Raw genomic sequence first — 60,948 nt, forward strand, 5'->3', positions numbered from 1 at the left:
GCAGGAGCATCAGCAGAATACAGGATCCCACCACCTGCATCATTATGCAAAATCAATGCAAAGATGCTTAGATAAATATATCAGATCAAGTTTATTGGTGTATAGGATGTTTTATAAATACTCATGTCCTGGACAAAACATTTAAATTGCAAACAAAACATTAATTTGGAATTGCACATATTTATACAACCTTCCAGTGATTGGAATTGAAATGGAATGGTTCCGCACAGTTCTGCCACAAGTTCTGCTGTCTCCAGCCATCACAGGCCACAGCAAAGCTTGACCGCTGAGGCTCGCGCAGCTCAGTCGCATGCAGTTTGCGCTTGGTGTTGTTGCCACAGCAACCACTGAAGAGAAATCTGTGCAGGTCCTGATGCTACGGAGCTCGCGCTACCGCATTGAGGGGGATGTAGCAGTCCGACACGGGCAGATGGGACCTCAAGATCGACAGTGACTCACCGACAGCGCGACACTAGATAACAAGGGAGGGAGAAATGTGATGGCGATAAGCCTCGGTTACCTTGGACCTTGACGGGAAGAGACTGGGAAGACATTGTCACACGGTGTGCCAGGTTGTCCTACACTTACGGATCAAGGGTGAGTGCACCTAACTGCGGCGAAATATGATTGCTGGATTAGTCTGAATCTAAATTAGGCTTGTTGCGACTGGGTTATATTCAATCGCAATGGGGCTGTGCATGACAAAATTGTCACACGGCTCACACCTATATGGTTTTTGCAAATACATTTTAATTGTTTATATTCGTACACTATTATTAGCCGATAGGCTGGTATACAGGATAATAGGTTACATAATGTATTACATCTTCGGATGTTGAATTCTAATGAGGTGGTTCCAAATACTACTCCAAAGCAACAGGGCTGCCATTTGTTCTTGTTGGGAATTATTATGTATATATTTATGCAGCACAACAGGCTAATAAAAACAACAACTGCTGTAAACATGTTTTTGCTGAAATAAATATCCAGCCTATCAATAGGTTCCAGGCTAGAATAATCTTGGTAAGTTTAATTGCCAAAACTAAATATGGAGTCCATTTTAAAAGGTGTTTTGAAATCGCCTGAAGTGAATATAGTGAAAAACTATTGCAACAGGAGTTCCAGAGGCTTGCTGCTGATCAAAAGGGCATGGGTGTTTGACAGAGACAATCCCACTTTATTAGAATAAACTATTGTTTTAAATCCTCATAAGCCTTCAATTGGACATATGTGTTTTCACTCACAAAGTAGTAATTTCGTTAGTGCCAAAATAGTTTTAACATGGTTAACATGGTTAAACATGGTTATATATTGGGGCCGCAGGTAGCTTAGTGGTTGTGCCAGTAACCGAAAGGTCGCTGGTTCTAATCCCCGAGCCAACTAGGTGAAAAATCTGTCGATGTGCCCTTGAGCAAGGCACTTAACCCTAATTGCTCATGTAAGTTGCTCTGGATAAGAGCGTCTGCTAAATGACTAAAATGTAAAAAAAAAAAAAATGTAAATGTATAAACAGCTCAATGTCTTCACTTAGGGAAATGTCAACAGGTATTTTCTTTTTTTTTATACTTAGGACAGGGTTGAAAAATGAATCCCCAAGACCTAGTCTAATCTAAAACAGTTTTAAGTGTCATTATTTGAAGTGGCCAGTGTTACCCTAAAATGAAAGAAAGTCGGAGGAGAATTCACTGAATTATTGATGATTGATTATTTATACTCTTTTTATACTATAACTATTTAAAAAGTGAATTTGATTAATGTTCCAAAATGTATACAGGTCCAACAGTACAGTTCTCACAATGCCTTGCAACAACATGCATCTAAAACAATGTTGTTTTACTGCATGTCTTATACTTTAAAAGCAACCTAGCAACCATGCATTTGCTGAAAATATAGATAGGGCAATGCTGCCACTCTTAACACTGTAAGAGAAGAAAAGAAACCTAGTTGTACAGCTTTTAAAAAATAATTGGTGACTTCAGTCAGTCTGACCGCGAATGTAATAAGTGGAAAGGAGTGGTTGACCGCCACTATTCCCAGTTGCAATTCCTATCAACCTGTCTGATCACATCAAATCAAAACAGAGTTGAATGCTGTGTCTAAAACCACAAAGATAGTGTCTGCCTCATAAAATATGGATAATTTTTTACGGTTCAGTGCCAAGTATGCTTATATTTCAGTATAGTTTCCAAAGTAGGAAGGAAGTGGTTGGGCTAAGCTATAGTATTACATTCAAAGTGAATTAGCTTCATCGTATTATACAGTACTGAAATGCTACTATTTTGAATATATCTCAGGTTCAAAGTGAATTATTCAGTGTACAGCAGTTTTTCTTTGGTTCTTTATATTAACTTGTAATGTATGTGGATTGTTCCCTGCAGCAAATATAACGTCAAAACGGATTGTTTCTTTGTGTTTGTTTACACTATCCTGCTTTGTTTTACAGCTGACTTAGGATTCAAGGCCTGTAATGTGATTGGTGCTTTCTTGTAATGGCGATAGCCCCGGTAATGGCTTTAATAAACTGGGTGGTTCGAGACCTGAATGCTGATTGGCTGACAGCCGTGGTATATCAGACCATATACCACGGGTATGACAAAACCTTTATTTTTACTGTTCTAATTACATTGGTAACCAGTTTATAATAGCAATAAGGCACCTCTGGAGTTTGTGGTATATGGCCAATATACCATGGCTAAGGGCTGTGTCCAGGAACTCCACGTTGCGTCGTGCATAAGAACAGCCCTTAGCCATGGTATATAGGCCATATACTACACCTCCTCGTGCGTTATTGCTTAATTATAAACCTAGGCCTACTTATATGATCATATAACGTCAACCATATAGCACATTATTACGCATTACTACTTGCTATTCACTTTTTTCTATTCGTGGCTTGATGTCATTCCAATTTATTTGTTATAAAAACGTTGCTTTGGGTATGGGAGGGGCGTTGAAGCCTAGGGAGGGACGGCAAGTAACCCAGAGGATAGCTAGGGAGGGCTTCTGGTATCTGATCCGAGGTACGAACCACTGCCGTTGTGCCCTTGAGCAAGGCACTTAAAGCCAAAATTGCTCTCCATTCAGGGGCGCTGTACCGCAACTGACCATGTGCCTGTGTGTATATCTGGAAGTGTTGGGAAATTTGCCTGACGACTCAAATTAAATTCTTCCACTGCTCTATGTTCGCTACATACAGTACTTCAGTCTGAGACTGCCATCGTTATAGTCGTTTGAGGTGACGTCAAAATGAGAGGTGTTGTACAAAACAAAGTGATCAGCGATTGGCTCGTCTCTAACCAATCAGAATGTCGAAGCCAATGACACATTTTCTAAACGCCGATTTACCCACGTGTGTTCTGGTTCTGGCCCAACCCATCTTTCTGGGACCAATCAGAACGGTTAGAATGCGTTTGCGTTCTAGAAATCGTCGGGGAGGTACTCAGGTCCAGACTCACTGCGGTGAAGAAACTAATGTCCGTGGGCGTGGCATAGCATTTGGCCGGAGCAAGGGGAAATAGGCAAAAGATGGATTGCCATTCTAAACTAATGGACAATAACGTTTCTATTCTATTATTTTATATTCTATTCAGTTACGTTTCTACATTGTGGATGAGCCAGGCATAGCCTACTGTAAGCATAAACAATATCTGAATGTTACCTGTTTTAAAAAGATTGTTTAAAAAAATCTGAATGAAAATATATTGTATAAAAAAGCAATAATTGACTATAGAAATGATAGCATTTGTTTGCGGATGTAGCGTATAAGGAGCCTTGGTATTGGCACGGTGTGTCAATGTGTCTGTGCCAGCCATAGAACAGGGGCCACAGATGTTTGCCTGTTGATCTGACATCATGCTGGCCTCTTAACAGATATCTTACCGCCGACCCAGCAGGCCACACCAGCTGCCACAGGCAAGGCTTGATGCCGTGTAGATTTCCTAGCAAACAACGCCCAAAGCTATAGAATCCCTTTTGGAAATAAAATATATTGAAAATGTATACAGTGGGGGAAAAAAAGTATTTAGTCAGCCACCAATTGTGCAAGTTCTCCCACTTAAAAAGATGAGAGAGGCCTGTAATTTTCATCATAGGTACACGTCAACTATGACAGACAAAATGAGAAAAAAAAATCCAGAAAATCACATTGTAGGATTTTTAATAAATGTATTTGCAAATTATGGTGGAAAATAAGTATTTGGTCAATAACAAAAGTTTCTCAATACTTTGTTATATACCCTTTGTTGGCAATGACACAGGTCAAACGTTTTCTGTAAGTCTTCACAAGGTTTTCACACACTGTTGCTGGTATTTTGGCCCATTCCTCCATGCAGATCTCCTCTAGAGCAGTGATGTTTTGGGGCTGTCGCTGGGCAACACGGACTTTCAACTCCCTCCAAAGATTTTCTATGGGGTTGAGATCTGGAGACTGGCTAGGCCACTCCAGGACCTTGAAATGCTTCTTACGAAGCCACTCCTTCGTTGCCCGGGCGGTGTGTTTGGGATCATTGTCATGCTGAAAGACCCAGCCACGTTTCATCTTCAATGCCCTTGCTGATGGAAGGAGGTTTTCACTCAAAATCTCACGATACATGGCCCCATTCATTCTTTCCTTTACACGGATCAGTCGTCCTGGTCCCTTTGCAGAAAAACAGCCCCAAAGCATGATGTTTCCAACCCCATGCTTCACAGTAGGTATGGTGTTCTTTGGATGCAACTCAGCATTCTTTGTCCTCCAAACACGACGAGTTGAGTTTTTACCAAAAAGTTATATTTTGGTTTCATCTGACCATATGACATTCTCCCAATCCTCTTCTGGATCATCCAAATGCACTCTAGCAAACTTCAGACGGGCCTGGACATGTACTGGCTTAAGCAGGGGGACACGCCTGGCACTGCAGGATTTGAGTCCCTGGCGGCGTAGTGTGTTACTGATGGTAGGCTTTGTTACTTTGGTCCCAGCTCTCTGCAGGTCATTCACTAGGTCCCCCCATGTGGTTCTGGGATTGTTGCTCACCGTTCTTGTGATCATTTTGACCCCAAGGGTGAGATCTTGCGTGGAGCCCCAGATCGAGGGAGATTATCAGTGGTCTTGTATGTCTTCCATTTCCTAATAATTGCTCCCACAGTTGATTTCCTCAAACCAAGCTGCTTACCTATTGCAGATTCAGTCTTCCCAGCCTGGTGCAGGTCTACAATTTTGTTTCTGGTGTCCTTTGACAGCTCTTTGGTCTTGGCCATAGTGGAGTTTGGAGTGTGACTGTTTGAGGTTGTGGACAGGTGTCTTTTATACTGATAACAAGTTCAAACAGGTGCCATTAATACAGGTAACGAGTGGAGGACAGAGGAGCCTCTTAAAGAAGAATTTACAGATCTGTGAGAGCCAGAAATCTTGCTTGTTTGTAGGTGACCAAATACTTATTTTCCATCATAATTTGCAAATAAATTCATTAAAAATCCTACAATGTGATTTTCTGGATTTTGTTTTCTCAATTTGTCTGTCATAGTTGACGTGTACCTATGATGAAAATTACAGGCCTCTCTCATCTTTTTAAGTGGGAGAACTTGCACAATTGGTGGCGGACTAAATACTTTGTTTCCCCACTGTATATTTTTGTAAATATATTTCAAAGCATTCAATATATTTTCAAAAATGTACAGTGCAGTATATTGATAATGTATTTGTGTGCAATATATCTCATGTCATAATACACTGCTCAAAAAAATAAAGGGAACACTTAAACATCACAATGTAACTCCAAGTCAATCACACTTCTGTGAAATCAAACTGTCCACTTAGGAAGCAACACTGATTGACAATACATTTCACATGCTGTTGTGGAAATGGAATAGACAACAGGTGGAAATTGTAGGCAATTAGCAAGAAACCCCCAATAAAGGACTGGTTTTGCAGGTGGTGACCACAGACCACTTCTCAGTTCCTATGCTTCCTGGCTGATGTTTTGGTCACTTTTGAATGCTGGCGGTGCTTTCACTCTAGTGGTAGCATGAGACAGAGTCTACAACCCACACAAGTGGCTCAGGTAGTGCAGCTCATCCAGGATGGCACATCAATGCGAGCTGTGGCAAGAAGGTTAGCTGTGTCTGTCAGCGTAGTGTCCAGAGCATGGAGGCGCTACCAGGAGACAGGCCAGTACATCAGGAGACGTGGAGGAGGCCGTAGGAGGGCAACAACCCAGCAGCAGGACTGCTACCTCCGCCTTTGTGCAAGGAGGAGCAGGAGGAGCACTGCCAGAGCCCTGCAAAATGACCTCCAGCAGGCCACAAATGTGCATGTGTCTGCTCAAACGGTCAGAAACAGACTCCGTGAGGGTGGTATGAGGGCCCGACATCCACAGGTGGGGGTTGTGCTTACAGCCCAACACCGTGCAGGACGTTTGGCATTTGCCAGAGAACACCAAGATTGGCAAATTCGCCACTGGCGCCCTGTGCTCTTCACAGATGAAAGCAGGTTCACACTGAGCACGTGACAGTCGTGACAGAGTCTGGAGACGCCGTGGAGAACGTTCTGCTGCCTGCAACATCCTCCAGCATGACCGGTTTGGCGGTGGGTCTGTCATGGTGTGGGGTGGCATTTCTTTGGGGGGCCGCACAGCCCTCCATGTGCTCGCCAGAGGTATCCTGACTGCCATTAGGTACCGAGATGAGATCCTCAGACCCCTTGTGAGACCATATGCTGGTGCGGTTGGCCCTGGGTTCCTCCTAATGCAAGACAATGCTAGACCTCATGTGGCTGGAGTGTGTCAGCAGTTCCTGCAAGAGGAAGGCATTGATGCTATGGACTGGCCCGCCCGTTCCCCAGACCTGAATCCAATTGAGCACATCTGGGACATCATGTCTCGCTCCATCCACCAACGCCACGTTGCACCACAGACTGTCCAGGAGTTGGCGGATGCTTTAGTCCAGGTCTGGGAGGAGATCCCTCAGGAAACCATCCGCCACCTCATCAGGAGCATGCCCAGGCGTTGTAGGGAGGTCATACAGGCACGTGTAGGCCACACACACTACTGAGCCTCATTTTGACTTGTTTTAAGGACATTACATCAAAGTTGGATCAGCCTGTAGTGTGGTTTTCCACTTTAATTTTGAGGGTGACTCCAAATCCAGACCTCCATGGGTTGATACATTTGATTTCCATTGATAATTTTTGTGTGATTTTGTTGTCAGCACATTCAACTATGTAAATAAAAAAGTATTTAATGAGATTATTTCATTCATTCAGATCTAGGATGTGTTATTTTAGTGTTCCCTTAATTTTTTTGAGCAGTGTATATTGGAAAAATATACAACTACTTGCCACATTCAGATACTGTAATTTACAATACAATGATAACATATGTAGGCATACAAGTGTGAAATGTTGAAGATAATTATTTGCAGATTCTTTGTCCACTATAAAGGCAGGAATAGACTAGTAATTCAAGCAATACTGCTTGACAAGTTGACATTCAATTAAAGGGCCAATTATCTTTTTAACCATGTTTTGAGGCTACAGTGTTTGTTTACATTTACAATGTTTACACACATTGGAGTAAAACAAGCTTATATTTGGGGTTCTGATGTGTTATGACAGTTGAACTAAGCTCATGAGGCATTTATAAGTTATATTCTTCAAGAATCAATGGGTATATATCTGTAAAAATGTATGTAGCAACTGCCGATTGCCCCTTTAAGGAAATAGTAGACCTGTGTTGCTTACAGGTTTATTAGCTTTGCGATATATACTGAACAAAAATATAACGCAACATGCAACAATTTCAAAGATTTTGCTGAGTTACAGTTCATATAAGGAAATCAGTCAATTGAAATCAATTCATTAGGATCTAATCTATGAGGCCAGTTGGACGTACTGCCAAATTCTCTAAAAGGATGTTAGAGGCAGCTTATGGTAGAGAAATTAACATGAAATTCTCTGGCAACAGCTCTGGTAGACATTTCTGCTGTCAGCATGCCAATTGCACGCTCCCTCAAAACTTTAGACATCTGTGGCATTGTGTTGTGTGACAAAACTGCACAAGGTGCACCTGTGTAATGATCATACTGTTTAATCAGCTTCTTCATATGCCACACCTGTCAGGTAGATGGATTATCTTGACAAATGATAAAATGCTCACTAACAGGGATGTGCACACATTTGTTTATAACATTTGAGAGAAATAAGCTTTTTGTGCGTATGGAACATTTCTGGGATCTTTTATTTTAGCTCATGAAAAATGGGACCAGGACGTTTACGGTTTTGTTATCGAGATCCATTAAATGAGACTGTTGGCTATTGTCTTCCTCTGGTAGAACCGACCCTGGATGTATTGTCAGCTAATTAGACAAGGAAACACACTATGTATTCCCACTGGGCACACACTGGTTGAATCAACGTTGTTCAGTGACATGACGTTGAGGTGACGTCCGTGCCCAGTGGTGTCTGCAAGCGTGTTAATGCCTATGCAAATGATCAAACTAACACCAAATGGAAATCGTTAAAAGTCACGAGAAGAGCTCCATTTTCTACTGGGCTCAGGTCAATGGAAATCCTGAGGATATGCACGCACATGCATACAACACCAGTAGTCTATTTTCTCTGTGTTCCTCAAACAGCAGTAGATGTCTGGTAACATGAGAGTCACGGTTCCCACAGTGTTGGGTAGTTAACTGTTGCTGTTTGTCGCTTGGTTTGCTCGGTTTCCCAAAGAGCTCTGGTGGGATACAATAGTAGCATAGGGAGACTCAATTTCAGTGGCCTAGAGAATTTGATTTGAGGTTTGTTTTGGTCAAGAAAATACATATAACCTAGTCCAGTGCATATACGTTACCCTAGTTCCCGCAAGCTATTTCCAAATATGACCTTCATAGGGACCAGGCTATATTTAGCTCATGCACACAAGCTTTTTCGAATGAGGGCAACTTCATTTTGTGCTCAATAACTAACCAAAGACACACACAGATGTTAGCCCTTCGCTACATCAAAGTGATAAAATACGGCTTCATCAAAGTGATAAAATACGGCTTCATCAAAGTGATAAAATATGTCTGGGCATCCCTTTAGGATGTGTAGCCGGTAATTACATTTGTTTTATTGCAGACCAAGAGGACAACAGTGCTGCTTCTAGCGCCTCCTTGTCCCTAGCATAAACATTGACCGACTGGCTTCTATTCAGAGAAACGTTTCCTATTGTTTATGCAACCTCTTCTTCGCATCCCCAGATCCCTTAGAGACAACCTGCCACCAAATGTAATTATCTGTAGGCTACATCTGTCTCTTCGCTCTCCTCCTTTTCCATCTCAGCATAAAGAGAGGGTCCCCCTCCAACCTCCCTATCGCCCTGTTGTCTTAGAAGAAAACAATATAAAACACACTGTGTATCCCCCCCAGCTCTACAGGCGGGATATTTATAGGCTACAGTTCAGATTCTAACAGCCTGCGCTCAGGAGGAGAGAGAAAAGGGGAAGGAGGAAAGAAAGACGTGTTACATAATGACAGAACAAGCGGTGAGGTAAATGGGACCGGTGCTGCTCCTTCTCTCTCTACTACTCTCTCCCACTGACATTCTGGTGTGTGTGACTCATCGGCTCAGTAAACAGACACACACACAGAGAGAGAGAGACAGAGACAGAGACAGAGACAGAGAGAGAGAGAGAGAGAGAGAGAGAGAGAGAGAGAGAGAGAGAGAGAGAGAGAGAGAGAGAGAGAGAGAGAGAGAGAGAGAGAGAGAGAGAGAGAGAGAGAGAGAGACAGAGACAGAGAGAGACAGAGACAGAGACAGAGAGAGAGAGACAGAGAGAGAGAGAGAGAGAATACATATGTGCTACAACTTGTTGGACAATTATTTCGATGGAAGGAAAACTTAATTGACGCTGACGCGCTTAGAATGGGCATTACTAATGTATTTCATGCATTTTAATGCCTGATAAAAAAATAAGCTATGTAAGGAGGGTCCCATAATATAAGTGGTTTCCAGTGCCACATATCATAGGGCTTCCATCAATCCCTTAATATACCCAACCATCGTCATGCACAACTTCTCAGTACTGTGGGTCGTAATAAAGAGATGTGTGTGTGTATGGAGGGTGGATTGATGTCCCTGACAGAAAGGAGGTGATGAACGGTGAAGACGTAAATTAACAGAGGGGAGGGAGGAGAGGTGGTGTATTGTCACATGACATTGTACTGTAGCCTGATCCAGCCAGAAGGGCAAGTTAAAGGAGGCTATAGACCCCTTTCTGTGTTTACAAACATTGCCACACGAGGGCGATGCGCGCAAGTTGGTGGCAGAACATGGGGGAGTTCTCATAGAAAGCCAGAAAAAAAAGCCTCTATTTACATGTTGCTTATGAGTGCATTTCACACTACTTTTGGATTATAATTGTATTTTAAGTCTCGTATGAACGTCTTGTTTCATATAATGTTTGTGTCATCATCGCAAATCAACTGCATTATACTTAAAAAACACCAGTAAAACACCAGTAAAATGGCTCTTTGGCTAGCTTTTTGCTGTATCAATGAGTGTTATCATTCTAGCTAACAACTGCTGCATCCAAAATAGTTATTTTGCAAAGATCACAACCAAATATAATCTTAGCGACTGTTCAAACAAGAATCAAAACATAATTGTAAGCGTATGAGAAACCCCAAAAGTTATTTTGTTTAGAAGTAATAAAAACTTACATCTAGGCTATGTTGAATGGGCGCAGATGGCGATGGCTTTCTTACTGCCGTCAAGAGTCGCACGCATCTGTGCGTGACGTCAGTGTGTCGTGTACTGGAAAAGGGTCTATTGCTAGGGACATTAAGGATCACCACAGTACCCATTATGGATGATGAATCATGATAAGCCCATTAACGGTTGCAACTAGAAGGACATCGGATGGCCTTACAGCATGAGATGAACACTGTCTTCTGATGAAGGATGTAGCTCTGGGATGTAGGCTGTATGATAGTGATGAAGGATGTAGCTCTGGGATGTAGGCTGTATGATAGTGATGAAGGATGTAGCTCTGGGATGAAGGATGTAGCTCTGGGATGGAGGCTGTATGATAGTGATGAAGGATGTAGCTCTGGGATGGGCGGTATGATAGTGATGAAGGATGTAGCTCTGGGATGGAGGCTGTATGATAGTGATGAAGGATGTAGCTCTGGGATGGAGGCTGTATGATAGTGATGAAGGATGTAGCTCTGGGATGGAGGCTGTATGATAGTGATGAAGGATGTAGCTCTGGGATGGGCGGTATGATAGTGATGAAGGATGTAGCTCTGGGATGGAGGCTGTATGATAGTGATGAAGGATGTAGCTCTGGGATGGAGGCTGTATGATAGTGATGAAGGATGTAGCTCTGGGATGTAGGCTGTATGATAGTGATGAAGGATGTAGCTCTGGGATGAAGGATGTAGCTCTGGGATGGAGGCTGAATGATAGTGATGAAGGATGTAGCTCTGGGATGGGCGGTATGATAGTGATGAAGGATGTAGCTCTGGGATGGAGGCTGTATGATAGTGATGAAGGATGTAGCTCTGGGATGGAGGCTGTATGATAGTGATGAAGGATGTAGCTCTGGGATGGAGGCTGTATGATAGTGATGAAGGCTGATATTGAAGAAGAAAAATGCTTAGACGCAAATTCATTGAATTAAGTATTGGTAAACTGGTGTTGACATTCACAACATTTTTACAACAACCTGACACCTTGTTCATTCATGCACTCTGCAATAAAAAATTAAAAATAGAATTCGGTCAAGGTTGGTCATCTGTCTTAACTAGTGTGGATTTATTTTAAAGAGTGGGGCAGTCCCCCACTGAAATAGCAGTAGGCTGGATTCAAACCCATGCAGCAGCTTTATACTGTATATGCACCGGAGGCAGCAGCTTTATACTGTATATTTACCGGAGGCAGCAGCTTTATACTGTATATTTACCGGAGGCAGCAGCTTTATACTGTATATGCACCGGAGGCAGCAGCTTTATACTGTATATGCACCAGAGGCAGCAACTTTATACTGTATATTTACCGGAGGCAGCAGCTTTATACTGTATATTTACCGGAGGCAGCAGCTTTATACTGTATATTTACCGGAGGCAGCAGCTTTATACTGTATATTTACCGGAGGTAGCAGCTTTATACTGTATACTTACCGGAGGCAGCAGCTTTATACTGTATATTTACCGGAGGCAGCAGCGTTATACTGTATACTTACCGGAGGCAGCAGCTTTATACTGTATATTTACCGGAGGCAGCAGCTTTATACTGTATACTTACCGGAGGCAGCAGCTTTATACTGTATACTTACCGGAGGCAGCAGCTTTATACTGTATATTTACCGGAGGCAGCAGCTTTATACTGTATATTTACCGGAGGCAGCAGCTTTATACTGTATATTTACCGGAGGCAGCAGCTTTATACTGTATATTTACCGGAGGCAGCAGCTTTATACTGTATATTTACCGGAGGCAGCAGCTTTATACTGTATATTTACCGGCGGCAGCAGCTTTATACTGTATATTTACCAGAGGCAGCAGCTTTATACTGTATATTTACCGGAGGCAGCAGCTTTATACTGTATATTTACCGGAGGCGGCAGCTTTATACTGTATATTTACCAGAGGCGGCAGCTTTATACTGTATATTTACCGGAGGCAGCAGCTTTATACTGTATATTTACTGGAGGCAGCAGCTTTATACTGTATATTTACCGGAGGCAGCAGCTTTATACTGTATATTTACCGGAGGCGGCAGCTTTATACTGTATATTTACCGGAGGCAGCAGCTTTATACTGTATATTTACCGGAGGCAGCAGCTTTATACTGTATATTTACCGGAGGCAGCAGCTTTATACTGTATATTTACCGGCGGCAGCAGCTTTATACTGTATATTTACCAGAGGCAGCAGCTTTATACTGTATATTTACCGGAGGCAGCAGCTTTATACTGTATATTTACCGGAGGCGGCAGCTTTATACTGTATATTTACCAGAGGCGGCAGCTTTATACTGTATATTTACCGGAGGCAGCAGCTTTATACTGTATATTTACTGGAGGCGGCAGCTTTATACTGTATATGCACCGGAGGCAGCAGCTTTATACTGTATATTTACCGGAGGCAGCAGCTTTATACTGTATATTTACCGGAGGCAGCAGCTTTATACTGTATATTTACCGGAGGCAGCAGCTTTATACTGTATATTTACCAGAGGCGGCAGCTTTATACTGTATATTTACCGGAGGCAGCAGCTTTATACTGTATATTTACCGGAGGCAGCAGCTTTATACTGTATATTTACCGGAGGCAGCAGCTTTATACTGTATATTTACCGGAGGCAGCAGCTTTATACTGTATATTTACCGGAGGCAGCAGCTTTATACTGTATATTTACTGGAGGCAGCAGCTTTATACTGTATATGCACCGGAGGCAGCAGCTTTATACTGTATACTTACCGGAGGCAGCAGCTTTATACTGTATATTTACTGGAGGCAGCAGCTTTATACTGTATATTTACCGGAGGCAGCAGCTTTATACTGTATATTTACCAGAGGCAGCAGCTTTATACTGTATATTTACCGGAGGCAGCAGCTTTATACTGTATATTTACCGGAGGCAGCAGCTTTATACTGTATATGCACCGGAGGCAGCAGCTTTATACTGTATATTTACCGGAGGCAGCAGCTTTATACTGTATATTTACCGGAGGCAGCAGCTTTATACTGTATATTTACCGGAGGCGGCAGCTTTATACTGTATATTTACCAGAGGCAGCAGCTTTATACTGTATATGCACCGGAGGCAGCAGCTTTATACTGTATATTTACCGGAGGCAGCAGCTTTATCCTGTATACTTACCGGAGGCAGCAGCTTTATACTGTATATTTACTGGAGGCAGCAGCTTTATACTGTATATTTACCGGAGGCGGCAGCTTTATACTGTATATTTACCGGAGGCAGCAGCTTTATACTGTATATTTACCAGAGGCAGCAGCTTTATACTGTATATTTACCGGAGGCGGCAGCTTTATACTGTATATTTACCGGAGGCGGCAGCTTTATACTGTATATTTACCGGAGGCAGCAGCTTTATACTGTATATTTACCGGAGGCAGCAGCTTTATACTGTATATTTACCGGAGGCAGCAGCTTTATACTGTATATTTACCGGAGGCGGCAGCTTTATACTGTATATTTACCGGAGGCAGCAGCTTTATACTGTATACTTACCGGAGGCAGCAGCTTTATACTGTATATTTACCGGAGGCAGCAGCTTTATACTGTATATTTACCGGAGGTAGCACCTTTATACTGTATATTTACCGGAGGCAGCAGCTTTATACTGTATATTTACCAGAGGCAGCAGCTTTATACTGTATATTTACCTGAGGCAGCAGCTTTATACTGTATATTTACCGGAGGCAGCAGCTTTATACTGTATATTTACCGGAGGCGGCAGCTTTATACTGTATATTTACCGGAGGCAGCAGCTTTATACTGTATACTTACCGGAGGCAGCAGCTTTATACTGTATATTTACCGGAGGCAGCAGCTTTATACTGTATATTTACCAGAGGCAGCAGCTTTATACTGTATATTTACCGGAGGCAGCAGCTTTATACTGTATATTTACCGGAGGCAGCAGCTTTATACTGTATATTTACCGGAGGCAGCAGCTTTATACTGTATATGCACCGGAGGCAGCAGCTTTATACTGTATATTTACCGGAGGCAGCAGCTTTATACTGTATATTTACCGGAGGCGGCAGCTTTATACTGTATATTTACCGGAGGCAGCAGCTTTATACTGTATATTTACCGAAGGCAGCAGCTTTATACTGTATACTTACCGGAGGCAGCAGCTTTATACTGTATATGCACCGGAGGCAGCAGCTTTATACTGTATATTTACCAGAGGCAGCAGCTTTATACTGTATATTTACCGGAGGCAGCAGCTTTATACTATATATTTACCGGAGGCAGCAGCTTTATACTGTATATTTACCGGCGGCAGCAGCTTTATACTGTATATTTACCGGAGGCAGCAGCTTTATACTGTATATTTACCGGAGGCAGCAGCTTTATACTGTATATTTACCGGAGGCAGCAGCTTTATACTGTATATTTACCGGAGGCAGCAGCTTTATACTGTATATTTACCGGAGGCAGCAGCTTTATACTGCATATTTACCGGAGGCAGCAGCTTTATACTGTATATTTGCCGGAGGCAGCAGCTTTATACTGTATATTTACCGGAGGCAGCAGCTTTATACTGTATATTTATCGGAGGCAGCAGCTTTATACTGTATATTTACCGGAGGCAGCAGCTTTATACTGTATATTTACCGGAGGCGGCAGCTTTATACTGTATATTTACCAGAGGCAGCAGCTTTATACTGTATATGCACCGGAGGCAGCAGCTTTATACTGTATATTTACCGGAGGCAGCAGCTTTATACTGTATATTTACCGGAGGCAGCAGCTTTATACTGTATATTTACCGGAGGCAGCAGCTTTATACTGTATATTTACCGGAGGCAGCAGCTTTATCCTGTATACTTACCGGAGGCAGCAGCTTTATACTGTATATTTACTGGAGGCAGCAGCTTTATACTGTATATTTACCGGAGGCGGCAGCTTTATACTGTATATTTACCGGAGGCAGCAGCTTTATACTGTATATTTACCAGAGGCAGCAGCTTTATACTGTATATTTACCGGAGGCGGCAGCTTTATACTGTATATTTACCGGAGGCGGCAGCTTTATACTGTATATTTACCGGAGGCAGCAGCTTTATACTATATATTTACCGGAGGCAGCAGCTTTATACTGTATATTTACCGGAGGCAGCAGCTTTATACTGTATATTTACCGGAGGCGGCAGCTTTATACTGTATATTTACCGGAGGCAGCAGCTTTATACTGTATACTTACCGGAGGCAGCAGCTTTATACTGTATATTTACCGGAGGCAGCAGCTTTATACTGTATATTTACCGCAGGTAGCACCTTTATACTGTATATTTACCGGAGGCAGCAGCTTTATACTGTATATTTACCAGAGGCAGCAGCTTTATACTGTATATTTACCTGAGGCAGCAGCTTTATACTGTATATTTACCGGAGGCAGCAGCTTTATACTGTATATTTACCGGAGGCGGCAGCTTTATACTGTATATTTACCGGAGGCAGCAGCTTTATACTGTATACTTACCGGAGGCAGCAGCTTTATACTGTATATTTACCGGAGGCAGCAGCTTTATACTGTATATTTACCAGAGGCAGCAGCTTTATACTGTATATTTACCGGAGGCAGCAGCTTTATACTGTATATTTACCGGAGGCAGCAGCTTTATACTGTATATTTACCGGAGGCAGCAGCTTTATACTGTATATGCACCGGAGGCAGCAGCTTTATACTGTATATTTACCGGAGGCAGCAGCTTTATACTGTATATTTACCGGAGGCGGCAGCTTTATACTGTATATTTACCGGAGGCAGCAGCTTTATACTGTATATTTACCGAAGGCAGCAGCTTTATACTGTATACTTACCGGAGGCAGCAGCTTTATACTGTATATGCACCGGAGGCAGCAGCTTTATACTGTATATTTACCAGAGGCAGCAGCTTTATACTGTATATTTACCGGAGGCAGCAGCTTTATACTATATATTTACCGGAGGCAGCAGCTTTATACTGTATATTTACCGGCGGCAGCAGCTTTATACTGTATATTTACCGGAGGCAGCAGCTTTATACTGTATATTTACCGGAGGCAGCAGCTTTATACTGTATATTTACCGGAGGCAGCAGCTTTATACTGTATATTTACCGGAGGCAGCAGCTTTATACTGTATATTTACCGGAGGCAGCAGCTTTATACTGCATATTTACCGGAGGCAGCAGCTTTATACTGTATATTTACCGGAGGCAGCAGCTTTATACTGTATATTTACCGGAGGCAGCAGCTTTATACTGTATATTTATCGGAGGCAGCAGCTTTATACTGTATATTTACCGGAGGCAGCAGCTTTATACTGTATATTTACCGGAGGCAGCAGCTTTATACTGTATATTTACCGGAGGCAGCAGCTTTATACTGTATATTTACCGGAGGCGGCAGCTTTATACTGTATATTTACTGGAGGCGGCAGCTTTATATTGTATATTTACCGGAGGCAGCAGCTTTATACTGTATATTTACCGGAGGCAGTAGCTTTATACTGTATATTTACCGGAGGCAGCAGCTTTATACTGTATATTTACCGGAGGCAGCAGCTTTATACTGTATATTTACCGGAGGCAGCAGCTTTATACTGTATATTTACCGGCGGCAGCAGCTTTATACTGTATATTTACCAGAGGCAGCAGCTTTATACTGTATATTTACCGGAGGCAGCAGCTTTATACTGTATATTTACCGGAGGCGGCAGCTTTATACTGTATATTTACCAGAGGCGGCAGCTTTATACTGTATATTTACCGGAGGCAGCAGCTTTATACTGTATATTTACTGGAGGCGGCAGCTTTATACTGTATATGCACCGGAGGCAGCAGCTTTATACTGTATATTTACCGGAGGCAGCAGCTTTATACTGTATATTTACCGGAGGCAGCAGCTTTATACTGTATATTTACCGGAGGCAGCAGCTTTATACTGTATATTTACCAGAGGCGGCAGCTTTATACTGTATATTTACCGGAGGCAGCAGCTTTATACTGTATATTTACCGGAGGCAGCAGCTTTATACTGTATATTTACCGGAGGCAGCAGCTTTATACTGTATATTTACCGGAGGCAGCAGCTTTATACTGTATATTTACCGGAGGCAGCAGCTTTATACTGTATATTTACTGGAGGCAGCAGCTTTATACTGTATATGCACCGGAGGCAGCAGCTTTATACTGTATACTTACCGGAGGCAGCAGCTTTATACTGTATATTTACTGGAGGCAGCAGCTTTATACTGTATATTTACCGGAGGCAGCAGCTTTATACTGTATATTTACCAGAGGCAGCAGCTTTATACTGTATATTTACCGGAGGCAGCAGCTTTATACTGTATATTTACCGGAGGCAGCAGCTTTATACTGTATATGCACCGGAGGCAGCAGCTTTATACTGTATATTTACCGGAGGCAGCAGCTTTATACTGTATATTTACCGGAGGCAGCAGCTTTATACTGTATATTTACCGGAGGCGGCAGCTTTATACTGTATATTTACCAGAGGCAGCAGCTTTATACTGTATATGCACCGGAGGCAGCAGCTTTATACTGTATATTTACCGGAGGCAGCAGCTTTATCCTGTATACTTACCGGAGGCAGCAGCTTTATACTGTATATTTACTGGAGGCAGCAGCTTTATACTGTATATTTACCGGAGGCGGCAGCTTTATACTGTATATTTACCGGAGGCAGCAGCTTTATACTGTATATTTACCAGAGGCAGCAGCTTTATACTGTATATTTACCGGAGGCGGCAGCTTTATACTGTATATTTACCGGAGGCGGCAGCTTTATACTGTATATTTACCGGAGGCAGCAGCTTTATACTGTATATTTACCGGAGGCAGCAGCTTTATACTGTATATTTACCGGAGGCAGCAGCTTTATACTGTATATTTACCGGAGGCGGCAGCTTTATACTGTATATTTACCGGAGGCAGCAGCTTTATACTGTATACTTACCGGAGGCAGCAGCTTTATACTGTATATTTACCGGAGGCAGCAGCTTTATACTGTATATTTACCGGAGGTAGCACCTTTATACTGTATATTTACCGGAGGCAGCAGCTTTATACTGTATATTTACCAGAGGCAGCAGCTTTATACTGTATATTTACCTGAGGCAGCAGCTTTATACTGTATATTTACCGGAGGCAGCAGCTTTATACTGTATATTTACCGGAGGCGGCAGCTTTATACTGTATATTTACCGGAGGCAGCAGCTTTATACTGTATACTTACCGGAGGCAGCAGCTTTATACTGTATATTTACCGGAGGCAGCAGCTTTATACTGTATATTTACCAGAGGCAGCAGCTTTATACTGTATATTTACCGGAGGCAGCAGCTTTATACTGTATATTTACCGGAGGCAGCAGCTTTATACTGTATATTTACCGGAGGCAGCAGCTTTATACTGTATATGCACCGGAGGCAGCAGCTTTATACTGTATATTTACCGGAGGCAGCAGCTTTATACTGTATATTTACCGGAGGCGGCAGCTTTATACTGTATATTTACCGGAGGCAGCAGCTTTATACTGTATATTTACCGAAGGCAGCAGCTTTATACTGTATACTTACCGGAGGCAGCAGCTTTATACTGTATATGCACCGGAGGCAGCAGCTTTATACTGTATATTTACCAGAGGCAGCAGCTTTATACTGTATATTTACCGGAGGCAGCAGCTTTATACTATATATTTACCGGAGGCAGCAGCTTTATACTGTATATTTACCGGCGGCAGCAGCTTTATACTGTATATTTACCGGAGGCAGCAGCTTTATACTGTATATTTACCGGAGGCAGCAGCTTTATACTGTATATTTACCGGAGGCAGCAGCTTTATACTGTATATTTACCGGAGGCAGCAGCTTTATACTGTATATTTACCGGAGGCAGCAGCTTTATACTGCATATTTACCGGAGGCAGCAGCTTTATACTGTATATTTGCCGGAGGCAGCAGCTTTATACTGTATATTTACCGGAGGCAGCAGCTTTATACTGTATATTTATCGGAGGCAGCAGCTTTATACTGTATATTTACCGGAGGCAGCAGCTTTATACTGTATATTTACCGGAGGCGGCAGCTTTATACTGTATATTTACCAGAGGCAGCAGCTTTATACTGTATATGCACCGGAGGCAGCAGCTTTATACTGTATATTTACCGGAGGCAGCAGCTTTATACTGTATATTTACCGGAGGCAGCAGCTTTATACTGTATATTTACCGGCGGCAGCAGCTTTATACTGTATATTTACCAGAGGCAGCAGCTTTATACTGTATATTTACCGGAGGCAGCAGCTTTATACTGTATATTTACCGGAGGCGGCAGCTTTATACTGTATATTTACCAGAGGCGGCAGCTTTATACTGTATATTTACCGGAGGCAGCAGCTTTATACTGTATATTTACTGGAGGCGGCAGCTTTATACTGTATATGCACCGGAGGCAGCAGCTTTATACTGTATATTTACCGGAGGCAGCAGCTTTATACTGTATATTTACCGGAGGCAGCAGCTTTATACTGTATATTTACCGGAGGCAGCAGCTTTATACTGTATATTTACCAGAGGCGGCAGCTTTATACTGTATATTTACCGGAGGCAGCAGCTTTATACTGTATATTTACCGGAGGCAGCAGCTTTATACTGTATATTTACCGGAGGCAGCAGCTTTATACTGTATATTTACCGGAGGCAGCAGCTTTATACTGTATATTTACCGGAGGCAGCAGCTTTATACTGTATATTTACTGGAGGCAGCAGCTTTATACTGTATATGCACCGGAGGCAGCAGCTTTATACTGTATACTTACCGGAGGCAGCAGCTTTATACTGTATATTTACTGGAGGCAGCAGCTTTATACTGTATATTTACCGGAGGCAGCAGCTTTATACTGTATATTTACCAGAGGCAGCAGCTTTATACTGTATATTTACCGGAGGCAGCAGCTTTATACTGTATATTTACCGGAGGCAGCAGCTTTATACTGTATATGCACCGGAGGCAGCAGCTTTATACTGTATATTTACCGGAGGCAGCAGCTTTATACTGTATATTTACCGGAGGCAGCAGCTTTATACTGTATATTTACCGGAGGCGGCAGCTTTATACTGTATATTTACCAGAGGCAGCAGCTTTATACTGTATATGCACCGGAGGCAGCAGCTTTATACTGTATATTTACCGGAGGCAGCAGCTTTATCCTGTATACTTACCGGAGGCAGCAGCTTTATACTGTATATTTACTGGAGGCAGCAGCTTTATACTGTATATTTACCGGAGGCGGCAGCTTTATACTGTATATTTACCGGAGGCAGCAGCTTTATACTGTATATTTACCAGAGGCAGCAGCTTTATACTGTATATTTACCGGAGGCGGCAGCTTTATACTGTATATTTACCGGAGGCGGCAGCTTTATACTGTATATTTACCGGAGGCAGCAGCTTTATACTGTATATTTACCGGAGGCAGCAGCTTTATACTGTATATTTACCGGAGGCAGCAGCTTTATACTGTATATTTACCGGAGGCGGCAGCTTTATACTGTATATTTACCGGAGGCAGCAGCTTTATACTGTATACTTACCGGAGGCAGCAGCTTTATACTGTATATTTACCGGAGGCAGCAGCTTTATACTGTATATTTACCGGAGGTAGCACCTTTATACTGTATATTTACCGGAGGCAGCAGCTTTATACTGTATATTTACCAGAGGCAGCAGCTTTATACTGTATATTTACCTGAGGCAGCAGCTTTATACTGTATATTTACCGGAGGCAGCAGCTTTATACTGTATATTTACCGGAGGCGGCAGCTTTATACTGTATATTTACCGGAGGCAGCAGCTTTATACTGTATACTTACCGGAGGCAGCAGCTTTATACTGTATATTTACCGGAGGCAGCAGCTTTATACTGTATATTTACCAGAGGCAGCAGCTTTATACTGTATATTTACCGGAGGCAGCAGCTTTATACTGTATATTTACCGGAGGCAGCAGCTTTATACTGTATATTTACCGGAGGCAGCAGCTTTATACTGTATATGCACCGGAGGCAGCAGCTTTATACTGTATATTTACCGGAGGCAGCAGCTTTATACTGTATATTTACCGGAGGCGGCAGCTTTATACTGTATATTTACCGGAGGCAGCAGCTTTATACTGTATATTTACCGAAGGCAGCAGCTTTATACTGTATACTTACCGGAGGCAGCAGCTTTATACTGTATATTTACCGGAGGCAGCAGCTTTATACTATATATTTACCGGAGGCAGCAGCTTTATACTGTATATTTACCGGCGGCAGCAGCTTTATACTGTATATTTACCGGAGGCAGCAGCTTTATACTGTATATTTACCGGAGGCAGCAGCTTTATACTGTATATTTACCGGAGGCAGCAGCTTTATACTGTATATTTACCGGAGGCAGCAGCTTTATACTGTATATTTACCGGAGGCAGCAGCTTTATACTGCATATTTACCGGAGGCAGCAGCTTTATACTGTATATTTGCCGGAGGCAGCAGCTTTATACTGTATATTTACCGGAGGCAGCAGCTTTATACTGTATATTTATCGGAGGCAGCAGCTTTATACTGTATATTTACCGGAGGCAGCAGCTTTATACTGTATATTTACCGGAGGCGGCAGCTTTATACTGTATATTTACCAGAGGCAGCAGCTTTATACTGTATATGCACCGGAGGCAGCAGCTTTATACTGTATATTTACCGGAGGCAGCAGCTTTATACTGTATATTTACCGGAGGCAGCAGCTTTATACTGTATATTTACCGGAGGCAGCAGCTTTATACTGTATATTTACCGGAGGCAGCAGCTTTATCCTGTATACTTACCGGAGGCAGCAGCTTTATACTGTATATTTACTGGAGGCAGCAGCTTTATACTGTATATTTACCGGAGGCGGCAGCTTTATACTGTATATTTACCGGAGGCAGCAGCTTTATACTGTATATTTACCAGAGGCAGCAGCTTTATACTGTATATTTACCGGAGGCGGCAGCTTTATACTGTATATTTACCGGAGGCGGCAGCTTTATACTGTATATTTACCGGAGGCAGCAGCTTTATACTATATATTTACCGGAGGCAGCAGCTTTATACTGTATATTTACCGGAGGCAGCAGCTTTATACTGTATATTTACCGGAGGCGGCAGCTTTATACTGTATATTTACCGGAGGCAGCAGCTTTATACTGTATACTTACCGGAGGCAGCAGCTTTATACTGTATATTTACCGGAGGCAGCAGCTTTATACTGTATATTTACCGGAGGTAGCACCTTTATACTGTATATTTACCGGAGGCAGCAGCTTTATACTGTATATTTACCAGAGGCAGCAGCTTTATACTGTATATTTACCTGAGGCAGCAGCTTTATACTGTATATTTACCGGAGGCAGCAGCTTTATACTGTATATTTACCGGAGGCGGCAGCTTTATACTGTATATTTACCGGAGGCAGCAGCTTTATACTGTATACTTACCGGAGGCAGCAGCTTTATACTGTATATTTACCGGAGGCAGCAGCTTTATACTGTATATTTACCAGAGGCAGCAGCTTTATACTGTATATTTACCGGAGGCAGCAGCTTTATACTGTATATTTACCGGAGGCAGCAGCTTTATACTGTATATTTACCGGAGGCAGCAGCTTTATACTGTATATGCACCGGAGGCAGCAGCTTTATACTGTATATTTACCGGAGGCAGCAGCTTTATACTGTATATTTACCGGAGGCGGCAGCTTTATACTGTATATTTACCGGAGGCAGCAGCTTTATACTGTATATTTACCGAAGGCAGCAGCTTTATACTGTATACTTACCGGAGGCAGCAGCTTTATACTGTATATGCACCGGAGGCAGCAGCTTTATACTGTATATTTACCAGAGGCAGCAGCTTTATACTGTATATTTACCGGAGGCAGCAGCTTTATACTATATATTTACCGGAGGCAGCAGCTTTATACTGTATATTTACCGGCGGCAGCAGCTTTATACTGTATATTTACCGGAGGCAGCAGCTTTATACTGTATATTTACCGGAGGCAGCAGCTTTATACTGTATATTTACCGGAGGCAGCAGCTTTATACTGTATATTTACCGGAGGCAGCAGCTTTATACTGTATATTTACCGGAGGCAGCAGCTTTATACTGCATATTTACCGGAGGCAGCAGCTTTATACTGTATATTTACCGGAGGCAGCAGCTTTATACTGTATATTTACCGGAGGCAGCAGCTTTATACTGTATATTTATCGGAGGCAGCAGCTTTATACTGTATATTTACCGGAGGCAGCAGCTTTATACTGTATATTTACCGGAGGCAGCAGCTTTATACTGTATATTTACCGGAGGCAGCAGCTTTATACTGTATATTTACCGGAGGCGGCAGCTTTATACTGTATATTTACTGGAGGCGGCAGCTTTATATTGTATATTTACCGGAGGCAGCAGCTTTATACTGTATATTTACCGGAGGCAGTAGCTTTATACTGTATATTTACCGGAGGCAGCAGCTTTTAGCCCGCAAGACATTCCTAGGTCACTAGTGTGCAGGTTTTACACATATTTTGGATTTACAAATGTTCCCTTGTGTTCTTTCCACAGAGGAGTGACCATGCTGCTGTACCAAGGTCCTGGGAATACCGATACTGGGAATACCGAGACTGGGAATACCACTGCCCCTCTCTAGCTGGATCATTTGATGACAACTCCCACCAGATTTCCTGACGGATGATATAATCCAATTCATCCCTCCATATTTAGGATATTCTGATCGAAGCAATAGTGGCACTGGCAAATGTCAAAATGGTTCCCGCCTTCTATACACTTGTGTATTTTTTCTGTTTACGCACTTTACACATAACAGGGACTTTCAAAACCGGAATGTTGTCTTATTAAATTGTTCAAATGTTTTTGTCATTGGAAACTCATCTGGAGATAAACATCTCTGACCCGAGGTGGGCATGCACTACGTTAGGGTAGGGACCAGTCATACAGCATTGTTGAAGATCTAAAGCTGTAACCTCAATCCTATGCCCTCAAATGCTAACTTAGCCCCATACATTGTTGCGAAAGTAAAACCATACTTAGCATGCATGCTCAACTGTGAATACGAACTCTATTATTCAGGGTGTTCAGGATCAGCCATGAACATATATCAGAGCATGATCGTTATCTGTGCAACGTAGGTGTCAATATTTGCAAAGTAATACCGTACGTGAATGTATTTTTACTGTGAAAAGGTGTACAAAAGTATGTGCCATCATTTCAGTGTCTTAAATCATGATTTAGATTCCACTTCTTGTGAGCGTTAACGTGGACAATACCAATTAATAACATTCACTGTATCTTCATACAAATCCTGGGACAAAACTTTCCCGGAGAGACCGCAGCTGACTTTACCAGAGACCGCAGCTGACTTTACTGGAGAGACCGCAGCTGACTTTACCAGAGACTGCAGCTGACTTTACCAGAGAGACCGCAGCTGACTTTACCAGAGACCGCAGCTGACTTTACCGGAGAGACCGCAGCTGCTGTTGAAACAGTGCATGGTGTCTCAGTGCAGGTTGTCTCTGGAACATAGCACTGCTGCATTAGTGCCTGCATTCCTGGCTAGCTGGGCATTCCTCCCTCCCCCTTCTCTCTCTCAGAATGAGCCAGAAGTTGGAGAAGTTGGCCTTGGAGACAGACCAGCGCTGCCAGCCTCTGGTCTACACCGTGGAGGAGCTGGAGTGCAAGATTTGCTACAACCGTTACGACACGCGCACCCGCAAGCCCAAGGTGCTGGGCTGCCTCCACCGCGTCTGCGCCAAATGCCTGAAGAAGATCGTGGAGAACTCGTCCCCCAGCATCGTCAGCTGCCCCTTCTGCCGCCACGAGACGCACGTGTCCGACGATGATATCTGGTTGCTGCAGGACGACAGCAACATCCTGGCAATCCTCACCTACCAGGACCGCGCCAGGAAGAGTGGCGGTTCCATCACCCCGAACGGGGAGGTGCTGCTCACCCCGGGCAGCCTGAGCGGGAGCGGAGGTGGAGGGGGTGGCTGTGGTGGTTCTGGGGGCGGCTGCGTCACAACCAGTGAGCAGTCGCACAGCTCCTCAGACTGCCTGGTCATCACCATCATGGAGGTGCCGGGCGAGTCACAGTCGTCAGACTCCATGAGCATGCTCAATATGGTGCACCTGTACCGGCCCGCCAGCCTGGCCTCGCTGCCCTGCCACTTGCCCGCGCAGAAGTGTGGCGCGTGGACCTCGCGCACCTTCCCCAGCTTCCTCATTGGCGTCCTGTGTCTGGTCTACTTCTCATCGCTTCCGCTGGGCATCTACCTGCTGATGATCCAGCAGCTCACCCTGGGCATCATCCTGGTCAGCCTGGTGCCCTCCACCCTGGTTCTGTGTGTCTTCTACGGCTTCTGTCAATGCCTGTGCCATGAGATCATGCAGTCCATAGCCACATAGCCACGCCCCCTCTTTACTCCCCTCCCCCATCCCGCTCCCTAATGCCGATGTATTTCTATCAGTGGATGTGACATAGCGAGACCTGTAAAAGACAAAGACAAATCACCAATGCAAATCTATAGCCCCTGTCCTTTGTAAAATACACCCCCACCCACCCCTTCCTTTCCTACTTCAGATAATACCAGCACTAAAACGTCCAAGTGACCACTTGGATTTGGATGTAGGGCTTGACTATTCAAGACAAGCCAACCTGTGCAAGGCCCACGGCCTGATGAATGGTTTTCTAATTACACAGCTCAACCTGCGTCGGATTGCTGCCGTTTTGTTTGTGTTCATGCAGCTCACCGGAATGGGCTTCAGTTATTACTGTGACCATCACCAAACTGTATTGTTAAAAAAGAATATGATCCTCTCAGTGTTAACCGTACTGTGGTAGAATACCCATCTGCTCGACCTATGGGCAACGGACTATGAAAACCCATCGTTTTAAGGATGTATTCGGACACACAGCATAGTCACCATGTATACTGTTGAAGTTCCTAGTTGCCTTTTAAAGGCATGTCTGTTTGTGCCCCTGCAGTAACTTAACGTTGTAAAACCTGTCTGTGTCATTGCATTGGGAAATGGACAAACCACCTAAACTGTTACTAGATATTTCAATAAAAGACTCAAGACACTTTTGTGATCTTTTCCATTCTTTTTTCCATTCCTCCCATAACCCACATTTCCTGGGCAACTGATTCCAATTTGCACTATTAATAGGCTTACAATCACATTCCTTATACTTAAAAATTAAGATGGAATAAGTCATGTAAAACACAAAACATGCAAGTTATCACATGGAACACAACACATAGCTACACAGGAAGCTTCATTAACACTACCCTCGAGACTGGAGAAATCAATGTATTATCCCCAGTACACGTACAGTAGCTGTTTATGCTGAAGAATTACCCCCAGTGAAAAGTGTACCATTTGGTGATGTGTGAATCAATCGGTTCCAGCCCCACAGACCCATTCTGCTAAAGTGCTGACGTTTTGCTAACTCGAGCTAATTTTAGTGCTGTTGCTCTGGAGACCTGGCACAGGGGAGCACCCCCATGGCATCGAAGGACCTCAGCTCCTCAAAGCTTCTAGTTAGTTATTACAGGAGAGCAACTCGAAGGAATATCTGTCTGGCACAGTCAAATGCTGCTAATTATAAGAAACCTTACCTAGCACTAGAACTTAGAAATAGCATTAATCAACCACTATATGAATATGTTAGAACCACACAATTTGTGCAGAACCTGTGGTCTGTTGGTAACACTCCCAGGCTTGTAGATCTACTAGCTACTAGGTCTCTCTTTACGTAGTGTTGTGGTGTCTCTCTTGTCGTGATGTGCGTTTTGTCCTATATTTTTATTTTTTATCCCAGCCCCCACGTCCCCGCAGGAGGCCTTTTGGTAGGCCGTCATTGTAAATAAGAATTTGTTCTTAACTGACTTGCCTAGTTAAATAAAGGTTAAATGTAGCTCAGTTGGTAGAGCGTGGCGCTTGCAACGCCAGGGTTGTGGGTTCGTTTCCCACGGGGGGCCAGTATGAAAATGTATGCACTCACTAACTGTAAGTCGCTCTGGATAAGAGCGTCTGCTAAAGGACTAAAATGTAAATAGAAATAGATCATGTTGACCCTGGAGACAGGGGTTCGACCCTTCTTATTGTCTACCCCCTTGATCTCGCTACCTTTACTGTACCCATTTTACTGTCTCAACATTAAGTTCACTTTATAAGGTCCAATCGAAATTTGGCTTCCACTTTTAACCCAACCCTTTCGAAAGACACACATACAGGTTTTTGGAGAGGTGCAGGGGGGCTGCCACACTGGGCGCCTGGGGAGCTGTTGTTGTCGTGGGAACACTCCAGTTGCTGGCTCGCCTCTAACCGCTAAGCTACCTGCCGCCTCAACAATAAAAAGCATCCAAAAACACAACTTTGAAGATGATTATGATTTGTCAAAATGTGTTGACGTAAACCACTTTTATTTATGGATGAAGAGCAAGAGCACAGATGGTTCTATGGGCCTCAGCTGCTAAGGTTGGCCTAATTGAATAGTGTCTCCCTGAAGACCAGTTCCTGCCAGTGCCAGCAAGGAAACACTAAGCAGGGGGGTGTGGAGGAGGAGCCCAATACTGAGGGCTCACCCTGGAGTTGCTCGGTTGTTTTCAGTCTTGTGTCGAAGGCTGTCAACTTGGCCGTAGGCTATAAGAAAGCATGAGACCCTGAGGAGACTTTTCAAAACGGAGGTGGGTTCTTAATTTAGTTTGATGTTTGGTGATGAATAAGTTTCGAAGTAGCTAATAACACCTGATTCCTAATTCCTGTATTTTGTGTTTCATATGTAGTCATCATAATCTTTGGTGGAGTTATTAGTGGCACAATATATTGTATTGTAGATTTTGGAGTACTGATAGTAATGCTAAGTATTCATATTTTTACAGTGAAGATCGCATGTCAATCATCCTCATCAGAGATGACATTATCAATACTCTATATTTGTTTTATAATACCAATACCGTTACCTGGTTTAGTGAGGCTGTGTGAAGAAATCTAGTAAGTCCATCACAAGGGCCATGAATAGGCTATTGCTTCATTGGCTTAAAGACGTCCTCCTGCGATTTGTTAACTTTTACTGTTGAAAAGCGATATCAACTTTTACTGTTGAAAAGGACAATTACAGTAAAGTACACACACTAAAGAGTTTTTTGACACAACCGCAAACTTCAAGTAGTAGGGAATTCAAGGACTTGGTCTGATGGTAAATCGGTGATGTCATCGGCCTCCCCCATTGCTTGAGGAGCAATAGAGAACAAAAGAGGAAAGCCCCCCCCCCACCCACAACTTGTGCTATGTCATGACATACCTGGACCACGTATTGAGGTGTGCCTTTTGTTAGGTAAATCAGTTGTTAAATGAGGTGAAAAGGAGACTGGAGTGCCACATTAAGGTTAGAGGTGCAGGGCTGGGTTGGTTACTTTCTAAACGGAATCAGTTACAGTTACCTAAATAAAAGGTACCTAGGCTGTCCAAAATTGTAATCGGTAAAGTAACTTTTGGATTACTCAAACTCAGTAATGTAATCTGATTACTTTCCCCTTAAGAGGAATTAGAAGATGACGAAACGGATCCATCAAACGCATTTGGTGTGTCATCCTAGTGGTCTCTGATTGGTGGTCATCATTTGGTGTGTCATCCTAGTGGTCTCTGATTGGTGGTCATCATTTGGTGTATCATCCAAGTGGTCTCTGATTGGTGGTCATCATTTGGTGTGTCATCCTAGTGGTCTCTGATTGGTGGTCATCATTTGGTGTGTCATCCTAATGGTCTCTGATTGGTGGTCATCATTTGGTGTGTCATCCTAGTGGTCTCTGATTGGTGGTCAGCCTTACTCAGGTGGAACAAACAAACGTGTGCCTTTTTTCAATGCTGAATTGAATGTTATAGAGAAAATAGAAAGGTGTCAATGTATTTTTTTTCTAGTAATTCAAAAGTATCTGTAATCGGAAGACAATATATTTGCTGTAACAGATCAGTTAATTTTTTTGTAATCAGATTACATATAAAACTGGTTACTCTCCAACCCTGGAGAGGTGGCCCAGTAACCGGTTCGAATCCCCAAGATGATTGGTAGGGAATCTGCAGGGAGTGAGCCGGCAGCTGAAGGGTTACCGGCTACAATGTCCCATATACTGTATTACTTCCTGCAGTTGTGCCCTTTAGGCCTGTGTCAGGTTGTTGTGACAGCAAAAATACAGAATGTCCGTGCAAATGGACCAATTAAGGAAGTATTGTATTACATTGTGTTGTATAGTTTCTCTTCCCAGGTTCAGATGAATCGGTGGCGGAGATCAGTGGATGAGATCCAAGCTAGGAAACGGCAGGTCACAGAGTGTGAGCGTGCCCTGGAGGCCCTGAGCAAGGTGACTGCCTGTTTCCAACAGATGGCAATCTCTGTCGGAAGTAACTCAGACGGCAGCTTTCTGAGAGAGGAGATGGATGAGACCAGAGCACTGGCTCATAGAATCTGCACAGGTAAGGACACTAACGCTGTTGAATGCTAAATGGACCTCAAGATCCGACCCCTTTTTAATCTATGATTTAATGGGGTTCCGCAAACAAAAGGTGACTGATCTGACCCCTTCCATTCAAATTCAGGTTAAATCTTTTGAAGTGCAACATTCTCTCAGCCAATTGGTGTCTAAAAAGGAATTGAATCTGGAATTGAAATCACAAGTGCAAGTATTTGTGCACTTGGGAAATGCATTGTATCGTGTAAATCATATGCAAATTCCACTGTGAATAATTGTGTGTTGTCTCGTGATCCAGGGTTGCACAGACGTCTGGTCCCTCTATTGACAGAGAGGGCGACTGCACCTGGACAAGAGGATCGAGAACAGGTGGAGCGACTGTGGGTTCTCTTCCTCACTGGGTTAGAGAACCTCCAACAGGACCTGTACAAAGCCAGTGACTTAATAGACCGCTTCCCCTTGAAACAGAGGAATGACCGCCGGGCCCTTGTGAACACAGGAGCTTCAGATGGGATCACTGGGGTGTCTGCCCGGGCTGCTTCAGTCCAAACCCCCTGGCTAGCAGTGGAGGTGGAGCAAAGCCCTGACCTGAAGACGCACATCACCCAGATTGAGGCCCTGGTCAAGGAGATGCTCCAGAAAGTCAGCATTCCTTTCTGGGCGGTGGAGGCTACTCAAGAGGCCTGGGTGGAGGGCACTCAACCTCAGGATGCTGCACACAATCAGGATGAGACTCTGGAAGAGATGATGGAAGTGGTGTCCCAAGATAAGATGTTGGGGTGTTGTCATCCCCTAAACTGTAAATTGGGGTGTATGTTTTGTCTATAGACCTGACAACTGGGGTGTACTCTTTAATACTTGGTTAATGGTCAGTAAAACTTTGAATAAAGCCTAATTTATACTGTACATACACAATGCAAAACCTACAAGTAGCTATGCTAAATGGCGAAAAACACAAAAATGTGCAGTCCTGCAATTTTAAAATGACAGTACACAGGACCGACATTTTGCGTAGCATTCTCGTGTTGCGTACATACGGTGTAAATTAGGGTTTTACATGCGCAAGTCATTTCTATTTACTAATGAAAACTATGAACATTAGACAAATGTATTTAGATACTGTGCAGTCAAAGAACAAATCCTTTAAAAAGGTATGATCAACTATTCAGATTTCCTTGCTAATGATAGATGTTTATGGCAAAGACCTTGTATACCTATGTTAGTGATACATTTTGTCATATGCTGACTACACCATCAAGCACGTGCATGCTGATTTTGTCCATCCACACCAGATGCGATCAGGACACCGGTTGAAATATCAAAACGAACTCTGAACCAACTATATTAATTTGGGGACAGGTCGAAACATAAATGGACATTTAGCTAGCCAATTTGTCCTGGGATATAAAAATTGGGTTGCTATTGTACCTGAAATGCACACGGTCCTTTTTTTCCCTTGGATCTTTGTAGAATTTTGACCCATTGAGTCACAAAATCATGTGTTCTCTACTCTGACAATTAATCCATAGATAAAAAGGGGAAACCTAGTTAGTTTCTCTTAATCGCTCCTTCTTCTTCTGTGGACTTGGGAGGCTGGCAACCAACTTTAAGGTGCATTACCACCACCAACTGGACTTGAGTGTGGACCTAAGTTCAGCTTTCAATCACCCACATGGGTATATGTTCCTAAAAAACAATGAAGAGACGAAAGATGAGGGACTTGTGGCGCATCAAAAATACAACCAAATTCTATTTTAGCGCCAGGCTGCGGAGACACGTGCGAGCAGTCTGGGTGAAATTATTGAACATGCGTACATTTATTTTGCAACAGGGGCGGTGTGGTCAGCATGTTAGTATGAAAGTTGTATTGATTGCTTGAAAATGTATTTATGCAAATCAAATAAAGTTGAATGTTGATTGGAAAATAACCAACAAGGCCACGATTAAACATACCTAGAAATCTTTATTCACATATAGTTCATACAAACATAAAAATATTGTACAGACATACCCAGTATTTAAAATGTACATAATTAGAAGAGAAAGAAATACACTTAGAAATCAAATAAATTGCAGGATTGTAGGATCTTGGGTCAGTTCTTGTAGGTAGAGTTCAAATGGGCTTTGAAGGCTGTAAGAAAGACACCTTTTTACTGCCGTACAAGTTTAACAAAACTATTTGATTCATGACATGAGTATTTACAGGGTGCGTCACAAATGACCTATGGGTGCTGGTCAAAATGTGTGGGTGCCATTGGGACAGATATTTGTCCATCTACTAACCTTCCTGGTTATCCCAAAGCTCAGCAGCAGCAGTGTTCAAGGGACTCTCATTGTTGGGCTCTGGACAAGACAGATTTTGGTACAAGGTCGGCAACAAATTTGACAGTGGCACACAACCTCAAAAACTGTGACAGTGATTTGATCTCAGTGTGTTCATAAATCTGATCAGGCCCCCTTATGTAAATGGTTGGGCGACAATGACCCCACCTCCTAGTAAAAGACACCCTACCTCCTAATAAACTCTGTATGGACAGCAGGATGGAGCGCACGTCATACAGAGCTGACCATTTGTCTTTCAAGATATCCAGACAGATGAAGCCCTGATCGTCGACGTTGGGGTGGAAACAGGACGTGATGAACTTCACGCGTGGGGCTTTGTAAGGGTAGCCACTAGGGAACTCCAACGACAGCTTGTACCTCAGGCCTTCGTAAACCTAAGAGATTGAGAGATGCAAGAACGCTGACACATTCTTCACCATACTTTTTTTTTTACTGTACAAAAGCTAATCAAGGCGAGCATTTGAATGTTGATGGAAGACATGTGGATCTTGTTAAAACGTCCATATAATTCACATCCAAAACAGTTCATGCATATATTCTGACGACATTTTGGTCGTCGGCAAGGGTTTGTTCGGCTGTTCGTGCACACACATATTTTTGGGTCATTCAACAAGAGAGAACTCATTTTCATACACATTTTTTCACTTGAGAAACACAGCACCAAACATTTTCTTTTGTTGGGACTTTTCGCCCCTTTTTCGTGATATCTAATTGGTAGTTACAGTCTTGTCCCGTCGCTGCAACTCTCGTACGGACTTCGGAGGCGAAGGTCGAGAGCCATGCGTCCTCTGAAACACGACCCCGCCAAGCCGCACTGCTCGCTTAACCTGGAAGCCAGCCGCACCAATGTGTCGGAGGAAACACTGGCAGTTGGCGACCGAATTCAGCGTGCATGCGCCCGACCGCCACAAGGAGTCGCTAGAGTGCGATGGGACATGGACATCCCAGCCGACCAAACCCTCCACTAACCCGGACGACGCAGGGCCAATTGTGCACCGCCTCATGGGTCTCCTGGTCACGGCCGGCTGTGACACAGCCCGGGATCGAACCCAGATCTGTAGTGACGCCTCTAGCACGGTGATGCAGTGCCTTAGACCGCTGTGCCACTTGGGGGGCCCTGCACCAAACATCTTAGATAGATGTAAAATTGTGCAACTAAGATCTCCTCAGCCAAAAATGTAATTAATGACAGATTTTTTGAGTTATCTTAGATTCATTATATTTTGAGGAAGTGGCTACAGCGTCTAAAGAGGGACAAAATTTACTATTGCCACTTTTTTTCTCGTTTTTCAAGCAAAGGTCTTTTAAGGGAGTACGCGAGCACACACGCTCGGTTTGCCTAGCCCAAGCAGGGTTACACACCATCTACATTACTGGTCTTACAATCTGAGCCACTGCCAAGGCTGCACTTTTCATGGAGGAGTAGAAAGAAAACTTAACTTACTGTTCCCTGAGCTCCGTCTATCGTTCCGATCCACTTAAAAAGGTTGTCAGACTCCGGGAAAGCCGAGATCCCCTTATGTCCAGACATCTATATGACGTGCAAGAAATAACCTTCAGATCTAAAAGAAATAGCTGTTTTCCAAAAGAGATCAATTGATCTCAAATTGTGATTAGAAGGACATAGCGCTACATGGAGAACACTTACCATTAGTGTCATCAGCTCTTGTTGAAGTCTAGGGTGTAAAAAATATAAAAGTTTAAAATGTAAGCCTAAGGCTTGTCATTACACAAAGTTAACTCCCAATGTAAGTAGTACCAATCACCCATCTTACGTCAGCTGAAATGTAGGCTATGTTACAGAACAATACTGTTTGGTTCACTTAACAGCTAAAGGGTATTTATGAAACTTGCCTTGGAAATTTCTCTTGGACCATTTGTTAAGACCCAGCCTTAGTATAAAAGTAATCGGGGAATAAATCTCGAGTATTCGAGGTAGCCTAGCGTTTAAGAGTGTTGGGCCAGTAACCGAAATGTTGCTGGTTTGAATTCCCGAGCCAACTAAGTGAAAAACATGCCGACGTGCCCTTGAGCAAGGCACTTAACCCTAATTGCTCATGTATGTCGCTTCTGCCACCCCAAACCCTACAAGAGGACAGCTCCTGCTTAGCCCATTTAAAGTGCTTCTGTCCTGGCACCCCAATGGTGAAACCAGCTTCTCCTTGAACCTAGGACAGCAGAGTCCCTGCCCAGTTTCCCGAAAACCCTACTTCTTCAAAGAAAGAGTATCCTAAATAACTCCACTGCACCCCCACATAAAATATTGCCTTTCGTGAACTAACACTCCCCCACCACTAACACGGACTTTGCTGATAGCTACTTTGAGGAAAAATGTACTTACTTTGACAGATGTAGTTGTCCCACCTAGTGCATGAATCTTAAGATGGCTAACTAAGTCGCTCTGGATAAGATGGTGTGCTAAATGACTAAAATGTAAATGACGATAACTACACAAACCTTTTAGTGACTGAGCCCTTTGCTGCACTCCCACCGGTCTCATTGCCTTTCAGCGCGGCTGTGGATGAGGCTGCTGCAGGGTCCATATTTTGAGAGGCCATACTTGTAACTTACTGGAAGAACAGAATTCGAGAGGACGGTAATTAGCTAGCTAAGTAGAAGGTAGTAAACAAAATACGTTACTTGAAACACTCAAATGCACGTCGTATCTGGCATTTTGCTTCGCGCTAGCAAGCCACTCTAACCCAGGGTGTTGTCATGACGTTAGCTAAACAAGTTACAGTAGTTGGCTAGGCTAGTTAACAGTAGTTAGCTACGTTTGCATTGGCTAGCCCAGAGATCCTATGACCTAGACATAACTGTCGAATTCAGACAGCTAGATAACTAGCCATTAACACATATGGGTAACGTTATATTTGCTAATAATGTTAGCTGCATAGCAAGCTAACGTTAGGTTAGTTAACGACGCAGTTACGAGTGTCGTCTCATCAGCGTTCTTTTGCTGCAGTGCTAACTAACTAGCAAGCTGAATGACTTTTTTGCCCAGCTAACGTTTAGAATAACCAGCACGGCCTATCATATATTTCTGACTAAATAATCAAATGTCGCCATACTTGCCTGGTGTGTAGGTTCTGTCCACCGACTCTATTCTTCTGCTACTGAGTTTTTCAAACTGTATAGAGACCCCGCCCACCCGTTTAAACGCCCATTATCAAATCGCTGTCACCACCCCGTTTACGAATTTGACCAATCGCAACTTCAGGTTTAAAACAAAGCAACGCTGTAGCAACCATATGGAAGAATGCACTTTACAAAATACTTCGATGTCATTGGGGGAAAGATCATTCGGAAGTGACAGATTTGCCTATGGTTGTTCGGTCGCATTGCGTCAAAGACAAACTCGGTGATTGAAGTCGGAACTAGGAAACTCGGACATGTCCGACTTGCTGATTCGTTAAACGCGGCACCTGTGTAGTACAACCAGTTAGCAAATCGATAGTTACCAGAGTGTAACTCCAGTTCTATGAGTGAAGGGGAGCCCCATAGGGGAGCTCTGCTCCTATTGGTTTACCCCTCTGCCTAGGCAGCAAACAGCCTGAGTCAAAATTATGCACACACCTGCAGCCAATAGGAGTACAGGTGTCCCTATAAAAAGGGGACGCTTCCCCTCAATCAGCCTCCCGAGATATTATCTTCAGCGAGACTAGAGAGGGTCGGCAGGGCCTTAAGTCCTATGGGGCTCAGCTCCATTCATAGAACTGGAGTTACACTCCGGTAACTAATCGTTCTATATTGTGGAGTTCCGCCCCATAGGGGAGCTCTGCTCCTATTAGTTTAAGGCGGAGCGCAACGCTCCAAAATGTACTCCCTGCTGAGCCCAACACTTCCCATCGAAATGAAAAGGTCGGGCCTAGCAATGGCTGCGACCAAGTCCCGCAGTACTGTAACACACTGTGTCACAATATACTGCGTCATCGGTCCAAATCCGCCCCACCTAGTCCAATGGCAACACCTATGTCTACTGGGCAGATCACCAGAATACGGGCCATACTAATCTGTACTAGCAGATAGATGGTACCTCAATATCCTGTTACAACAATACGACCACTAATGGAATGGCACAAAGTGTCACTCTACATTGTGTACACGGTAGCCCGCCCCACTCAATCAATGGAACCCCAAAGATTAGTGGGCAGAGCCCAGAACAGGATTAATACTAATCTGAACAAGCAGATAGATGACGTCACATTCCATCAAAATTGTCATGACCGGTCTAATAGTACCGTAACCAAGGTTACTACTATTATCCCTCATCATTCCGCCTCAACCCAGTTATTCACTGGTGGGCAGATCAATACATGCCTTCTACTGTACTGAACATGTCAGTCAGGAGTCATGCTAAAATATGTCTTTCTATCAGAATCGAACCTGAAAGAGACCCGTCTCCTCAGTCCTGCATTCCTCTCTCTTAGCTCAAGTCCTCCCCTCAGCCACGCTGAGTACAGACTGACCCAAAGAGTTAGAAGACATATCCAAGAGATAGAAACAGACAAATGGAGACGGTGACGACCACGACGCCACTGCACAGATATCCTCTACCCCTGTTCCTCTGAAAAGGGCAGTAGAAGCAGCTACTCCACGAGTGGAGCGGGCCCTTATACCCTGAGGCAATTGTCGCCCTGCTGCCTCATAAGCTGTCTCAATGCCTTCGCAAAGCCAATGAGACAGACGCTGTTTCGAAAGTGGTCTACCTAGTGCAGCCGCACCGTGACACACAAACAGCTGAGGCGATGACCTAATCGCTGCTGTGCGCTCAACGTAACACGCCAAAGCGCGCACTGGGCACAGGCGATGGAGCCTTTCCTCTCTACTCTCCCCATGGGTAGGGGGAGAAAAAGACCACAGCTCCACGGTCTGTGATCTATATGAGCTCTTAATAACCTTCGGCATAAATGCCGGGTTAGGACGTAACACCGCTCTGCTCAAATTGCCATTAATGGCAAGGCAGTCGGGTCTCGTTGAAAGAGCACACAAATCACTGACACGCTTAGCACTAGTCAAAGCGAGCAACAGTGCCGTCTTCATAGACAGCATCTTGAGGGGTATTTGATTAAATGGCTCGAACGGCGACTCACAGAGCGCTTTGAGTACCAAAGCCAAATCCCACTGAGGAATCGTGACTCTAGGCATTGGCCTAAGCCGCCGCGTTCCTAATAAGAAACATTTCACTAGAGGGTGGCTGAAGACAGTGTCTCTGCCAAACCCCTCGTGACAAGCTGAAATCGCCGCTGCAAACACCTTAATGGTGGCGGGCGATCGCTGCTTATCAAACATAAACTGCAGGAACGAGTGTACACTCTCAACCCAACAGTTCATGGGGTCTACATTCTCTGTGACACACCACTGTGAAAACACGTTCCATTTACTGGCATACACCCTGGAAGTGGGACCGGCACGTGAACCCTGTATGGACCTGATTACTGAATCAGATAACCCACGGCGCTCTAGCCTGTCCCTCTCAGGAGCCAAGCCTTCAGTGGTTGGCCGAGTATGGGCAATCGCCCTATCGAGCCTAGCGCCTGAGACAACGCGTCCCGTCGATGTGGAATTGGCCAAGGTGGCGCAATCAACATCTGACTCATCTCCGCGAACCATGGAGCCCCTGGACGATCGGGGGCCACCAATATTATTGACAGCCCGCCTGATCTCACCCTGGCTAACAGTGGGAGAATGCAGGACAGCGGTGGGAATGCATACAGGAGAACTCTCGGCCACAGTCGGTGCGCAAACGCATCCCTCCCCAGTGGCGGTTCGTCCTGTTCCCTCAGAGAGAACCATAGAGGACAATGCGCGTTCACACGTGACGCGAATAAGTCCAGCTCGGCTCTCCCGAACTGTTCCCAAATTTGGAGAACAAAGTCCGGGTGCAGACGCCACTTGTCGTCTCGAGGACCCCCTCGAGACATGAGGTCTGCTCCCACGTTCAAGTAGCCCGGAATGTGTGCTGCTCTCAACGAGCGAAGGTGCTTGTGAGCCCACAGCCACAATTCCTCCGCCGACCGGTGGAGTGCAGGAGACCTGACTCCTCCCTGGCGATTTATGTAGGCTACTGTGGTCCGGTTGTCTGACCAGACCAACACATCGCGACCCCAAAGGGTAGACGCGAAGTGAGTCAGAACCAGTCAAACCGTTTCCAACTCCAAGGTTGATGTGGCGACTCGAAGGAGGCCACACACCTCCTATCGCTTGGGTCTGACATGTCCCTCCCCATCCAGTCAGAGAGGCATCTGTAAACACTGGAATGTAGGAGGACACTTTGCCTATTGGGACTCCGTGCGTGAGAACGCGCGGGTCTCTCCAATAGTTCAGATCTGCACTGAGCGAGAGAGGAACCACCACCAACCGACGACGTCGACGCACTGGGTCTAGTCTTAGTTGGGCGAACCATCGCTGCATCCTGCGCAGGAGTCCCAGCGGGACCACGAAATGGGCTGAAGACATGAGACCCAAGAGTGACATGACTGATAGCGCTGTTACCGTGTGATTCGGACGAAACCTTCTCAGGGCTAGCAACAGGGCTACCCTTCGGGGTCCGAAATTCGAGCCCTCATCATTACAGTGTCTAGCTGTATCCCCAGGTAGACAATCTGATGACTGGGCCAGGGCGCGCTCTTTTTCCAATTCACAGAGAACCCCAGACGCATGAGATGAATCACTGTCTGTGTCGTGTGAGTGAACGCCAGCTCTGCTGACGGGGCGAGAACCAGTAGGTCGTCTAGGTAGGCTAGTAGCCTTATTCCCTGACGACGCAACGGTTCCAATGCCGCCTCCACACACTTGGAAAACATGCGAGGTGCCAGAGCATACCCGAATGGCATCCTCATGAACTTGTACGCCACCGCTTGAAAGGCGAATCGCAGAAACTTTCTGTGACGCGGTTGCACCGGCACATGAAAGTACGCGTCCTTTAGGTCTATGCTCGTACAAAAGTCTCCTTTCTGGACACATTCCAGTAGACGTTTTGTCGTGAGCATTCAGAAGGGCCGTTTGGCTACGCTCTCGTTGAGAATGCGTAAATCCAATATCGGCCTCATTCCCCCCGTCTTTTTGGGCACCAGGAAATAGGGTGAATATAGCCCCTTGTTCCTTTGCTCCCGGGGAGAGCGCAAAGCTGTGGTACATTCAGGAAGGACCTGTATTCTTCGATGGCCCTCGCCGCTGCTGTTCCTCAGCACTGAGGTGGTGGAACAGCCCAAGGCGGGCCTCCCATGAAAGGGAGAGGAAACATCAGCGCGTTCTGAGAGAAACGGGGGCACCAATACGTTGGTTAAACTCGTAACCGTAGTATTCCTGCCCTCCGTGAACGCAGCACGGGTCTGAACTGCACTGACTGAGGCATTAGCCCGAGACAGAGCGCCATCCCCAGAGAGCGATTGCATCATCATTCCATTACCTGGCTGTGACTGCAATCTGCTATGGGAGGCCTTCACTGCTGTACTCCTAGGAGTCTGCAATGTGAGGTCTTCATGAGGTAAAGCAAGGCGGCGCCTTGTTACTCTATCACACTCGCCTCGTGTGTGTGCTCAGCTACGCACCCTTGGTGGGCTGAGCTACACTCAGAGTGGTGAATATCAGCGCGTTCTGAGAGAAACGGGGGCGCCGATACGTTGGTTAAACCCGTAACCGTAGTATTCCGGCCCTCCGTGAACGCAGCACGGGTCTGAACTGCACTGACTGAGGCGTTAACTTGAGACAGAGCGCTTTCACTGAATAGCGGTCGCGTCATCATGCCATTATCTGGTTGAGACTGCAGCCTGCTATGTGAGACACTCACTACAGCACTCCTAGGAGTCTGTAAAGTGAGGTCTTTATGACCTTTTTAATACCTGCCTCATGTGTGCGCTCAGTAACGCACCCATGGTGGGCTGAGCTGCACTCAGAGTGGTGAGAGAGAGAGAGAGAGAGAGTGAGGAAGGTCGAACGCTCTCGGATGTATTATGGAAAAGGGGCTATTTTTTGACAAAGTCAGGTGGCGCCAACTCTTTATTACACACATCAACAAAAACATTCTCCTCCGTCCCCTCAACAGAAGGGTGGGGGGGAATAGCGGGCGCAGTCGAACTCGTTGCTGCGCCATCTTCCATTCTCTCCCCCACGTCCCGTCACATGCGCCGTCTCTTCTGGTTGCCCTTAGGCTGCCAGGTCGACGTTCTAATGACTTCCCTCGCCGGCGGCATCGTCGGGCCTCAGGTGCTGCTGGGGGGGCGGAGCCCTCTCTCCTGCTGCTTGAAGCCGCCGTCTGGCACCGGGCACGACACCTCGCAGTAGAGCCTGCTCTACTAGAGGCGGTGGAGGTGGACTGTTTTGTAGTAGTCACGTGGCCTGCTCTCCCTGCCAGTGGCAGGTATCTGGCCAGCTGCTTCCTCTCCTCATCGAGCTTCGTGAAGCGCTCCGTCGCCTCTTTGATGGCGACTCCGAAGAGCCCGTCGTCAGAGAAGGGGGCGTTCAGAAGCGACGCTCTGTCTGCTTCTTTCATGGTTGTCAGTGACAACCATAGGTGTCGCTCCGCGACCACCGAAGTGGCCATGGACCTCCCCGCGCAGACAGCTGACGCCTGTGTCAGGTGAAGAATAGCGCCAGAAATCCCGGACGCCTCTTCCACCTCCTCCTTGCCGAGCTCAGTCTTACCCGTGGTTAGACGGGACAGAGGGGCCGCTAGGAGGGCAATGTTATATTCTGCTGCTACAGCTTGGGCCCCCAACGTAAAATAATTTTCCACCAGCTGTGCTGTGAAGCGGTCTTTCTGCGTCGGCAGAGTGGCCTTCTTGGAAGAGGGCCAGGGACTCGAACCCGGCACGAGATACGCAGCCAGTGCGCTCTCTAGCCTGGGGATTCCCTTAGTGAAGCCCTGTTGCCTTCCCTCCACTCTGGTAAACGACGGGAGGTACGCCTTGGCCAGCGAACGCGCCGCCAGAGGCGCCTCCCATGAGCCCTCAACGTATTTTGCCAGCGAGGGCATTGCTGGAGCCAAAGGCTCCGCCGCCCTCCTTGACCGAGAATAGGGGCCGCCCTCCATCATGTCCACATCCGGTGCGGAGGGAATGGGGGGCAGCGCTATCTCCAAACGTCTAGCAGCCCTCTCAATGAGCCCAGGAAAGTCTGAGCGCAGAGAGGCTGCTGCGAAGGACAGGGCTACTGATCTCTCAGAGCCCGTGTCGGCATCGCCCAGGGAAGTACAAGACCTCTCACTCTCCATAGGAATATCCATCTCATCCCCATAATCCCGGTCTTCTCCAGAGTCGGCGCACTCGGATGATGCCTCAGAAGCTGAGGCTAACACCGATAGCACGTCCTCCAAAGGGATATCCTCCCTAAAGAACGCCCAGCGCTGCTTCCTCTCCTTCAAATAAAAGAGGGCGCAGCTGGCGCAAATAGGGGGATTGCTGATGCGTGCTGTGAACCCAAAGGTCGTGGGGGTCCGCAGCCACCATGGAGGAGCAGCGGCATTGAGCTCTGAAAAGAGCATTTGGGGGTGGAAAATCTCCTGGTGTGCTCATTTAGGACGACGTCGATGACCTGGAAAATCGACTGCGTTTTCTTCGTCCTGAGTCTTCGTCTCTTCTTGGCTTCTTCAGTCTAGTCGCTGAAGATAATGTGAGGCTGATTGAGGGGAAGTGTCCCCTCTTATAGGGACACCCGTACTCCGATTGGCTGCAGGTGTGTGCATAATTTTGCCTCAGGCTGTTCGCTGCCTAGGCAGCGGGGTAAACCAATAGGAGCAGAGCTCCCCTATGGGGCGGAGCTCCACGATATAGAACATACTTTTTAGAGTTTCCTAGTTCCGACTAGCACTGTTGCATGAGCAACAGTCGGTCTTTAACACAGCCACAAAGTCATTAATTATGGCCAAAGCACGCATTTCTACAATTTATCTTCTTAAAATATGATTTTAAACCTAACCATTACCACACTGCCAGCCTTCTGCCTACCCCTAACCTTAAACTCATTTTTGTAATCAATTTAAAATTTGTGGCTGTGTTACCTAGTGGAAACACGGTTGGTCGAATACATTTTTAGTCAGTCAATCCAATGAAAACACCCAACAATGAAACAAATACCAAATATCAAAACCAAACACTTAAAAAAATATTAACATTAACAGAAAAAAATGAAACGTAAATTTAAACAAAACACTTTCAACTAGATCATAGTTAATGTCCTGTACTTCTCGTAGCTTACCACAATGTAAACAACCTGTAAGATACAATTTTCCTGAACTACAAAATAACCAAAAACATAGATGTCTCAATAATAGATATTTACCTACACTATTGTGGAAGAGGTGAGGTGACGAAACAGCCTGTATGGTAAAATATTTCTCCAACATATTTGCTCCATTATTTTAAACGCAATAAACTATATAAAAGGTAGACATACAAGGGATATTTGAACAGAACAGCTGCAGATTATTGACAAAAAACATTCTGACAAATATACTGAATAAACCAGACATAGACAAATCAATACCTTTATTAATAAGTGAATAAGGTTGATTCACGTCTTTGCTAGAAAACAAGTACATGGCCTAAAAATTCATCATGGTCTATGCCGTGAAGTACAATGACATAAAAGGACCTGACATTGTAGAAACATATTACAATATAAAATTGAGAATACAGTTGAGAAGATGGGAAAACAAAATGACTGATTGTTCAAGAACAGTAGAAAAGTCCTTATATTCAATGTGGGGGGAGGCACCCCCTCGCCCCAAGAACCGTTCTATTAGCAAGGGGCCATAGCCTGCCATAGAGCCCGTTACAGTACCGTAAGGATGGGTAAAAAAGAAAAGGAAAAAAGGGGGCACATTTCTTCATCAAATAGAACTGATCAGTAATTATATACAATGACATCCACACATCTAAAATACATTGGCACTCATGTACAGTCTCTCTTGATTTGATATGATTGATATATGAATTCTTTCTGTGGCTGTGTCCGAAATTGACATTTTAGATTTGAGTCATTTAGCAGACACCTACAGGAGCAATCAGGGTTAAGTGTCTTGCTCAAGGGCACATTGACAGATTTCTCAGTCGGCTCGGGATTCCAACCAGTGACCTTTCGGTTACTGGCCCAATGCTTTAAACCGCTAGGCTACCTGCCGCCCACAAAATGGCAGCCTATTCCCTTTGGTGCACTACTTTGTTCCAGGGGCAATAGGGCTCTGGTGAACAGAAGTGTATTATATAGGCCAGGGAATAGGGTGCCATTTGCTAAGGCAGACTTTATTCCTTCCCTGAACTCTGGACCTCCATGGCTTTTTGCATCTTCTCAATCATCCACCCAGGAACTGTAAAAGGCTTCAACTCAACTGGGGTCATTTTCAGGTCAGGGCAATCTCTTTAAAAAAAACATAAAATAAACAACACACAACAGAATCATAATCTCATCCTGAAAACAGGCTAAGCCCTTTGGGCTTGATTTAGCCTGGTCGCCCCAGACCTGTTTGAGCTGTAGGCTATGGCCAACTTATCTGGGGTGACCAGGCTAGGCATGCCTGGTTTAAGAAGTGAATATCCATCGAAGATACTCCATTCAATGACAGATGAATTGACACTCATTGAATAAAATGGGGGCCAACAAATGTCTTCCTTACTTGTAATCATTACTCAGAGAAAGGTCCTGGACATCCTCTTCAATAAGGAGATAGGCCTATAAAATTATAAAATGTTTAGATTAAGTTAGATTAGTTTACATTAGTTCATACATTTAGCAGATCATACTTGCAAGGTGCAAATATGTAGAAAATCGCTCCGCCATTACCTGGTTGTTCAAATTCTATCATGTTCGCCTAATTTCAGTTTATGCGATAAAACAAGCAATTTATAGTTTAAAGAATCATATTACAATCTTTTCAATAACCAATCTTTTCAAAAAGTCACTGCTCTAGAATGTAGTGAAATACTGGTAAATTCAAGAGGGTGCACCTATATTAAATGTCTAAACGTAGTTCTTTGCCCTATGCCATTATGAATCAGATTCCACTAATCATTAGATTGTCCTATACCATATTACAACCTTAGGGGCCTCCCGAGTGGCGCAGCGGTCTAAGGCACTGCATTGCAGTGCTTGCGGCATCACTACAGACCCAGGTTCGATCCCGGGCTGTGTCGCAGCCAACCGCGACCGGGAGACCAATGAGGCGGCGCACAATTGGCCCAGCGTCGTCCGGGTTAGTGGAGGATTTGGCCGGCCGGGATGTCCTTGTCCCATCGCGCTCCAGCGACTCCTGTGGCGGGCCGGGCGCATACATGCTAACACGGTTGCCAGTTGTATGGTGTTTCCTCCAACACATTGGTGCGGCTGGCTTCCGGGTTAAGCGAGCAGTGTGTCAAGAAGCAGTGCGGCTTGGCAGGGTTGACCTTCGCTTCTCCCGAGTCCGTATGGGTGTTGCAGCGATGGGACAAGACTAACTACCAATTGGATATTACAAAATTGGGGGGGAAAAAAGAACACTAACAAAAACAAATAAACATTATACACACACACACACACACATATATATATATATATATATATATACACACACACACAGTGGGGAGAACAAGTATTTGATACACTGCCGATATTGCAGGTTTTCCTACTTACAAAGCATGTAGAGGTCTGTAATATTTATCATAAGTACACATCAACTGTGAGAGACGGAATCTAAAACAAAAATCCAGAAAATCACATTGTATGATTTAAGTAATTAATTTGCATTTTATTGCATGACATAAGTATTTGATCACCTACCAACCAGTAAGAATTCCGGCTCTCACAGACCTGTTAGTTTTTCTTTAAGAAGTCCTCCTGTTCTCCACTCATTACCTGTATTAACTGCACCTGTTTGAACTCGTTACCTGTATAAAAGACACCTGTCCACACACTCAATCAAACAGACTCCAACCTCTCCACAATGGCCAAGACCAGAGAGATGTGTAAGGACATCAGGGATAACATTGTAGACCTGCACAAGGCTGGGATGGGCTACAGGACAATAGGCAAGCAGCTTGGTGAGAAGGCAACAACTGTTGGCGCAATTATTAGAAAATGGAAGAAGTTCAAGATGACGGTCAATCACCCTCCATGCAAGATCTCACCTCGTGGGGCATCAATGATCATGAGGAAGGTGAGGGATCAGCCCAGAACTACACAGCAGGACCTGGTCAATGACCTGAAGAGAGCTGGGACCACAGTCTCAAAGAAAACCATTAGTAACACACTACGCCGTCATGGATTAAAATCCTGCAGCGCACGCAAGGTCCCCCTGCTCAAGCCAGCGCATGTCCAGGCCCGTCTGAAGTTTGCCAATGACCATCTGGATGATCCAGAGGAGGAATGGGAGAAGGTCATGTGGTCTGATGAGACAAAGATATAGCTTTTTGGTCTAAACTCCACTCGCCGTGTTTGGAGGAAGAAGAAGGATGAGTACAACCCCAAGAACACCATCCCAACCGTGAAGCATGGAGGTGGAAACATCATTCTTTGGGGAAGCTTTTCTGCAAAGGGGACAGGAGGACTGCACCGTATTGAGGGGAGGATGGATGGGGTCATGTATCGCGAGATCTTGGCCAACAACCTCCTTTCCTCAGTAAGAGCATTGAAGATGGGTCGTGGCTGGGTCTTCCAGCATGAAAACGACCCAAAACACACAGCCAGGGCAACTAAGGAGTGGCTCCGTAAGAAGCATCTCAAGGTCCTGGAGTGGCCTAGCCAGTCTCCAGACCTGAACCCAATAGAACATCTTTGGAGGGAGCTGAAAGTCCGTATTGCCCAGCGACAACCCCGAAACCTGAAGGATCTGGAGAAGGTCTGTATGGAGCAGTGGCCCAAAATCCCTGCTGCAGTGTGTGCAAACCTGGTCAAGACCTACAGGAAACGTATGATCTCTGTAATTGCAAACAAAGGTTTCTGTACCAAATATTAAGTTCTGCTTTTCTGATGTATCAAATACTTATGTCATGCAATAAATGCAAATGAATTACTTAAAAATCATACAATGTGATTTTCTGGATTTTTGTTTTAGATTCCGTCTCTCACAGTTGAGATACTTGTTCTCCCCACTGTACATACACACACAAATATATACACACACATACATACAGTGGGGAGAACAAGTATTTGATACACTGACGATTTTGCAGGTTTTCCTACTTACAAAGCATGTAGAGGTCTGTAATTTTTATCATAGGTACACTTCAACTGTGAGAGACGGAATCTAAAACAAAAATTCAGGAAATCACATTGTATGATTTTTAAGTAATTAATTTGCATTTTATTGCATGACATAAGTATTTGATCACCTACCAACCAGTAAGAATTCCGGCTCTCACAGACCTGATAGTTTTTCTTTAAGAAGCCCTCCTGTTCTCCACTCATTACCTGTATTAACTGCACCTGTTTGAACTCGTCTTTTATACAGGTAACGAGTTCAAAGTATGTGTTTAGGTAAAAATATTTTTTTTGTTTTATTCTATAAACTACTGACAACATTTCTCCCAAATTCCAAATAAAAAATATTGTCATTTAGAGCATTTATTTGCAGAAAATGACACCTGGTCAAAATAACAAAAAATATGTAGTGTTGTCAGACCTCGAATAATGCAAAGAAAATAAGTTCATGTTCATTTTTAAACAACACAATACTAATGTTTTAACTTAGGAAGAGTTCAGAAATCAATATTTGGTGGAATAACCCAGATTTTCAATCACAGCTTTCATGCGTCTTGGCATACTCTCCACCAGTCTTTCACATTGATGTTGGGTGACTTTATGCCACTCCTGGCGCAAAAATTCAAGCAGCTCGGCTTTGTTTGATGGCTTGTGACCATCCATCTTCCTCTTGATCACATTCCAGAAGTTTTCAATGGGGTTCAGGTCTGGAGATTGGGCTGGCCATAACAGGGTCTTGATCTGGTGGTCCTCCATCCACACCTTGATTCACCTGGCTGTGTGGCATGGCGCATTGTCCTGCTGGAAAAACCAATCCTCAGAGTTGGGGAACAATGTCAGAGCAAAACGAAGCAAGTTTTCTTCCAGGACAACCTTGTACATGGCTTGATTCATGCATCCTTCACAAAAGACAAATCTGCCCGATTCCAGCCTTGCTGAAGCACACCCAGATCATCACCAATCCTCCACCAAATTTCACAGTGGGTGCGAGACACTGTGGCTTGTAGGCCTCTCCAGGTCTCCGTCTAACCATTAGACAACCAAGTGTTGGGCAAAGCTGAAAATTGGACTCATCAGAGAAGATGACCTTACTCCAGTCCTCTGCGGTCCAATCCTTATGGTCTTTTGCAAACCTCAGCCTGGCTCTTCTTTGCTTCTCATTGATGAAGGGCTTTTTTCTAGTTTTGAACGACTTCAGCCCTGCCCCTAGGAGCCTGTTTCGAACCGTCCTCGCCGTGCACTTCACCCCAGCTGCCATTTGCCATTCTTTTTGTAGGTCACTTGATGTCATCCTACGGTTGTTGAGTGACATTCGAATGAGTTGGCGGTCATCCCGGTCAGTAGAGAGTCGTTTTCGCCCTCTGCCGGTCTGTAGCTTTGTTGTCCCCTATGTCTGCTGCTTGACCTTGTTCTTATGAACCGCCGTCTTTGAAATTTTAAGGATGGAAGCAACCTGACGTTCACTGTATCCCTCTGCCAGTAAAGCCAGAATTGAACCCTTCTTTTCCTCACTCAACTTTCCTTTTCAACTCTTTTGTCATGGTCAATAGTTATTTTTTGATTAATATTACTTTTGAGATACTATTAGCACTGTTTTTGCCATCCAACTGGTCCTATTGCAAGAGGATAGTGATGACCACAGTAGTGGTTTTTATACTTTTCCTCGTTAAATAAGATTTGGTTCATGTGATCACCTAATCAGTACCTAATTCAGTAGAATGAGGTGTGCCTGTGTTGGAATTCAACAGACACTGGAATGGAATGGCTGTCATACATGTAGAGATGCTGATTTAAGAAAAATGTGCAGTGGTCCCTTAATTTTTTCCACAACTGTATATACACAAACACACACACACACACACACACACACACACACACACACATACATACATACATATATATATGTTTGTGTATATATATACAGTGAGGGAAAAAAGTATTTGATCCCCTGCTGATTTTGTACGTTTGCCCACTGACAAAGACATGATCAATCTATCATTTTAATGGTAGGTTTATTTGAACAGTGAGAGACAGAATAACAACAAAAAAATCCAGAAAAACGCATGTCAAAAATGTTATAAATTGATTTGCATTTTAATGAGGGAAAGAAGTATTTGACCCCCTCTCAAATCAGAAAGATTTCTGGCTCCCAGGTGTCTTTTATACAGGTAACGAGCTGAGATTAGGAGCACACTCTTAAAGGGAGTGTTCCTAATCTCAGTTTGTTACCTGATAAAAGACACCTGTCCACAGAAGCAATCAATCAATCAGATTCAAAACGCTCCACCTTGGCCAAGACCAAAGAGCTCTCCAAGGATGTCAGGGACAAGATTGTAGACCTACACAAGGCTGGAATGGGCTACAAGACCATCGCCAAGCAGCTTGGTGAGAAGGTGACAACAGTTGGTGCGATTATTCGCAAATGGAAGAAACACAAAATAACTGTCAATCTCCCTCGGCCTGGGGCTCCATGCAAGATCTCTCCTCGTGGAGTTGCAATGATCATGAGAACGGTGAGGAATCAGCCCAGAACTACACGGAAGGATCTTGTCAATGATCTTAAGGCAGCTGGGACCATAGTCATCAAGAAAACAATTGGTAACACACTACGCCGTGAAGGACTGAAATCCTGCAGCGCCCGCAAGGTCCCCCTGCTCAAGAAAGCACATATAAAGGCCCGTCTGAAGTTTGCCAATGAACATCTGAATGATTCAGAGGAGAACTGGGTGAAAGTGTTGTGGTCAGATGAGACCAAAATCGAGCTCTTTGGCATCAACTCAACTCGCCGTGTTTGGAGGAGGAGGAATGCTGCCTATGACCCCAAGAGCACCATCCCCACCGTCAAACATGGAGGTGGAAACATTATGCTTTGGGGGTGTTTTTCTGCTAAGGGGAAAGGACAACTTCACCGCATCAAAGGGACGATAGACGGGGCCATGTACCGTCAAATATTGGGTGAGAACCTCCTTCCTTCAGCCAGTGCATTGAAAAATGGGTCGTGGATGGGTATTCCAGCATGACAATGACCCAAAACACACAGCCAAGGCAACAAAGGAGTGGCTCAAGCAGAAGCACATTAAGATCCTGGAGTGGCCTTGCCAGTCTCCAGACCTTAATCACATAGAAAATCTGTGGAGGGAGCTGAAGGTTCGAGTTGCCAAACGTCAGCCTCGAAACCTTAATGACTTGGAGAAGATCTGCAAAGATCCCTCCTGAGATGTGTGCAAACCTGGTGGCCAACTACAAGAAACGTCTGACCTCTGTGATTGCCAACAAGGGTTTTGCCACCAAGTACTAAGTCATGTTTTGCAGAGGGTCAAATACTTATTTCCCTCATTAAAATGCAAATCAATTTATAGCATTTTTGACATGCGTTTTTCTGGATTTTGTTGTTGTTATTCTGTCTCTCACTGTTCAAATAACAGTGAGAGATAATAATCATTAAAATTATAGACTGATCATGTCTTTGTCAGTGGGCAAACGTACAAAATCAGCAGGGGATCAAATACTTTTTTCCCTCACTGTATATTATAACCTTAATATGCTTGTCCTTAACAGTGTTGATTAAATAAGAACGTTAGTTTGTTGTGACCGTTGCTAGTTTAAACCGCCCAGCTCTTGGTTGTCTCTTTTTCATTTTTCGGCATTGGGAGGTGTTAACATTTGGAGGTGTTTCCGCGGTTTGGACCAATCAAAATCAACTTGGTAGCCTCGTCATTTTCATCACCAGATCCATGGCTTCCTATTAATCTAACCCCAGTCAATTAACGTTGAGGGGGTGTTCTCTATTGAATTAATATATTTTGTATACACATTGAATGAAATAATAATGCTATGGGTGAACACCCTATAAGCTGTATGAAGCTGGTGTGTACAAAACCGAAAGTAAAAAGACAAAAGCTAAACTTAAGGACGGGAAGCATAGAAATGACCGCTTATCAGACTTGCTTTCAATGAGAATGACAGATCTATAACTCACATTTCTATGTGAATTTAGTTGGGTCGCCCACAAAGATTGGTTTGTGCTTTAGCCAACTGCATGACAACGAACATGACAGAGGAGTTTGGCTAAAGCACAAAGAGATATGCTATCAGGCTAGAGATCCGCGTCCAGGCTAGAGATCCGCGTCCAGGCTAGAGATCCGCGTCCAGGCTAGAGATCCGCGTCCAGGCTAGAGATCCGCGTCCAGGCTAGAGATCCGCGTCCAGGCTAGAGATCTGCTATCAGGCTAGAGATCCGCGTCCAGGCTAGAGATCCGCGTCCAGGCTAGAGATATGCTATCAGGCTAGAGATCCGCGTCCAGGCTAGAGATATGCTATCAGGCTAGAGATCCGCGTCCAGGCTAGAGATATGCTATCAGGCTAGAGATCCGCGTCCAGGCTAGAGTTGGGTACAGAGCTCTTACCATCTTTCCACCTGTGGCTCTCATATGCTGTCTCTCCGCCAACCAGTGTTTGTCCTGGGCATCGGCCGCATACTGAAAACACACACAGACACAGTATTATTACTTTGCTGTAAGCTTTGTAATGGTTTATGGTAGGGGAGACAGGATGGTTGTCTCACTCACGGGTTGGTTAGCATAATATAGCAGACAGTGAAGAAACCGTCACCGCACATTGCCACTCCGGTTCCACATTTCTTTTTGACTTTTTGATTTAATTGTATGTGCTCCTTTAATTCCGTTTTTAGCTCCCAATGTACACATGAAATACAATTTATTAAACTAATATTGCTTACTTCTAATCTACAGGTTGTTGTGTAACCATAAGATAAAACATTACAAGGGGTCATCCACCTACAGGTAACTGCCAAATAAAGGAAAACACCAACAAAGTGTCTTAATAGGGCGTTGGGCCACAACGAGCCAGAACAGCTTCAATGCCAAGAGCTTCAATGCACCTTGGCATAGATTCTACAAGTGTCTGGAACCCTATTGGAGGGATGTGACAGCATTCTTCCACGAGAAATTCCATCATTTAGTGTTTTGTTGAAGGTGGTGGAAAACATTGTCTCAGGCCACACTCCGGAATCTTCCATAAGGGTTTAAATTGGGTTGACATCTGGTGACTGAGACGGCCATGGCATATGGTTTACATCGTTTTCATGCTCATCAAACCTTTCATTGACCACTCGTGCTGTATGGATGGGGGCATTGTCATCATGGAAGAGACCACTCCCATCAGGATATAAATTATTCACCATAGGTGATCACTCAGATTGGCTGTGTTTTTATTGGCATTTACCTTGCCCTCTAAGGGGTTGAGTGGACCTAAACCATGCCAGGAAAATGCACCCCACACCATAACAGAGCCTCCAGAACCCTCATTTCCTCAAGTGTTTCCATTATTTTGGAAGTTACCTGTATGTCACCTATCAAGCTGAAGAGACAGCAGACTTTGGCTTGCCAGAGGCCTTTTTCAAGCCGATTATGACTGCTGCCCAGATGTCTAAAGGGTGGTTTTTTAGTTGGATTATTTGTTTGCTGAGAAATTGTGCTTTCCACAGAACATACCCAAGGGTATATGCCATAGGAGATCTGCAACGGGATCCCTAAGTTCATCCAAACGAAAACAGGACGATTCTGACATGGAAATGCCGGCCAACATACACTACATGACCAGAAGTATGTGGACACCTGCTCGTCGAACATCTAATTCCAAAATCATGGGCATTAATATGGAGTTGGTCCCCCCTTTGCTGCTATAACAGCCTCCACTCTTCTTGGAAGTCTGTCCACTAGATGTTGAAACATTGCTGCGGAGACTTGCTTCCATTCAGCCACAAAAGCATTAGTGAGGTCGGGCACTGATGTTGGGTGATTAGGCCTGGCTGGCAGTCGGCGTTCCAATTAATCCCAAAGGTGTCCGATGGGGTTGAGGTCAGGGCTCTGTGCAGGCCAGTCAAGTTCTTCCACACCGATCTCGACAAACCATTTCTGTACGGACCTTGCTTTGTGCACAGAGGCATTGTCATGCTGAAACAGGAAAGGGCCTTCCCCAAACTGTTGACACAAAGTTGGAAGCACAGAATCGTCTAGAATGTCATTGTATTCTGTAGCGTTAAGATTTCCCTTCACTGGAACTAAGGGGCCTAGCCCGAACCATGAAAAACAGCCACAGACCATTATTCCTCATCCACCAAACTTTACAGTTGGCACTATACATTCGGGCAGGTAGCATTCTCCTGGCATCTGCCAAACCCAGATTCGTCCGTCGGAATGCCAGATGGTGAAGCATAATTCATCACTCCAGAGAACACGTTTCCACTGCTCCAGAGTCCAATGACGGCGAGCTTTACACCACTCCAGCCGAAGCTTGGCATTGCGCATGGTGATTTTAGTCTTGTGTGCGGCTGCTCGGCCATGGAAACCCATTTTATGAAGCTCCCGACTAACAGTTATTGTGCTGACGTTGCTTCCAGAGGCAGTTTGGAACTCGGTAGTGAGTGTTGCAACAGAGGACAGACAATTTTTACGTGCTGCGCGCTTCAACACTCGGCAGTCCCGTTCTATGAGCTTGTGTGGCCTACCACTTTGCGGCTGAGGCGTTGTTGCTCCTAGATGGTTCCACTTCACAATAACAGCACTTACAGTTGACCGGGGCAGCTCAAGCAGGGCAGAAACTGAGCTCTTCACTAAGGCCATTCTACTGCCAATGTTTATCAATGGAGATTGCATGGCTGTGTGCTCGATTTTATACACCCGTCAGCAACAGGTGTGGCTGAAATAGCCGAATCCAGTCATTTGAAGGGGTGTCCACATACATACACACATATATATATATAGTGTATATCGATTTTGGTTCTCCATAGAGACAACACATTTTTTACGTAATCTGAAACACCGCCATTGTTCTCAGCATTTAGTGCTTATTAAACCATCTGGGGAAAAATATTTTAGTTGATGCTTCCTTACTTTCCTGTTTTATTGCTCTCATTTATCTGGAAACAGATGTGGGATAACGCAGTAGGTTAGATGCAGAGCGCGTTCATTTATTTAAAACAACCAAATGTACATCCTGCATTTATTGTCACCTCAGAAAGAGAAAGCGAGAGAGAGAGAGAGTTACCTTGAAGAGGTCAGTATGTTTGATGTAAATCCTTCCTCTGGTGCCACCCATTCCTAAAGCCCTACAATTAAAAACAGGGATTTCAGGTTTCATTAGAAACATACCATAAAAACAACGTAGACAAGGTTGGTGGACCACGCCCCCCATGTAAATTCCATTCTCTCTTTATTTTGTGTGTCAATTGAACATTGTTAATACTCTACTTCCAATTTCCACTAACTTGTTTGCTCTGGACCCAAGAACAAATCTGCTCCCTTCATTCAGTCTGGAAGGGTCCCACTGTATAATATGAAAACCTTCTATTATACAGATAATACTCTAATTTATTTATTTACATTACATTGATTTCATCTAAAAAGGACAGTGTGTTTGAGCTTTAAACATTTTTAGAATGCATGAGGGAAACTTGTTATAGTTGCGTGGTATAATTGATAAATGACTATTGCATTTAGCCATTATCACATAACTAATTAATAGAAGCAATAACATATAAACTCTTACCTTTGGTCCCTGACGCTTTATGGACTCTGATGTCTTGGGCTTGGGCCTACAGAACAGCGGAACACAATGGGAGAACATGCATATGGATCATGGGATTCTACATCATACATGTTTGAATATTCACCTTAATCTAGATTTACATTGAAGAGATATGGGACGACTAAGTAATAATATGCCATTTAGCAGACGCTTTTATCCAAAGCGACTTACAGTCATGTGTGCATAAATTTTTACGTATGGGTGGTCCCAGGGATCGAACCCACTACCCTGGCGTTACAAGCGCCATGCTCTACCAATTGAGCTACAGAGGACCTTCAGTGTCACTTCTATGTGAATTAGAGTTTGAGCATTCATGCAGCAGTGATTTTACATGTAGGTTTTGACAATGAAAACAACTGCTCACTGACAGCAAGGTGAAAACATGTCTTGTCGAACAGGAGCACATACTCACACATTACTATATGTAGTAGGCTTGTCATAGGAACCGACAGGAGCAGTTGTGCGCCCTTTCCGCTGGAAAAAAAGACATTGCCATATGATGGGGATTTTCCATTTAAGTATAGTTAATTACATCATGACAAGCTAACAATGTATGGTTAAATAGTTAATCACAACATGACAAGAAGAGGCCTGAAACAGAGCAAGGAAATAGCTCAGGGAATTGTGAAACAGAGCCAGGAAATGGCTCTGTTAGATTTTAACCATATGATGAGGATTTTTCAGTGGACTATGGGATAGACATGGTTAATCAACAAATACAGAGCTAGGGTTAAACATGGATACATCTCTGTTGCTAGGCAAGAACGTAATTGGTTTCTCTCACTGGGTTTATGTGTTTGTTCTCTGGTCATCTGACCTGTCTTCGGTTGTCTTATCTTATCAGTGACTGAAACCAGGCTGAACCCTTTGTCTCTCCTTGAGCGTCTTCCTGATTAAATTATAGCGTGATGGGCTGGGACAGAGGGATTAGGCTTAGGTATGGTTGAGAGATTGATTGTGGGCCTGCCATGTTGTCCACAATCCATCTCCAGGTCAAGCCAGGGTGAGCCAGGTTTGAACAAAGTTCAAACTGAACATTATTATTTTTACATGACAGGGCTGTTATTTGTGCATGACAAAGCTTGATTGGTCACACCACCATTGTTTCCAAACTGAATAGAAGTCAGATTGCGCCACTATCATAAACTAAGGAAGTGGGCGGAGCGGTCAAGAGGGGAAACTGAAGACAGTGGTGGTGGAACCCAAGAGGGAGGGGTTAAGATAAAAATGTATGTAAAATTACTATATAAACTGAGAGCTGGGAGGTGGACAATCAGATGTTTTGCAAACCACCTCGGCTCTATTACGTATGTAATAAAGTCTATCTTAATTCTACAAAAACTCTGAAATACTTTTGGTTCTTTGATTAGTATAAGGACAAATTTGCCACAACATATATTGTCAGTTACTCTGCGTTTTGGATAAGTTCATTATTTTGATGAAGGTTTATTCTACAGACTGGTTTACCTTCTTTGGAACAGGGCTGGTCCTTTGACTGGACTCATCCTCCAGTTTCGCCCGCTGCAAGAAAATAGATATTGTTGCTGAAGTGGAAGAGACAGTGATAGCCCTATATCCTTATTTTCCCTCCAACAACTGGGGGTAATAAGACTAATGCAATGAGGAAAACCCTCATTCATACTTCCAGCCGGCATACTCACTTTCAAACATCATCATCATTTTTGGAAGCGTAAATCAGTGTCATGTTCACTTTAAATCTGCAACTTCACTTATGGTGACAACTACATTTATATGAGACTTGGACTCATTCTAGATGAGTCTTTCTGCAATATATCTCACATCCTATCTCCTCGCCTCCTTCTCAACCGTATTTGAGAAGGTCCAAGGTCCCTCCCCTCCAATACATTTTGAGGTAAGGAAAGAGGAACGTGAGGAATCGAGGAAAGATGGATTGAGAAAGAGCCATCATGATCTTCACTCATTTAAAATCTTCCTTTACCTTGACTGGAGGCTCAGGGCCGGTTCTTGTCACTGTCGCTTTCTTCCCGTCTGAGAAGAGCTGTTTGGACTGACAAGGGACAGGAACTGAACATTACTCACAGACGTCTCTGCGCGTTAACCACAGAATCTAAACAGTGATACTTCTTTGAAACACAGTTGCCATCTTACATTTTCCAAGCAGTTTATGCAGGCTTCTCGGATCAGCTGCTCTGTCTGGACGTCCTCTTCGAAGTTCTTCTTCACGTTGCTGGCTGCTTTCTCGAAAAACTGTCGCAAATAAAGACAATTCTTGGCACCCCGGTTTTCAGTACTCCAGCACCCTACCCTTGAGGATAACAACACTGAGGCTTTTTCTAAAACGTTTTATGAGATTGGAGAATACATGGAAGGGATCTTTAACCATTCCCCCATATAGAATCTTTTCAGATTCTCGATTTCCTTCGTCTGCACTTATGGACTGCTCAGAACTCTATTTTCATGTCATCTGACCATAGCACTGCCCGGAGTTTGATAAAAGGCATTGGCACTTGCATTGGCACTTGGATTGGAACCGGTGCTATGGTCAGATGACATCTTTGGCCACACACCAGTGGTGGGTATGGCATTGAATAACGGAAGCATATGCAGAAAAGTACCTCATACCTATGGTAAAATATGGTGCTTTGTCTTTTATGTTATGGGGCTATTTTATTTCCACTGGTCCTGGGGCTCTTGTTAAGGTCAACGGCATCATGACCTTTACCCAGCACCAGAACATTTTAGGCAAAAACATGGTTGCATCTAACAGGTGGCTGAGGAGGGTGCTGAAATATTGAAAACAGGGGTGCCAATAATGAGGCGGGTGCTAGAGTATTGAAAATAGGGGTGCCAATAACTTCAACCCCTATCTTTTTTTTAAAATTATTATTATTATTTGCCAAACAAAATATATTTCTCTGAGCATTTTTATTAGCATACATTTTTTTGGAGCACACAATATATCTCAGTATTATTTATTTCATATGGTATTTCCTTCTTCTCTTTATCAAGGGTGCCAATAATTATGGACCTGACTGCCTTCAGAGTATTCACACCCCTTCCCTTTATCCACATTTTGTTAAGTTACAGCCTTATTCTAAAATGGAATAAATAAATAAACATCCTCATCAATCTACACACAATACCCCATAATGACAAAACGAAAACAGGTTTGTAGAAATAAATACAATAATCTTATAAATACAAAAACTGAAATACCTTATTTACATAAGTATTCAGACCCTTTGCTATGAGACTCAAAATGGAGCTCAGGTGCATCCTGTTTCCATTGATCATCCTTGAGATGTTTCTACAACTTGATTGGACATGATTTGGAAAGGCACACCATTTGGAAAGGCACACACCTGTCTATATAAGGTCTCACAGTTGACAGTGCATGCCAGAGCAAAAACCAAGCCATGAGGTCGAAGGAATTGTCCGTAGAGCGCCAAAACAGGATTGTGTCAAGGCACAGATCTGGGGAAGGGTATCAAAACATTTCTGCAGCATTGAAAGTCCCCAAGAACACAGTGGCCTCCATCATTCTCAAATGGAAGAAGTTTGGAACCACCAAGACTCTTCCTAAAGCTGGCCACCCGGCCAAACTGAGAAATCGGGGGAGAAGGGCCTTGGTCAGGGAGGTGACCAAGAACCCGATGGTCACTCTGACAGAGCTCCAGAGTTCCTCTGTGGAGATGGGAGAACCTTCCAGAAGGACAACCATCTCTGCAGCACACCACCAATCAGGCCTTTATGGTAGAGTGGTCAGACAGAAGGCACTCCTCAGTAAAAGGCACATTATAGCCCGCTTGGAGTTTGCCAAAAGGCACCTAAAGGACTCAGACCATGAGAAACAAGATTCTCTGGTCTTTTTTAAAACATTTTTAGTCATTTAGCAGACACTCTTATCCAGAGTGACTTACAGTTAGTGAGTGCATACATTTTCATACTGGCCCCCCGTGGGAAACGAACCCACAACCCTGGCGTTGCAAGCGCCACGCTCTACCAACTGAGCTACAGGAAACCAAGACAGCAGACTCACCTTCATGTATTTTCTGAAGACTCCCATAATATCCTCATTGAAGCTGGGCTGTAGAACCGTTCGCAAGAGGTCCATGGATATAACAGGGTCTGTGTAGCTAGACGCACAATGAAAGTGTCAGCTATAATCACACCTTTCGGATAATCTGTCTGGAAAGTCACTCACAAAACACATCGTTATCAGAGTTTCTGCTCTATACTGAAAATGCTCTATGTTGAAAACTTGACAGCTGACATGCACAATATTTGGTATTGTATTAACCTCCACGGGATCGGTGTCCCGTATACGGGGTCCTGAGCTACAGGCAGTTAGATTTGGCTTTTTAGGCGAAAATTGAAAAAAGGATCCGATCCTTAAGAGGCTAAAGAGATTCTCCTGTACTTTTGTATACTTTTCTGCCAGTATTTCTAAAAGTAGCACTCATGAGCCAAAAGTGGTCCCCAAAAAGTGTGTACTAGGTCACATTATGTGCACCACATCATTGCTCTCTCTCACTCTGCCGTTGGTGCATCTTGCTAGCTGTCACTCATATGGCGAGGGGCTGATCGCTCATTGGTTGAAATTGAATCGCTAGGAGTCTGGCCGACATGGGGGGGAAATGCCGCAGCACATCTACCAGAAAAACAGTCGCTTCAAACTTGGCCTTTCGTGGCTAATTGAGGTAAGACAGCAATTCTGCTCATAGATTATGCATGTATTAACTACACATTCACACATCTGGCCCAAAGCAGGAGGTAAACAAAAAAAAACGAAGTAATTGCCAAAGTTACAGAGCATGTCTTTAAAAGCAAACTAATTAACAAAATACTCAAATGTGTTTTTTTTGTGTACTACCCCTTTAACAGTCAGTCAACTTACTTCATGGTCATCTGTGAGCGTCTGCCCCGCCGGCAGAGCTGTCTGTGTTTTATCATGATGTTCCATGGATTCTGGAAGAAGAGGCCAAAGGATGCAGAGTCAATGAGTCACTGCATGCCAGCTGAGTCATCATCCCTTTCCCATCACATGAATTAGGCTATGTGTTGACAACTACTTTTCCGATTTTTACACATTCCCCTATGTTAAGTGACATTTGAAATGTTGGGTAGATTACATTTGAATGACAACTATAACTTGCTAAATTTATCAACTAGCTGATAGATTAAACGACAATCACGATCGAGCAACCTCATCGAATCCCTTTCCACGCACGATCGCAATGAGTTCGAGCTGTCAATCTAATAAATGTCACATTGTTTCTCGTAACATAGCTAGGTAACTGCCTAGGAATCACACTTCGTAATGGTAATCATTTAGCAATTGTAATGCAAGCTCACCATAGTTTGAATGGGCGGCTGTTCAACAGCATCTTGTTGAAGCCAGTCCCTCCGTCCCTCACCTCGATGGGCACCCATTTGGCAACAGCCCTTTTGGTATCTGGCTGGAGTGTGATGATTGATCCTCGAGGTCGGTAAAAGCTTGAAACTATTTTTGATCCCCTTTGACGATGTTGTTACAGAAGTGTACAATGCTCAAATTGGGATTACGTCTTCTGTCTGATGCTTTTTATTTCAACAACAAAACAGGCTAAAACTATCCAAATGCTTATTTAAATACGCGCTGGCAAATTACTTGCTGAATAATTTTTTACTGAATATTCTAGCATTCAAAAGCAACCAGTCTCCTCTTCTCGAACCACACTTTCTTTGTTTGACAGAGCCAGGATGTTTTTCTAGAAACCAAAGCTAACTCTTTACCGCCATCTACTGCACCGGAAGTACAAACATGTATTTAGCGCACGCGTAAAAGCTACGTAGGCGTGTCCGTGCAAAGAAGGCTTTGAACCATTGCAGCCGCCATATTTGTAGGGGCTTTCAGAAGCAACTAATGACGAGCAGAGTTTGGAATATACTGACTATTGTTCTTTATCACCTGTTTTATTTGGCTCTTAACATTTAGGTTGTAGTGACTAGCATTGCAGTATACATTTTTCTTTCACTAAAGTAATATGTAATAATGCAACAACTATGGCAAAATGTACAGGTATGGAATATTTTCCAAGAGATGGCTCTGGGGAACCTTTAGCGGGTTCAAAGCACAAAACATGGGATGTCAGCAGACCAGTCAGCATCTTGAAGAGAGCCTAAAAAGTACAGCTACGGTATGGTAGTTTATTAAAAATGCAAATAACATACATGGTTTGACACATTTTACTGGGAGCAAATGTGATTCAGCGCATCTGTATGCTGGTTCCAATGGAGAAACATTGATAATCTACTCAGAGAGAAGACTAGGAAGATTCATGAATGAATTCAGCACAGACAGTATTTACATTCTCCTGATTCTTGCCCATAGGAATCACATTGAGAAAAACATTCATGGTATTACAAATGATCTACAGACAATAAATTACCATAAGGGTAAACAGGGATAAATACATGTATTCATACTCATACTTTATGTAAAAAGTCTATGAACTGATTTAAGAATAAACATTTTTCTTATGATTTAAGTGTCAAAAGTGTCATGCAAAATAAA

The 60,948-nt window shown here is 44.1% G+C and overlaps 4 protein-coding genes across 5 annotated transcripts; 2 read left to right on the forward strand and 2 right to left on the reverse strand.

The window, feature by feature from the left end:
* The first annotated feature begins 25,374 nt into the window (after positions 1-25,374).
* LOC311134270 (E3 ubiquitin-protein ligase RNF182) lies at positions 25,375-26,530 on the forward strand. The gene has a single exon (XM_084167894.1). The coding sequence runs from the start codon at positions 25,411-25,413 to the stop codon at positions 26,218-26,220; it is 810 nt and encodes a 269-aa protein (XP_084024020.1). The 5' UTR covers positions 25,375-25,410; the 3' UTR covers positions 26,221-26,530.
* Positions 26,531-30,089: 3,559 nt separating this feature from the next.
* LOC311133684 (regulator of G-protein signaling 9-binding protein) lies at positions 30,090-31,115 on the forward strand (the record flags this gene model as incomplete). The annotated part of the gene is made up of 2 exons (XM_084167222.1): positions 30,090-30,291; positions 30,586-31,115. The coding sequence occupies 2 exons, from the start codon at positions 30,090-30,092 to the stop codon at positions 31,113-31,115; spliced, it is 732 nt and encodes a 243-aa protein (XP_084023348.1).
* A 1,117-nt stretch (positions 31,116-32,232) lies between these two features.
* Positions 32,233-36,169, reverse strand: LOC311133105 (ubiquitin-conjugating enzyme E2 C-like). 2 transcript variants are annotated; one of them, XM_084166539.1, is made up of 7 exons: positions 35,706-36,169; positions 35,088-35,200; positions 34,279-34,306; positions 34,075-34,161; positions 32,800-33,004; positions 32,571-32,630; positions 32,233-32,418 (listed from the first exon to the last, which is right to left on the reverse strand). In XM_084166539.1, the coding sequence occupies exons 2-7, from the start codon at positions 35,186-35,188 to the stop codon at positions 32,381-32,383; spliced, it is 519 nt and encodes a 172-aa protein (XP_084022665.1). In that variant the 5' UTR covers positions 35,189-35,200; positions 35,706-36,169; the 3' UTR covers positions 32,233-32,380. The 2 variants fall into 2 exon arrangements, with proteins under 2 accessions (XP_084022665.1, XP_084022666.1); XM_084166540.1 differs by having other exon boundaries at positions 35,702-35,736.
* A 6,933-nt stretch (positions 36,170-43,102) lies between these two features.
* Positions 43,103-60,140, reverse strand: LOC311133686 (deoxynucleotidyltransferase terminal-interacting protein 1-like). Its single transcript, XM_084167224.1, has 13 exons — positions 59,748-60,140; positions 59,290-59,360; positions 58,432-58,528; positions 56,541-56,639; positions 56,371-56,439; positions 55,878-55,931; positions 54,823-54,884; positions 54,372-54,417; positions 54,091-54,149; positions 53,871-53,931; positions 51,209-51,280; positions 44,245-44,300; positions 43,103-43,988 (listed from the first exon to the last, which is right to left on the reverse strand). The coding sequence occupies exons 1-13, from the start codon at positions 59,823-59,825 to the stop codon at positions 43,874-43,876; spliced, it is 939 nt and encodes a 312-aa protein (XP_084023350.1). The 5' UTR covers positions 59,826-60,140; the 3' UTR covers positions 43,103-43,873.
* Positions 60,141-60,948: the final 808 nt, after the last annotated feature.

This window comes from Coregonus lavaretus (genome assembly GCF_964263955.1).
Source record: "Coregonus lavaretus genome assembly, chromosome: 8".
NCBI classification, from domain to species: Eukaryota; Metazoa; Chordata; class Actinopteri; order Salmoniformes; family Salmonidae; genus Coregonus; species Coregonus lavaretus.

Excerpts from the sequence above, each read along its gene's own strand:
- LOC311133105 (XM_084166539.1), bottom strand. The coding sequence starts at position 35,188 with ATGGCCTCTCAAAATATGGACCCTGCAGCAGCCTCATCCACAGCCGCG. Across the intron at positions 34,307-35,087 it reads AAGGGCTCAGTCACTAAAAG|ACTTCAACAAGAGCTGATGA; the intron begins GTTTGTGTAGTT and ends TTTACACCCTAG. Across the intron at positions 33,005-34,074 it reads TAGACGGAGCTCAGGGAACA|GTTTACGAAGGCCTGAGGTA; the intron begins GTAAGTTAAGTT and ends TCAATCTCTTAG.
- LOC311134270 (XM_084167894.1), top strand. The coding sequence starts at position 25,411 with ATGAGCCAGAAGTTGGAGAAGTTGGCCTTGGAGACAGACCAGCGCTGC.
- LOC311133686 (XM_084167224.1), bottom strand. The coding sequence starts at position 59,825 with ATGGGTGCCCATCGAGGTGAGGGACGGAGGGACTGGCTTCAACAAGAT. Across the intron at positions 55,932-56,370 it reads GCCCTGAGCCTCCAGTCAAG|CGGGCGAAACTGGAGGATGA; the intron begins GTAAAGGAAGAT and ends ATTTTCTTGCAG. Across the intron at positions 54,150-54,371 it reads TAAAGCGTCAGGGACCAAAG|TGGGACCCTTCCAGACTGAA; the intron begins GTAAGAGTTTAT and ends CATATTATACAG.